The sequence below is a fragment of the Leucopleurus acutus genome (assembly GCF_964270905.1).
Source record: "Leucopleurus acutus genome assembly, chromosome: 3".
Classification (NCBI taxonomy): domain Eukaryota; kingdom Metazoa; phylum Chordata; class Mammalia; order Artiodactyla; family Delphinidae; genus Leucopleurus; species Leucopleurus acutus.
Genome location: NC_139145.1, coordinates 5,989,376 through 6,050,323, shown reverse-complemented (window position 1 = coordinate 6,050,323; position 60,948 = coordinate 5,989,376). Strand labels below are relative to the sequence as shown.

General features: G+C 60.1%; 6 protein-coding genes across 6 annotated transcripts; 2 read left to right on the top strand and 4 right to left on the bottom strand.

The window, feature by feature from the left end:
* Nucleotides 1-8,706: 8,706 nt before the first annotated feature.
* On the top strand, nucleotides 8,707-22,860 carry TIMM44 (translocase of inner mitochondrial membrane 44; the record flags this gene model as incomplete). The annotated part of the gene is made up of 13 exons (XM_082835321.1): nucleotides 8,707-8,790; nucleotides 10,581-10,682; nucleotides 13,436-13,606; nucleotides 14,599-14,679; nucleotides 15,387-15,536; nucleotides 16,479-16,618; nucleotides 16,913-16,998; nucleotides 17,620-17,712; nucleotides 17,809-17,933; nucleotides 19,282-19,332; nucleotides 21,071-21,160; nucleotides 21,789-21,899; nucleotides 22,212-22,860. 13 exons carry the CDS (start codon nucleotides 8,707-8,709, stop codon nucleotides 22,329-22,331), a joined length of 1,404 nt encoding a protein of 467 aa, XP_082691447.1. The 3' UTR covers nucleotides 22,332-22,860.
* A 1,042-nt stretch (nucleotides 22,861-23,902) lies between these two features.
* Nucleotides 23,903-24,151, top strand: CTXN1 (cortexin 1; the record flags this gene model as incomplete). Its single annotated transcript, XM_082834856.1, has 1 exon — nucleotides 23,903-24,151. The coding sequence occupies one exon, from the start codon at nucleotides 23,903-23,905 to the stop codon at nucleotides 24,149-24,151; it is 249 nt and encodes an 82-aa protein (XP_082690982.1).
* Nucleotides 24,152-26,322: 2,171 nt separating this feature from the next.
* On the bottom strand, nucleotides 26,323-29,013 carry SNAPC2 (small nuclear RNA activating complex polypeptide 2). Its single transcript, XM_082837462.1, has 5 exons — nucleotides 28,799-29,013; nucleotides 27,988-28,107; nucleotides 27,770-27,838; nucleotides 27,185-27,476; nucleotides 26,323-27,092 (listed from the first exon to the last, which is right to left on the bottom strand). Exons 1-5 carry the CDS (start codon nucleotides 28,979-28,981, stop codon nucleotides 26,761-26,763), a joined length of 996 nt encoding a protein of 331 aa, XP_082693588.1. The 5' UTR covers nucleotides 28,982-29,013; the 3' UTR covers nucleotides 26,323-26,760.
* Nucleotides 29,014-30,460: 1,447 nt separating this feature from the next.
* TGFBR3L (transforming growth factor beta receptor 3 like) lies at nucleotides 30,461-33,060 on the bottom strand (the record flags this gene model as incomplete). The annotated part of the gene is made up of 6 exons (XM_082836934.1): nucleotides 30,461-30,528; nucleotides 30,736-30,894; nucleotides 30,997-31,123; nucleotides 31,466-31,774; nucleotides 31,856-31,992; nucleotides 32,991-33,060. The coding sequence occupies 6 exons, from the start codon at nucleotides 33,058-33,060 to the stop codon at nucleotides 30,461-30,463; spliced, it is 870 nt and encodes a 289-aa protein (XP_082693060.1).
* A 1,895-nt stretch (nucleotides 33,061-34,955) lies between these two features.
* Nucleotides 34,956-43,238, bottom strand: MAP2K7 (mitogen-activated protein kinase kinase 7). Its single transcript, XM_082835476.1, has 11 exons — nucleotides 43,090-43,238; nucleotides 38,089-38,230; nucleotides 37,860-37,926; nucleotides 37,630-37,743; nucleotides 37,438-37,557; nucleotides 37,206-37,313; nucleotides 36,918-37,097; nucleotides 36,737-36,817; nucleotides 36,472-36,614; nucleotides 35,789-35,834; nucleotides 34,956-35,666 (listed from the first exon to the last, which is right to left on the bottom strand). The coding sequence occupies exons 1-11, from the start codon at nucleotides 43,211-43,213 to the stop codon at nucleotides 35,532-35,534; spliced, it is 1,260 nt and encodes a 419-aa protein (XP_082691602.1). The 5' UTR covers nucleotides 43,214-43,238; the 3' UTR covers nucleotides 34,956-35,531.
* Nucleotides 43,239-45,881: 2,643 nt separating this feature from the next.
* Nucleotides 45,882-48,943, bottom strand: LRRC8E (leucine rich repeat containing 8 VRAC subunit E; the record flags this gene model as incomplete). Its single annotated transcript, XM_082835788.1, has 2 exons — nucleotides 45,882-48,131; nucleotides 48,806-48,943. The coding sequence occupies 2 exons, from the start codon at nucleotides 48,941-48,943 to the stop codon at nucleotides 45,882-45,884; spliced, it is 2,388 nt and encodes a 795-aa protein (XP_082691914.1).
* Nucleotides 48,944-60,948: the final 12,005 nt, after the last annotated feature.

Sequence of the window (60,948 nt, the reverse complement as noted above, 5' to 3'; positions counted from 1 at the left end):
GCTGTAGCATGTATCAGAACTTCATTCCTGGGAATTCCTTGGCGGTCCAGTGGTTAGGGCTCAGTGCTTTCACTGCCAGGGCCCGGGTTCATCCCTGGTCAGGGAACTAAGCTCCTGCAATCCACATGGCCAAAAAAAAAAGAAAGAAAGAAAGAAAGAAAAGGAAAGAGAAAAGAACTTCATTCCTTTTTAAGGCTGAATAACATTCCATCGTATGGATGGACCACATTTCGTTTTTCCATTCATTCATCAGTGGACACCTACATTGCTTCCATCTTTGGGTTATGATGAATAATGCTGCTATGAACATGGGTGTGCCAATACCCCTTTGGTCCCACTGTTTATTTTTTTCTCTCTTCCCTCCCCACCTCCCCTTCCTGGGTCATGGTAACAAAGGAGTTGATAATGGCACCCAAGACTGAAGAGACAGACCTTAGCGTGATAAGGCCAAAGAAGTAAGCTAAAATTATGCCCCACTGTGACTTTCATGGGTCCCAGGCACTTTTGCCTTCATGGGTCCCATCCTTCACGAAAAAAAGAAAAAAAATTATATTTTACAACTAAGTTGGCATAAAGATGACTATAATTCCAGCTAGATTATATATTTTTTCCTTCTTATTAAAAAAAAAAAGTGAAACATTTGCAAGGGCCCCCAAAGTGTTGTGGGCCCTAGGCAACTAATAGGTAGGTCAGCCCTGCTAAGAGGTCAGGCCTGGTTCTTTGAAAGGCCTGATCGCCTTAGAAGCCCTGCATCTGCTGCCTGACTGTTCCACCCACACCCTCCATAGACTCTAATAAGCGCAAATAATTGTGAGAAGAGAGATGAGGTTCCAGAGAGAGAGAGTGTCCTCAAGGGCCACTGGAGATGCTAGAAGCCCCTCCCGATCGCCCGCCTGCGATGGCCAAGGGCACTGCACCACGGCCGCGCCTGGAGGTTGACAACCAGGTGTGCCACCGACCTGCACCATAAAAGGTTTCCTTGTCCCTGAGTCCTGAGCGCCCTGACTCCTGGCTGCTCAGCAGGCCCATCTGCCACGTCCCCTTCGTTTGGGACACTGTGATCTCCTAGCGACCACAGTGGCCTCCTCACTGGAGCCAGAGGGGGAATCTTTCCACAAAACAGAACTGACCGTATGGCTCACACAACACCCCACCACGCCCCATTTAAAACTCCCCGGAGCTCCTGGCTTAGGTGACCCTCGCGATCCTGTCCCTGCCTAGTCTCTCCGGCCAAGCTCTTTTGCTCCCCCTGACATTTCCCCAGTCTGTCCTCATCCCCTGCTGGTGCCATCCCCACAGCAAGCCTTCTAGTCTAGCTGCCCTTTATGGCTTCTTTCAAACGCCTTCGATTTCCCCATCCTAGCACTTGAGTGGCTTAACTTCTGGAGGCCTTTGCTTCCTTGCCAGGAAAGGGAATGATGCCACCAGCTTCACAGATATGAAGGAGGATTCAAAGCCTGTCTTACAGACGGCCCTTGCTTTCACATCACCTGGTCTGGGCACAGCCGACGGGGCCAGGGGTCTGTGCTGTGACCTGGGTCCGAGGCTCTGCCCTAACCGGGCCAGCTAGATTCTCTTTGTTGACGTGGTCAGTACGGGCAGCTTCCTTTCCCTCTGCAAGCTTTGGGTGCCGGTCTGTACGAGAGCGCTAATGATAGCATCCGCCTTGAAGGCTGGTGGGCTGGTGCTAAATGAGACACCGCTTCCTGGGGCCTAGCGCGCCGTCTGGAACAGGGAAGGCACACAGCCAGTGCCAGCAGCTATTATTATTCCTGGGGAAGGGGAACAGGAGAAGGAGGAGAGAGTCAGCTGGGTAGAGGGGGCAGCAGAAGTGGGAAGGAGGCCAGACAGAAGCGAGACAGATGGCGGAGGCCCGTGGGCAGCAGAAGCTGGGTGTGCGCAGGGGCTCTGAGCCTGAGGGGAGAGGTAGAGGATCTGTTGTCTGAGTTTGCATGGGCTGCCCTAACAGAGGACCACAGTCTGGGCAGCTTACACAATAGAAATTAATCTTCTCGCCGTTTTGGAAGCTGCAAGTCCACAGTCAAGGTGTCTGTAGGGCTGGTTTCTCCTGAGGCATCTCTGCTAGCCTTGCAGACAGCTGTCCTCTCCCTGTGTCTTTACATGGTCGTCCCTCTGTGTGTGTCTGAGTCCTAATCTCCTCTTCTTATACGGACACCAGTCATACTGGCTTAGGTCCCACCCCAGTGACCTCATTTTACCGTAATTACCACCTCAAAGGCCCTCCCTCCAAACACACATCCTGAGGTCCTGGGGTTAGGACTTCAATACATGACTTTGGAGGGACACCACTCAGCGTATAACAGCTGGTGAGGGGGTCGTTGGGAGAAGGGGAGCAGGAAGGTTGGAGACAACAGATTCCTCTTAATAACGGAGTGCCTGCATCCCAGTCTGAGGCTGGAGGGACAGTTCAGTTCTGCCCATGAGGCCCAGCTGCAGGGTTAGATGCCCGTCCCCCGCCCCACACTCAGGCTCCTTCCAGCCACAGAGGGCCTCCCTATGTGTGAAGCACTTGGCACACTGCCTAGCCCAGGAAGAGCTCTACAAATCGTAGCTATTATTGTTCTAAGGATTACTTGATCAGTGATATTAATTTCAGAAAAAAATATCAATGAGGTCAAAAATATTAAGAACCTGATTATATAATGATTACCGTTACCGTAAAATTGGAGCTGTGGCATTATCAAACCTAGAGCCTTCGTAACATACAATAATAAAATGGAAAAAAATGTTAGGACTAGAAGACATTGACAGAGGCGTTCATTGCGGCGAGAACTGAATCTCATCCTACTGAGTGCATAAAAAAGAAGTAATTGATCCAGCAGTTGCCCCTGTTGGGATTTTTCCAAACGAGGTTAAAACTTACCAGCGCACAAAAACCTGCACGTGGATGTTTACGGCAGCTTTATTCAAAATTACCAACCAAGACGTTCTTCAGCAGGTGAGTGGCTAAATAAACTGTGGCATATCTGGACAGCACTCAAAAGAAATGACCTACCCAGCCATGAAAACATGGAGGAAACTTAAAATGCATGTGACTAAGTGAAAGAAGCCCATCAGGAAAGGCTACGTGATGTATGATTCCAACTCTATGACATTCTGGAAGAGGCAAACCTATGGAGACAGTAAAAAGATCAGTGGTTTCCAGGGGTTATGGGGCAGGGAGGGATGAATAGGCAGAGCCCAGAGGAGTTTTAGGACAATGAAATTATTGTCTGATACCGTGATGGTGGATACAGGTCATTGTTCATTTGTCCAAACCCATAGAATGTTCAACACCAAGAGTGAACCCTAATGTAAACCATGGACTCTGGGTGGTGATGATATGTCAGTGCAGGTTCATTGACTGTTACAAAGGCACCATTCTGGTGCCAATGTTGACAGTGGTGGGGAGGCTGTGTGGGGCGGCTGGGGGGCAGGGATTATATGGGAACTCCCTGGACTTTCTGCCCAATTTTGCTATGAGACTAAAACTCTAAAAAATAAAGTTTTATGTTACAAAAAAAAAAAAACCCAACAGAAAACGAAGAATGGTCCCTAATTATTTTTTTTTACGTTAATGCCTATATTGAGACTAGTAAAGCGAATACATTAAAATTATGCATCTATTCATTAAAAATAATGACACAGACACCATTTCCCCTATTAGCAATATCTTAGACTGGTAGGAGACATTTGTTACAATTAAGGAACTGATACCGATACATTATAATGAACTGAAGTCCATACTTTATTCAGATTTTCTCAGATTTCCCCTAATGTCCTTTTTCTGCCCCAGGTTCTGTTTGGTACAACTGTAACAAATAACGTTTGAGTTAGCCCTCAGTCTTGGCCTCCCCAGGCCATAGAATCAAATTGCTCTAACACTTACAAAGAGTGTAGGTGGGGGGCAGCCTCTAACGTAGCCTCCAGGACCCCCTACCTCCTATATTCACGCTCTGGTCTGATCCTGTCCCCTTGAGGGTGGGCAGGACCTAGTGAGTCCCTTTTAACTAACAGAATATGACAAATGTGGTGGGATGTCACAGCCAAGATTTGGTTACAAAAGACTGTCTTGCTGGCCCTCTCTTGCACCCTCGGATGGGAGCCAACCGCCATAATGGAAGCAGAAACTGAAGAGGGTCACCAGGCAACAGTCAGTGGGAAGCGGAGGCCCTTCATCCATCAGCCAGCAAGGGACTGAATCCTGCCAACAGCCACGTGAGTGACCTTGGAGCAGAACCTCCCCCCAGTTGGGCCTAGGGGGGCAAACTTCCGGATGCTTCTCATCAAAGTGCCCCAGTACCTTTATAAAAGAGGCCCCAGAGAGATCCCTTGCCCCTTCCACCATGTGAGGACGCACAGCGTTATTGAGGTACCATTGATATACACAAGCTGCACACATTCAGTGTATACAATTTGATGAGTTGGGGCATCTGCACACAGACCCCGTCGCCACCATCGAGGTGATGAGCACGTCCATCATTTCCAAAGTTTTCTATGTATCCCTTTGTTTTGTGTTTTGTGTGTGGCTTTTTGTTTGTTTGTTTGTTTTGAGGGGCGTGGGGAGGATGAGATCCACCCTCTTTTTTTTCACTTTCTTTTTGATTGATGTATAGTTGATGTACAATATCATATAAGTTACAGGTGTACAATATAGTGATTTACAATTTTTTTGTGTGTCAATCCCAAACTCGCTATCTATCCCTGCCCCCCACCCTTCCCCCCTAGTAACCACAAGTTCGTTCTCTAAGTCTGTGAGTCTGTTTCTGTTTTGTAAATAAGTTCATTTGTATCACATTTTTTTAGATTCTGCATATAAGTGATATCATACGATATCTCTCTTTCTCTGTCTTACTGAGATCTACCCTCTTAAGAAATGTTTTAAGTGCACAGTACAAGACTATTAACTGTAGGCACCAAGCTGGCTGTATGAGAGAGCTCTAGAATTCACGCATCTTGTGTATCTACCCCCAATCCCTGGCAACCACCATCCTACTCTCTGTTAAGCCGTTACATTTTGGGTAATTTGTTGCAGAGCAGTAGACGAATAATACAAAGAGTCTTTCTGTGATCATCTTAGCCCCAGATCTTGCCCTTCCGGGGACACCATGCACACACTGCCATGCACACACTCCCCATTGCCTTGGTCCATGTCCCACTCCTGGCCTTGCTGTTGACTGTGCCCAGCCCACTGTAACACACACTCACTGGACGGCATTGGGAAGGTTTCCAGGCAGCCTGGGGTTAGTCTACTGATCCGGGAGAACAGACTTGTCTTAGTCAGCTAGGGCGGCTATAACAAAACACCACACCCACTGGTGGCTTCAACAACAGACCGTGATTTACTAGTATGCTTTGCAGGAACACGTAGATCGATCACAATCACCAATGACACACCAAGTCACAAGACGAAGCTGGTAAGTCTGCAACCGAGGTCTTATCAGGGAGCTGAAATCACAAAGACCCCTTCCCTTTTACCTTTTTTTTGCCTTTAAGAAGACCTAAACAGACATTTCTCCAAAGAAGACAAACAGATGGCCAACAGGCACATGAAAAGATGCTCAACATCGCTAATTATTAGAGAAGTGGAAATCAAAACTACAATGAGGTACCACCTCACACTGGTCAGAATGACCATCGTTAGAAAGTCTACAAATAACAAATGCTGGAGAGGGTGTGGAGAAAAGGGAACCCTCCTACACTTTGGTGGGAATGTAAATTGGTACAGCCACTATGGAGAACAGTATAGAGGTTCCTTAAAAAACTAAAAATAGAGTTGCCATATGATCCAGCAATCCCACTCCTGGGCATATATCCAGAAAAGACAAAAGCTCTAATTTGAAAAGATACACGCACCTCAATGTTCAGAGCAGTACTATTTATAATAGCCAAGACATGGAGGCAACCTAAGTGCCCATCAACAGACGAATGGATAAAGAAGATGTGGTATACATAATGGTATATATAATAAGTAATGGAATATTACTCAGTCATAAAAAGAATGAAATAATGCCATTTGCAGCAACATGGAAGTGCCTAGAGAAAAGCTTACTAAGTGAAGTAAGTCAGAAAGAGAAAGGCAAATACCATATGATGTCACTTATATGTGGAATCTAAAAAATAGTACAAATGAACTTATTTACAAAACAGAAACAGACTCACACACATAGAAAACAAACTTATGTTTACCAAAGGGGAAGGGGGGGAGGGATAAATTGGGAGTATGGGATTAACAGATACACACCACTATATATAAAATAGTAAACAGCAAGGACCTACTGTATAGCACAGGGAACTATTTCCAATGTCTTGTAACAAACTATATTGGAAAAAAAATTTTTTAATCATTACACATATACATATATGTATATAATTGAATCACCTAGCTGTACACCTGAAAGTACCACAATACTGTAAATTAACTATACTTCAGTAAAAACAAGAACCTTGTGCCCACAGCCAGCCAGCAAGATGGATTTGAGATGAGTCTAGGTCTCCCATCTTCCAGGTTGGTGCCTCTTCAACTAATTAACCTTTCTCTGCTCCAAAGTCCAATGTTTCGGTTTGTTTGCCTCACTGTTCCTTGGGCACACAACCTTGAGTTTGACAACACATATATATTTGTTTGCATACATATGTTTGTTTGCATATACATAGAGAAAGAATGCTAAAGCAAGTGTAGCAAAATGAATCTAGGTATATGAGTGTTCATTATAGTATTCTCGCAACTTTTTTGTAGCTTTGAAAATTTTCAAAATAAAAAGGTGGTAATAACACAAACCACCCTCACTCTACCCCATATGTCCCTCCAGCTGTCATCATTTCACCTTCTAAGCACGGCAAATATTCCTTGGAGGCGTCTCTGTTCTCCCTCTCTATGTGGTGGTTAAACATTTAATAACTGGCCCTCCAAACAAACCAGAAAGCGACTGATCTGTAGTGTTTGTCAATTCCTAAATACTCCCACCACGGGAGTAAATACTCCCACCACGGCCAATTTCAGGCTATTAATGTGGTGTCATTAAAGACAAAATGCATAAGAGATGCACTGCATATAGTATGGTATTTCCAGCCTACAGATGTGATATATGCAAATAACCTCAGTAGCATAGATAGTAACATAATTAAGAAGTGCTGAGTTTTGAGTAGTTATTACCTTTGTTTTAATAAAATCCAGTTGATCGTAAGTTTATACAATCAATTTTTAAATAATGGCTGTGTTTAACAACTGGCCCCAAAATTCCTGAAAATTTGATAGTTGGCTCTTGCCAGGCAGTACAAGCTGGCTCCAGCACACCTCTGTAAAAAAAAAAGAAAAAAGAAAAAATCTCAGCCCACTGAAACGTGGCTTCCACAGCCACCATTCAACCAAAACCCTCTAGCCTGTCTCCCCAGGGACCTCCTCCATATTACAAAATGAAAAGAACGATAGATAGAGCTGTGGCCTGGTCTGCCTTGCTTGAGTTCTCTGCAACATTTAGCACTGTTTACTCTACCTGCCTTTTCCAAGGCCCTCTAGGTCCTCTTCTGACCTGCTGACCAGTCCTTCCCAGTCTCCTTTAAGGGCTCTTCTTCCTCCATTTGACTATGGGGCTTTGATGTGCCCCTCTGACATACTCCCCCTGGGTGCCCTTGTCCAACTCCACGGTTTCAACTACAACTAAGAAGCCCAGACCTTTTTCTCAACAACAAACCTGTATATCCCAACCTCTTAACTAGTTTGCTCCTCTTGCAGTAAAGACATTTCAAACAAAGCCGAGTGGAAGCCCTCACCCTTGTCACCTCGAGGTGGAGGTCCTGAGTTACAGGAAACGCAGATCTGTCCAATCCTGAAGCCAGGGAATGTATGTTGCCTCCCTTTCAAGTCCCATAGACCTTAACACAGTTTAGTAATGCAAAAGGTTTCAATAGGGCAAAGGCAACATACATTAACTCTCCCCGGGGTACCAGCCCACCACCCCTCCCCAGCCTCAGATTGCATGGCCATGTCAAGGTACCGCCACTTGGTGGCGGCATTCTCCAAATGGAAAATAGTATCTGGGTGCTGACATGACAGAGGCTTGAGCTTTTTCAGGGCCAGATGTATCAATTCACAATGAATCGATGGAGGGAGGAGTAGTCCACCCCCACCCAGGTCTCAGCTTCCCGTTCCTTTTCTGGACCAAAACCAACAGGCGCCTTCCCAAAGTGCAGTACAAAAGTGGGCTCATTCGCCCTTGCTCGTGAAGCAACTCACTTGCCCGTCTGTTGGTCACTGTCCATCATTGTCAGTGAGAGCCAGAGTCAGTGGCTTTCGGGCTTGTGCGTCGGTGTGGGTCGTTCTGTTTACCCGTTCTTCCGGCCACGCGAAACCCGAGTTGCCAATCGGAGAATCACAGCTCGCGACAGAATCCACACCCTCAGGCTCCACCCCCCAGCTGTTTTATCCAACCATACGTCTCTGCCTCACAGGGGTACCCGCCCCCCAGGTCACATCCAGTCACAGTCCCCGCTCTTCAGAAATTCTGCCCTATCAGAGGCCTAGTTCTCTAGGAATCCCCGCCCACCATTAGGCCACGCCCCCATAGTGGATTTCCCTCCACGGCGCCGCCCTCCTTGGGAGCCCTGTCCAGTGATAGGCCTCTCCCTGCCACAAACCCCACCCGCAGGTCTCGCTTTTCCCAGGCCCAGGCCGCACTAGGCCGACGCGGCGGATGACGCCATCGGATGACGCCGCGAGAAGGTCACACGGGATCTTCCAGCATGGCGGCGGCGGCGGCCCTGCGGGGATGCTGGTGCCGCTGCCCGCGGGTGAGCAGAGTGCGGGGCCGGGGGGGCGGGCTTAGGGAGCTCCGGACCCGTGACCTCCAGGGCCTCGTTCTCCCCAGGCCTTTGACCCCTTCGGCTTTTCCCTGAGCTTGGCGAGAGGCTAGGAGTTTGGTCCCTGGGTCAGCCGAGGCCGGGGCGGGGGCCCCGGAGCGAGGCCTCGGAACGTGGGTCCCGAAGCAAGGCCGGAGGGCGGGGGCCGGGCGTGCCGGGCCGGGAGCGGATCGCCCCTCACTTCCTGGCTGACCCCATGTCTACCGAGGAGTGAATGGTGTCCGTGGTGCTCAGTGGAGAAAAAGTAGCGAGGAAAAGGCAAAAAACTGTGACAGTCACAGCTCACCTTTATATGCCACGTCCCCCTACCAGGAGCATTTCCTGCATCGCCCCTCTTAATCCTCTGAAAGTGTGGGAGGTAGTTGTCGCCCTGGCTAAGAGCCTGGGCTCATAGATGTCCTGGGGGTCAAGGCGTGTAAAGCGGCTTCAGAAAATAGTACTCACGTTGCAGCTGTTTGTCGCTGTTTCACAGGGTAGGAAGCTGGGAACTCAGAATTGTTAAGCAAGCCGCGCACGGTCTCAAGAGTTCAGTGGGGTGGCTGACCTGGTCCAAAGCTCAGGTCAGTCTGACGCCAGAGCCAGACTCTGGAGGAAGGAAAATATCTCCCAGGAATCTGAGTGTCAGGACAAAGAAGGTGTTTTTGACTCAGGACTGAGCTTTTTTTTCTGGGCTTGCTTGTCTTTTGAGGCAGGTTTTAAAGGTTGAATGTACACGTGTTTGGATTTGGGCACGTCCCAAGGAGAACCACCCTCAGGTTTGGTCCTGCTGGGGCATTTTTCTCCTCAGTGAGACAACCATCCACTTCTATTTCAGGCTGTTGCTGAAGTCAGTGGCTCCAGGATCAATGGGTGTAGGCATTCAGAGGAGTAAAACAAGTTAGTTAAACTCCCAAGAGTTACTCTTGAGTAGCTATAGGAGCGTGTGGCATCTGTGTAAGTTCGGGGTGTTGCTTAGAGTGACTGGAGACAGGAAGCATGGAATGGGGAGAGGAAGGGCCCAGGGGATGTGGAAATGGAAGAGTGGTTCTATCAGGTCATTGACATCAGTGTACCTAGCTCCGTGCTGGGTGCTAAGGTGTAGCGTTGAACAGGACCTGCATGGAGCTTCCCTCGTGGAGCTTTAAGTTCATCATTTGGTAGGAGAAGAAATGCTTACCAAAGAGGTGCTGCACGTGAGGTTGGCAGCATCTTTGCTCAGGTGACGCCCCTAAGTTGCCCTGCTCACATCTCAACCCTGGACCAGGACATGGTAGCTTTATTCCAGGGTTGTGCCTGGGACAAGTTAGCAGTGTTTACCCCTTAAAGCCCGGGCCTCTGGTCCTCCGAGGCTGGCAGAAGTAGGGTGGGCTGGTGAGAGAAGACTGCTTGCCACCAGCATCGAGTCTTAGCCTGCCCATTTGCAGACTAAGGTGTTCAGCTAGACTGGCATATTTAGCCTTCTTCCACCATAGGTTGGCATTTCCTAGGACCCATCGGTTTCCCCCACGTTCAGAGGCAGGAGGGTAGATATGGGCCCCGGAGGTGCAAATCGAGCGTTTTCTCTTTGCACCAGATTCCGCTGGCTTCTCAGAATTTGGGAAGACGGTCAAGCATCTAGCATGGAGCAGACATGTGATAAAAATCGTCAAATGAGTCTCCGACAACCCCTGCTCTTTTGGCGTGGCCTGCTTCCTCATCACCCTCTAGTCTAAATGGATCTTTCTCTTTTCTCCCTCAATTAGAGATGCCTTGGAGGTGGAGTCCGTTTTCTCTCCAGCCACAGCCTAGTGCCACTACCCCATGGTACCTATCAGATGCCCCGGCCGAGTGGAGAGCTGACCCTGGTGAGTGACTCAGGATACAAGCAAGCCGGCAGGAGGGGGAGGTGTGAAAATCAGACCTAGTTGACAGGAGAGAGGGCTGCAGGATGCTGTCCACACTGCTGGGGGTGTCTGATTGGCAGGCATTCCACATCCAAGGTCTTCCGGAGTTACAGAGCCCAGTGGGCCTGGTCCTCTTGGTATCCCGGGAAGTGCTCGACACTGTTAGGGGTAGGGCTCCTGCCTCACACGAAGTAGCGTGTCTCAGCTCTGATGGCTAGAAGGGCATTCCTCTAACTGAGCTGAAATCCACCTCCCGGTGGCTCCCACGTGTGGGTCCTTCACCAAGCAAGGCTGTGCCCTCTGCTGGGTGACAGCCCTCTGGGCATTTGAGCAGAGTCACCCATCCATCTCCTGGAGCTGGGTTTCCCCAGGCCATATCTCCCTTCCTCTTTATGTTGTTCCTCACAGAGAGCATTTTCTAGAGCTTTTCTGCCCTCCCTGTCATGTCTCTTCAACCACGTTTCTGTTGGTTCCTTACCACCATGGGGAAGAAAGCCTGAAATCTCACAGTCTCCAAATCCTCATGCTCAGGCAGCCCACACCCTCCCTTCCCTTCTGAGTCTCATCTCATCCTCTAGCCTCAGCATGCTTTATCTCCCAGATCCTGTCCTGGGGCTGTTGTGGGCTTGGGACATGCCCTTTGGCGCTTCCCCTTAGTTGTCCAGCCCCGCCCTCACCCCCAGTTTGCAGCCCTGGAGTGAGCCGTGGGGCAGTCCCTGACAGTCTTAGAACTTGGACTTCCCCTGGAGCAAGGCTCGTCAGGGCACATCTGGACCAGACAGCAGCCTGCTGTTGCCAGGCCAGGCCAGCACACCTGTGGGGCAGCACCCAGACTTGCTGCTGCTCTCCCTGGGGCTGGACAGGGACCGGGTAAGCAGTCGCCCCTGAAACTGGTAGGGTGAACCCCCAGCCGCTGCAGCAGACCCTGCACACCGGCAGGAGTGGTGGGAGCAGCTGAGCACGTGCAGCTATTTCCCTGTGACTTACTGGCTCACAGTCAGTCTCTAAGCTTTCTCTTTCCCGAGCCTGCACGTAGTTACACGGGGGGCGAAGCAGGCATCTACAGCCAGCTGTGTCTGACCCGGAAGCCTGCGTCTCCGGTAGGGCGGTGCCTGGAGCAGGGCCTCAGGCTGTCTTCTGGCCTCTGGGTGTGTTCGGTTGGGTTTTCCTGTGGGGATTGGAGGGGGGACGCTGAGCTCGGGCTCTCAGAGACTGTGATCCTGTGGGCCAAGAGACGGAGGTTTGTTCCAGTCCCCAGGCCTTTGGGTGACATGTAAAGCCCAGCTGGGGACTCGGGAGTGGCCCCAAAGGAAGAAGTTACCCTGGGCCCAGAAGCCCCTGGAGTAGTGCCTGGGCCGGCTCTTTTGGGATAAGGGGCCACAGAGTCCTTTCAACTCTAGTCCTGGGACGAGGGTCCCTTTGGGTGTTGGCCTTTTCCTTGGGTGGGCGTGTGTGAGGCCCCATGAGGATTCCAAGCTGTGCCTGTCTCTCACCCCAGAGAGAGAAGGGCCTGGCATTTTCTTTTGTTTTTTAATAGACTTTATTTTTTTGAGCAGTTTTAGTTTTACAGGGATATTGAGTGGAAAGTACAGGGCCTGCCCATCAACCTCCTGTCCCCCTCTCCTCCCACCCGGCACGCAGTTTTCCTCCGGTTGTACATCTTGCAGTTAGGGTGGTACATTTGTTAAAACTGATGAGCCAGTATTGACACATTATTGTTGACTTTAGTCTGTGGTTGACATTGGGTTCACTCTCTGTGTTGTACATTTTATGGGTTTGAACAAATGTATAACGTATCTACCGTTAACAGTATGGTTACAGAGTAGTTTCATTGTGGTGAAAATCCTCTGTGCTCTGTCTGTCCACCCTCCCTCCCCTCCTCCAGCCCCTGGCAACCACCGGCCTTTTCCTTGTCTTCATAGTTTCACCTTTTCCAGGCTCTTAGAGTTGGAATCCTACAGCCTGTGGCCTTTGCAGATTGGCCTCTCTCCTGTAGTGATATGCCCTTGAGGTTCCTCCGCATCTTGTTTTATTGCGATGTAATTGACATAACATGTCATGTGACTCCTGTATTTTTTTCATGGCTTGATAACTCATTTCTTTTTCTTTCTTTCTTTTTTTTGCGATACACGGGCCTCTCACTGTTGTGGCCTCTCCCGTTGCGGAGCACAGGCTCCGGACGCGCAGGCTCAGCGGCCATGGCTCACGGGCCCAGCCGCTCCGCACGTGGGATCTTCCCGGACCAGGGCACGAACCCGTGTCCCCTGCATCGGCAGGCAGACTCCCAACCACTGCACCACCAGGAAGCCCAACTCATTTCTTTTTCTTGCTGAATATCTTGTCCCACGGTTTACCACCTGGTGGCTTTTTACTTTGTCTGTTATCTCTTCTAAAAGAGATAACTATTCATTGTGGGGTTTTTTGCCTTTTGTTTTGCTTTGTTTCGTTTTCGTTGTTGTTTTTGTCCGCACCAGCAGCCTGCAGGATCCTAGTGCCCCAACCAGGGATTGAACCCAGGCCCTCGGCAGTGAAAGCGCAGAGTCCTAACCACTGGACTGCCAGGGAATTCCCAAATATTGTTTTTATTTATTTTTAATTTTTTATGTATTTATTTATTTTTGGCCACGCCATGCGGCTTGTATTCATTGTTAAACCTATATCAACAGAAAGGAGAAAATGAAAAAATTCTTCGTTCCTTTTACATTCTTTTCTAGTCCAGATCCTATTCTTCTGGAAACAGGAAAGGCTTTCTCTCCGGCTTGCTAGATAATATCAAACAAGAATTAGCCAAAAACAAAGAAATGAAAGAAAGTATAAAAAAGTTCCGAGACGAGGCCCGGAAGCTGGAAGAGTCCGATGCGCTCCAGGAAGCCAGGAGGAAATACGTGAGTCCCCTTTGCTCTGAGTCTCCCTGGGCAGTCACACCTGCTCTCAGAGCCAGGAGTTCCCTCCCAGTGCAGTGCTGGGGCGGCCGGGGAGGGAGGGGACAGGAGCAGGCCCCCAGCCTTCCAGTTCAGCCGTGAGACCGCAGCCTTCTCTACACACGGCCCAGCAGCACTGACGGGGATTCAGAGCCCTCTCGACCTGCTGCATCAGAATCTGCATCTCCACGGGTCCCTCGGGCACTAGGTTTGAGATACGCTGCTCCTGAGGGCCTCTGACTGAAATGGGTAGGAAGTGAGTTGCGGGGCGGGTGTAATCATTATATTAATCACGGCCGCCGTCTCTCACGGAGCGGCTGCCAGGCGCCCGCCCGCGGATGGGCTTGGCGCCCTTTATTTGTCTGCCCTTGAGGGCTCTGCCCGGCGGCACCGCATCTCACCTGTGGGCAGCTGAGCCTGGGGTTGTGGGCATTTGCCCCAGGCCCCTCGGGGGTTTTGTTCTGTTGGCGCCCCTCCCAGGCCATGGGCGACGCCGGTACCCCTGAGTCTCCCCAAGTCACTCACTTGTATGTAACTACCTGTGAGGGAGCCGACCCTGCGGGAGATCGCCCTTCCTGTTCCTTAAGGAAGAGGAGTGAGCCGAGGTGTCGTCTGGGGGCAGCGCAGCCCGAGCTTGGGGCCGCGTGGTGGGGAGGGGCAGAGCCGGGCAGGATGACGCTGAGAATGCCCCGCCCCGCCCCAGTATATCCCTGGTGAGCATATGGGCAAGATCACCCCCTGCCGCCCAGAGACAGATGCGGGGCCTGGGGCCCTGTGCTCAGGAGGTCCCTGTCCCAGCCTACAGCCAGGGACCCTGGGGGGCCGGGAGGGGCCGGGTGGACAGGCTGAGGGGGTGGAAGAACGGGGTGTGTCTGGGGAGGAAGGAAGGGACTTCTGAGAAAACGCTTCTTTAGACTGTGTGTCGCAACACAAAGATACAACATCCTTTACCCTAGAGAACCATTGAATCAGAAACCATGCGGACGGGCGAGGTGATCAGGAAGAAGCTGGGGGAGATCACCGGCACCGTGAAGGAGGTAATGGCCTCCGGACCCCCAAGGCCCCTTACGGCCCCCGGAGCCCATCTGTACCTCACCTCTGGCGGAGGAGCCGGGGAGCAATGCTGGGGGCAGGCGGGGGAGGCTGCTTGGCCGGGAGGCTTCCGGAATCAAAGTGCAGGATGCCTTTGGGAAGGAGGGAGAGCCCAGACTAACCCACTGGCCTGCGAGCCACCACTTAGGTTAGCAGCCTCTGAACTACAAGCAAGAACAGGAGGGTGAAAGGAGGACGCTTTTCTTCCTGCCTTAGGCTGGAAGGAAGCTGGGACCCTGCACGCCCCGCCCCCCACCCCGGGAGGGTGGAGGTGGGGGTGAGACTCCTGGAGGGCCTGGGAGACTTGCTTTTTGTTGCTTCTCCTGGGCTGGAGAGAGGGGCAGGGCTTTACCTCGAGACCAGCCCAGCGCGCTGGACACACCTACCTCCCCTTCGTGTCCTGACCCCGGGGCTGCTGCTCCTGTGCTGTCCTTCCTGCGTGTTCCAGGCCGGAGCCCTAGGGTCCAGCGCCCCAGAAATCGTAGGCATCCTTCTGGGGCATGTGCACCCCAGTCTCGGCTCCCTGAGCCAGATGGGCTCAGGACACCTGCTCCCGCCCTCTGGAGGCCGGGTCTGCTGTTAGCTCGGGGGGAGCTCCTGCAGGCCCCCACCGGGTGCCACGCCAACACCTCCCTCTTCTCTGTCTCAGTAGAGTCTTGACGAAGTCAGTAAAAGTGACCTTGGCCGGAAAATCAAGGAGGGTGTGGAAGAAGCAGCCAAGACCGCCAAGCAGTCGGCTGAGTCTGTGTCCAAAGGTGGGGAGAAGCTTGGCAGGACCGCCGCCTTCAAAGCCCTCTCCCAGGTGAGCTGGGCTGGGACTTGTGCCCGCGGGCGCTCTGGGCTCAGCCCCGAGAGACCTCACCGAGGGCTGCAGGGCACACCAGGCCTCAGCCCCTCCTGGCTGAGCAGCCTCGGGCAAGTCAGAGCCCCGAGGGAGCTACACATAACCCGATGTCAGCTGCTGACACCCCTAGCTCACATCCAGAACCCAGAGACTGTCGGGCTCTGGGTCACTTGAGGTCCTGAATTCATTCCGTAAATATCACTTACCACACGCTGGGCCCTCTACTGGCCATGGGGCCTCAGGAGAGAAGGTCCGAGTTCTTGCTCTCAAAGGATCCTGGGACAGGAATAGGGACAGGGAAGGGGCAGGCAGTTCCAAGTAACACATGACAGGAACGCTCGGGGAAGGCGCCGGGCCAGGGGAGCGGGCATCACCGGCTCGGGGCGCCCCACGCAGCTAGGTGTGGCCAGAGTGGCTGCAGGGACATCAGAGGGTCCTGGAGGCTGTGCGGGGGAGTTTAGGTTCATCCTGAAAGCACAGCCTCCCAGTGAGGATTCCGGCAGCAGCTCAGAGGAGGCCGGAGAGTGTCTTGGGTGATGGAGCCAGGAGGGAAATGGGCTCCAGAGGTTTGCGGAGGTGGGATCCAGAGGCTGGGTCAGCTCGGATGGAGGCGGTGGGGCAGAGGCAGCCTCTCAGGACGCCTGTCCGGTTTCTGGTCCATGTGAAGGAATGTTTCCAGCGAGAGTGTGGAATCGGCCTCAGAATGTGAGGGTCATCCGGGGGCAGTCAGAGCTGGGGTCTCCCCTCTGCCTCCCCCCGAGGCTTGGGCGTGTCCTTGCCCTGCACCTGCGAGTCACGTGACCTTGAGACCTGGGAGGCATGGCCCCGGGGTGGATCCACAGCTGCTGGTCTGGGGTGTTGGGGAGCCCCAGCTCCCACATGGCCGGCTGTGCTCTGCAGGGTGTGGAGTCCGTCAAGAAGGAGATCGACGAGAGTGTCCTGGGGCAGACCGGGCCCTACAGGCGGCCCGAGCGGCTCAGGAAAAGGAAAGAGTTCTCGGGAGAGAAATTCAAGGAAGAGAAAGTGTTTGAGGCCAATGAGTAGGTACCAGACCTGCCAAGGGGCCCACCTCTCACCACCTCCCTTTGCAGCACCTGCACTGCTGTCCGTTTCCCAGGACCCACAGAGGGTTCCTACCCAAGTCAGTTTGTGGGGTTTCTTTCTGCTCGAGGTTCCCAGGCACCCTGAGAGAACCGGGAGGGGAAGGGTAAGGTGGCAGGAAGGGGGAAAGAGAAGGCAAGAGGCCGGGGTCATCACACCGTCCTGCTGCCCCCTCTTGCCATGAGCGGAGCGGCTCCCGGGCTGCGCTCACTGGCTTCCCCGATCTTCCCCAGGGAGGCCCTGGGGGTCGTGCTGCACAAGGACTCCAAGTGGTATCAGCAGTGGAAGGACTTCAGGGACAACAACGTGGTGTTTAATCGTGAGTGTTCCCATCTCAGAGAATTGCCTGACAGCAGGCCGGTGACAGACACTTACCGAGTGCTCCCCGAGGGCCGGGCACAAGACAGAGGAGGAGGCCGGGGTCAGAGAGGACCAGTCACTCCCACAGGGTTGCCCAGCGAGTGAGCAGCGGAGCGCAGGCCTCAGGCGGCCTGAGGGGAAGCGCCCAGTACCTCTCGGGCGGCGGGCTACCGCCGTCAGGGCTGGGCCACCACCTTGGCTGGAGCCAGTGTCGTGAGGCAGCCAGGTGCACGCGCCAGCCACCCCCCCATGTGAACTTGGCCTCGACACACCCCGTCACGGGCCAGGAGCCAGCTCAAGGCCCAGAGCTCTCTGCTCAGTCTGGGGCACGTGGCTTCCCAGGCGCTGACAGGGAGCCCTGGCCCTCCTCAAATGAGGATGTCCAGAGGCCTGTGTTCCCTCAGTAGCGAAAGCCGCAGCCAGCAGGGGTGGCGCCCGGCGTTCACTCGGCTCCCCTCAGCCCCTGGCGGAGGAGTCTCTGCAGCCTCCCAGGGTCGGCCAGCAGGCTCGGAGGGGGCTGCGATGGAGTGGGTGTGTCTCTCCGGAAGGGGCCCATGACCCCATCCGCCACCCCCGACAGGGTTCTTCGAGATGAAGATGAAGTATGACGAAAGCGACAACGCTTTCATCCGGGCGTCCCGCCTGCTGACAGACAAGGTCACAGACTTGCTGGGTGAGTGGGCTGCCCCGGGACCGTCCCCCCACAGCCCGAGCCGGTGGTGGGAGGGGGTCCCGGGCCCTCACCCCACTCCTGGCTCGGCTGCCCCAGGGGGCCTGTTCTCGAAGACGGAGATGTCGGAGGTGCTCACGGAGATCCTGCGGGTGGACCCCGCCTTCGACAAGGACCGCTTTCTGCAGCAGTGTGAGAACGACATCATCCCCAACGTCCTGGAGGTGGGTGTGCGGCTGGCAGGGCCGCGGCCCTGTGGAGAGTTCTGGCAGGCCCGCTTGGCTGTGGACAGGGCTTCTGAGCGGAGAGGTGGCTCCAGTGCTGACAGAGGCCTGAGCACCCCACACGCCCAGCCCTTGTTAGTCAAGCAGCTCGAGAAAGCCAGGCCGCTGTGGTCTCCTGCAGCCCCCGCTGGTCCCTGGGCCGGTGCCCTGACCATTCTTGCCTCGCCCACAGGGTGTGTCTGCCCCAGGGACTGAGTTTCTCACCCACTGGAGCCTGGAGCCCCGTGGCTTGTTTCCCTCGAGCTCTCTTCCTGAAGTTGTTCCCTTGAAGCTGCCAGGGGCCAGGTGTTTGTCTCCCAGAGGCCAGGGGCCTTTCAGGAGTTGGGAGAAGCCGGCTGCTGCTTCAAGGATGCGGGGGCAGCGCATGACTCAGGGCAGGGAGGCGGGACCAGCACAGCAGCCCAGGGGCCTTTCCTCTCTGGGAGCCCTGAAGCTCATCTTCTGGTCTTCTCGCCTCTCCTTTTGGCACATAAACAAGGAGGAGGCGACCTGCTCAAGGTCACCCGCCTCGAGGCCCCCCCGCCCCAGGCTGGGGCTGGAGCCTCGGCATCCTGCAGCCCAGCCAAGCCAGGGGCTGTTGGCGCGGCCTTAGTGGGGCCGCAGGCAGCCCATCCAGCCCGTCCCGCACCGCGTCTGCCTGGCCCCCTCTCCCGCCTCCGAGTTCCCAGATCCCTCACGACACTCGGCGGGGTTGGGAGGAGGTGAAAGTGTAGCATTTCCCCAAAGCAGCAGCCCAAGCACGGGCAGAATCTTCTGGGCTGAGATTATCTCAGCCCCCAGATTCCCTGTGGTTTCCCACCAGCATCTCACCACCCCACTCCCCCCAAAACCCACCCTCTCCCTCACCAGATCCAGCCCTGTCTCTGGGTTCCTGTGGAAGCTTCTCTCATTGCACCCTGAGAACCCTCCCCTGCACTCCCCCTCTGCCCCGTCCCGCGTGGACCTGGCTGCCTAAGGCTTCTTCGTCCCCAGGGGAGGTAGAATGCCCTGCCTGGCCTCCTTGGGTCGGTTTCCTGGCCAGGGCGAGAGCCCGAAACGCTGCCACCTTCCTTTTCCTTCCAGCAGGCCGCTGGGACCCAGCCTGGGCTGCCCCGTTGTCACTTGCGGGGGCTCTGCTCCCACTGCTGCAGCCTGGCCCAGTCTCCCTTCCCCAGACTAGGACCCGGAGGCTGGGGCCGGGGGTCTGCAGAGGAAAGGTTCTAACTGGAGAGTATTCTCCAGAGTTTACCTGCCTCAAAAGCCCACTCTCATTCTCACACTTTTTTTTTTTTTGTCTTTCCCTTTTTAGGCCATGATTTCTGGAGAGCTCGACATTCTCAAAGACTGGTGCTATGAAGCTGTAAGTGCTTGCTTGCTTTCCCCCCCCTATTCAGGCCTCAGAAGAAATCACAGTTCAGAGGAGATCTGCTTGGGTGGCTCAGTCCGAGAAGGGCTGAGATGTCAGGGGCGGGGGTGGCTACAGGCTGGGGGCCCAGGGGTCAGGGGGTGGGCAGAAAGGGATGGCGGATAACTCGGAGGGTGCATTCGATGTTCCCTCAGTGCACGGGGGTCGTGGGTGCTGGCGGGCAAGTGGGGTTTGAGGCCCCACAGCCTCCCTTCCCTGGGCCGGAGTTACATCATTGGGCTCATCTCATGGGGGTCGTGAGGATGCTTTGGGGACACAAGGGCAGCGCTCCAGCACATGCAGCGCTGGATGTATTCATTAGCTGTTCTCATTGCAAGATCCTCAAACACATCCAAACAGACATTGATAGATTCCCACCCGGGAAGAGCCGCGTGTCCTGACGAGGCCCGGCTGCTTCCTGGAGTCTGGGCTCTGGGCCCCGGGCCACAGGCCGCGCTGGGCTGCATGGCGGCAGCTCAGGCGTCCTTGGGAGCATGCTGTCTGCACTGCCCCTTCCTGGCAGCCTCCCCGTCCTCGTCATCAGGCCACCTCACCCCACCCTGCTCACTCCCTGACCTGTGTCTTCACAGCATTTGTTCCCCCCGTCCCTCCCCCACCAGCTTCCTACTGAGCAATCCAGAGTCTCTTTGGCTGATTTTATTCTGTACCCAGCTCACAAACAACTTGAAAAAGCAGAGGAGAAGATGTCAGGTTTCCTTGTTAAATACTCCCCTGCACGGTGACTAATCCAGCGGGCATTTATGAGTGGTTTGGTTTTTGTTGTTTTGGGTTTTTTTCTACTTTGGGACCATTAGGATGTAGCTGGTTATCTTTGCCAGCAAGGTGCTGCTGGTGCCCCTGGAAGCGCAGCTGAAGTTGCAGCCGCTCACACAGGGGTGTTTTGAAAGTGTCATCTTTAAGAAACCACACAAGATGGGCGCTTTTTTTTTTTTTTTTTTTCACTTGGTGGATCAGTTACTTCCATAAAGAGTGGATGCTGTTGGAATGTCTTCTGTCATGGTTGCCTGTTGAGATATAAAGCTGCTGGCTGCTGTGTCCCGGGCCTGGGAGCAGGCACAAGAGGGTTAGGCTGTCATTTGGGGCACCACTGCCCTGGTAAGAGGAAGAGCTGCCAGTGGCCAAGACCCGCCCACAGGGGCTGGTCAGTGACAAGGCAGTAGACCCAGGCAGCTCACCCCAGAGCAGCCGCGGGGTAGGATGAATCCTAGAAAAAGCGTTTGGTTCCAGGCCAAGACTCACAGTGAGGTGAACATGGGAATGTTCAGGGTCAGCCAGAGAGGCCTCGACTTACCTCTGGGAGTGTGTTCCAGATCGCGTTCCCGGAGAATTAACCAGACTCACTGATTAATACCGCTTTCAATAACGTTGATACGGTGCCGTCTTTATAATGAGAGGGCAGTGTGTGATTCGAGCCAGCCAACGGGTGGCACCGGCCTCCCTGCTTGGACCCATGCTCCTGGCATCTGCCGCTTCTGGCGCCGCACACCCAGGAGCTGGGAGCCATTTCTGGAAGGTACAAGAGCTGAAAGCCTGAAACCCCATGGTGAGCTCGCCCGCAGGGAGCTTCCCGAGACACCGCAACAGCCGCCGGCTCCCCTGCGGTGCAGTGCCTTGGCCTGGCTCTCACGCACAGGTGGGCGGCCATACGGTTGTGTCTGGCTTCTTGTTGCAGACCTACAGCCAGTTGGCCCACCCGATCCAGCAGGCCAAGGCGCTGGGCCTCCAGTTCCACTCCCGCATCCTGGACATCGACAACATCGACGTGAGTGCCTCTTCTGGGGGCCCAGGTGGACCCCAGGGTGGGCAGGGGTGCTTCTCTGAATTGCGCTCAGGTGGGAGGGTTGAGCTCCCCCTCCCTGGAGGAGTTCCAGTGCTTGGATTAAGTGACCTCCGGGGTCCCTTTCAGTGGAAGATTTCCACAGTCTTGCTGTCGGGAATTCTCAGGCAAGTGGTGGCCCAGGGGGTGCTGTTGCCCAGACCCAGGGTCCCCTGAGGCCCCTGAAGCCAGGGCTATCCCTGCACCTTCACTGAGGAGGCTTTGTCGGGACCGCTCGGGTCCCCCACTGGTCTGCTCTGCCACGATCCCCTCGATTTCCTCCCCGTGGGGAGCTGAAGGCACACCCACCACACCTATGCGCGAGACAGCCGGCTCCGAGAGGCCATGCACAGGCCATGCACAGAGGCCTGCACAGCCTCAGTCCGCGGAGCCTGTGTGGGTCCTCAGTGGTTCACATTCTTCCTCACAATTGAGAAGTGCCCGCCCGGAAACGGGCCAGTGGCAGGTGGCAGCCCTGGGGTGCTGAAGCAGGGGTCTGCACCTGGAGGTGGGAGCGGCAGCGAAGGGGCTGAGGACCATTCTCAGGCCTGCCTGCCCTGTCGTGCCCCTGCAGTTGGCCATGGGCAAGATGATGGAGCAGGGCCCTGTGCTGATCATCACCTTCCAGGCCCAGCTGGTGATGGTGATCAAGAATCCCAAAGGCGAGGTGGTCGAGGGTGACCCGGTGAGTGAGCGGGGGAGGGGATGGGGCGGGAACACGCAGTGAGGCCAGTTGAGAGTCAGGAGTTGCGGCGTGGCAGGGCAGCACCTCGAGCTGGGCCTGGTGGAGGGTAGCTGATCTCTCCAGTTTGACCAAGTCCTGAGTTACAGCCTCTGTTCCTGCCTCTGCTCTGGACCCCAGACCCCGCAGCACCACTCCCTGGTCCCTCCCAGTGCCCTGAGCTGGCAGTGTCTCTCTCCGTGCCCTGCGCTCATCCTGGAGTGGGTGCCGGACTCGCACCCTGCCTTTAGCCCTCACCCTTCCCCGATTCTGCAGGACAAGGTACTGCGAATGCTGTGCGTGTGGGCTCTCTGCCGAGACCAGGGCGAGCTCAACCCCTATGCGGCCTGGCGGCTCTTGGACATCTCCGCCTCCAGCACAGAGCAGGTCCTCTGAGCACAGCAGCCACGAGTGGGGCCTCGGGGCTGGATCATCACTGCAGACACACGGGGGACTGGTGTCCACCTGCAGCAACTAGACCTCTGGGGACAAGACTGTCAGCTGTGCCCCCGCCGTGCCAGGACTGCTGCAGAGCTAGCGGGATGCGGCGGGGAAGGGAGGGGCTGCTGTGCACAACGCCAGCCTCAGCACCGCCCCTGTGCCCCATGGGGGCTGCTTGGGCCGTGGGCACCCAGGCTACGGGCAGTGCCCAGAGGCCCCCAGCCCAGGGGTACCCTCCCAGGACCCAGTGGTGCGGCCTGGGCCCACTGGCCACATCAGCCAGGCCGTTTCAGCCTTTTTTTTTTTTTTTTTAACAGTGCCCTTATTATTATCCTATACATATGCAGAGATTTGGAAATAATAAAACACCAAAGTGCAGGAGAGCAACCTGGGTAGTCCATGGTGTCTGTCACTGGGGTGGGGGGAGCTGGGACTGGGGGTGGGCAGCCCAGTGGTCATGGGGCGGCGGTCATGGTCACTGAAGGAACTCTAACAGAAGAGGGGGAGGACTCACCTGGACGGGACCCTGCCCACCCTGAGTGTGTTGTCGGGCGGGGGGAGGGGGGGAGGAAGGAGACTGGAAAAGCTACGGAGGTTTTTAGTGACCTGGCTGGGGTTGCTTGAGGGTTGGGGTCCCCGAGGCTGGAGGACCTTAAGCGCCTGTATGAGTTTTGGGGGCACTGGGATCCCCCAAACAGGGAGTCTGAGGGGTCGGTTGCAGAGGAGAATGGGGCTGTGGGAGCTTAAGTCGGGCTGGGTGGTTTTGGGGGGGTGCCTGTGGGGGTGGGAGGGCGAGGCCCTCGGTGCTCATGGTTCTTTGGGGCCGGTGGTCTCCCCGGCGCCTCTGGGCGGGGCCCGGTTCTCCCGGAGGACGGGGCGGGGTCGCGGGCCCGAGCGCCGCTCCCTGCGCAGCCTCCGCCCCCCGCGGCGGCCCCGCCCCCGTCGCCATGGGAACAGCCGCGGCGGCCCGGCTGGCGCGGAGCTCGCCTGCCTCGGTCTCCGCCGCTCCAGGGGCGGGTGGGGTGGGCAGAGTCCGGGCCGCCGCCGCGGCCACCGGGGAGAGACCAGGAGCGGGTGCGGGTCCCGGAAGAGAGCGCGGCTGCCGGCCGCTTGGTCCCGGTCCCGGTCGAGGCCAGGGTGAGGGGCGCGGCGGGGCGGGGGCGGTGGCGGTGGGGGAGGGGGGTCCCCAGGACGCAAGAACAAAGGGAGCGGGGTGGGGGAACCGGGTCTCGCCCCCCACCACGCAGCCCGGGCCGCGCGTTCGCACCTGTTGTGCGCGGGCCGGCCGGGTCGGGGTTTCCTCTCCTTGCTCTTAGCGTCCCCACCTGCGCGCACGCCCGGAGTTGGGTGCCCGCGGGCCAGGCATGGGCGTAGCCAGGGGACAAAGGCGCGGGCGGGGGCTGGGGCTCGGCAGGGTGTGTGGGGGGGCGGCGGGTGGGGACGACGCGGGGGCGCGGGAAGGCGCAGCTTCATCCCTGCCTCCCGGGCGGGCCCCCTCCTCCGCAGGGCGCGCGGCGATGTGAGCCATGAGCGCGACGTGGACGCTGTCCCCCGAGCCGCTGCCGCCATCGACGGGGCCCCCGGTAGGCGCGGGCCTGGACGCGGAGCAGCGCACCGTGTTCGCCTTCGTGCTGTGCCTGCTCGTGGTGCTGGTGCTGCTGATGGTTCGCTGCGTGCGTATCCTGCTCGACCCCTACAGCCGCATGCCCGCCTCGTCCTGGACAGACCACAAGGAGGCGCTCGAGCGCGGGCAGTTCGACTACGCGCTGGTCTGAGCGGTGCGGCGCCCTCGGCCGGCCCTCCGCGGGGTCTCTCTCCCGGGGCCGATCCGACGGTGCGCCGCCGGGCCTGGACCGCGCTCAGGATCCTGCCCCCGAGCCCGCAGCCCGAGGGGGGAGGGCGTCAGGAGAAGTCCAACCCCTCCCCCCTCACACCCCTCCCATCTTCCCTCCTGGCCAGGCCGGAGCCCCACTTCGTGCCTTTATCCCGCCCTGTCCTCTCTCCGTAACTCACCGGCCCGGCTGGCCCCCGACTCTAAAGCCTGGGTGGGAAGAGGACGCCCGCCCCTCCGCCCCCAGCGTGTAGGTGGCTCTGCTACTGCCCTGCCGCCGAGCATGAGTGTCATGTCCGCTCCCGGGTTCGGGGACCCCCGTGTCCCTTCCCCTCCCTCCCCTGTCCTCTGGCCATCCTCACTCCCCCGCCGCCCGCCCCCCCCCCCCCAAGTGTTGAGCCCCTCCTCGGGCTCCGGGCCTGCGGGCTCTCCTGGGCCCATGAGGTGGACGCTGCATACCAATATGACCTGCGGGGCCTGCTCCGGAGACAGTGACTGAAGAGCGACAATGGCTGCTGTGTCCAGGATGCGAGGCTTCTTCCATGGGGGGGAGAGGGCAGACAGGCTCCCTCCCGCCCCCAGCCCAGGCCCCAGTTCAGGTCAGCGCGCCCCTCCCTCTGTCACCACCTCCACCCCTCATTGGCCCTCCTGCCACCTCCCCCTGGTCCCTCCTGCAACCCCCCCTCCCAGGCCCTCCCCTTGCTTTCTCACTCCTCCCTGCCTCTGAGCCCATGGTATTAATAAAAGCTGTTATTGAGCGCTTACTGCATGCCAAGCAGCGTGCTGAGGTAGCTCCTCCTGTACTTGGTCTGTTCTCTTTTCAGGACCCTGTTAGCATCCTCATTCTACAGGCCAGGGGACTCGGGTCCAGGCAGGTTGAGTGACCTGCCTATGGCTGGCTTCTAGCCAGGCTAGAATTTGAACCCAGGGCTGCGAAACACCCAGATGTACACTCTGGGGGACCAAGGCATAATCCATCCCCCTCGCTCTAAGAACAGCCAGGACCACCCTTCTTTCCCTTGACTTGAGGAGACTCTGGGGGCCGTGGAATGGACTTGGGCTAGTAGGGAGCCTGGATGGGGTGCCCTCAGCCAGCCCTGGAGGTTGTCTCCCAAGAACTGGCATGGCCTTCTGGTACTGTGACCACACCCGCAGCCCCAAACCTCTCTGGCCTGGTCCCTCTGTCCCACCATCAGCATGTGCACTTCGGACACCACGGGGCTGGTGCTGTGAGTCCTTGGGCATGGAGTGGGCTGGCTCTGCTCCACGGCCCGCCTGCGAGATGTGTTGTGCGCCCCCGGGGGGAGCCGTGTGCAGTGTGTGTGGGGAGAGACGAGCGTGGCTATAAAAGGAAGGCTGTGTGAATGCACAGGCTCTGCGAACAGAAAATTCACTGGCTCTCAGAGGACTGGTTCGATTTGGGGGAAGGTGGTGCCGTAGGAGGACACCCGGTTCCCCCACCCGGCCCTCACCAACCTGCCCCTGAATCCACACGCTCATCGAGGCTGAGGGAGGGGGGCCCCGCGCAGGGAGACCTGGCAGCACCTCTGGGACTTGGAGACCTTGGGTCACGGCCAGGACCCCAGCCCCCTCCTCCACCCAGCTCTGCCCCCCCTTTCCTGCTCCTAAGGCCCCTCCAGCTCTCCCTCCCTCCCCCACTTGCTTCCCCAAGGCTACCTCAGGGACTCACTCCCCTCCCTCCAACTTCCTGCCACATGGGCAGCCCACCTTTAACCCTCCTGTGGTCAGGAGTCCAGCTCCCCCGACCTGGCCACCCTCACTCTGCTAGCCTCTCCCCTCCGTCTGTATGATGGAGGGTCATCGGGCTCTGAAAACCTTTCCCCGACACGGGTCAGGCTCAGGCCTAGACCCTCCAAACAATCACCAAGGGTCCCCTCACAGCCGAGCCAAGGTCGCTCCAGATGGCATCAGACTGGACCTGGTGCAGTGGCCTTTACCGAAAACCACACCCTCCTCCCTGGCATGTCCCCGCTCCGTCCCCAGGACTCCAAGCTATGGCTCCCTACCTCTGATTCTAGGCCCCCTCCCACCTTTCACTCACAGGAGAAAGAGAGCCAGGGTTATAGACCAGAACTTTATTCACAGTTACAGGACATCGGATACAGGACTTCAGAAGGGATGAGAAACCAGTGGGGGGAGTATTTGAGGGTGATTTTAGCCCAGCCATCTGGCTGGAACCCCCTCACCCCAGTTCTATGGCTGAAACCCTGTACAACTTTGCTTCGGTTTTTTGGGTTTTTTTGGCTGTGCTGCACAGCTTGTGGGTTTTTAGTTCCCCAACCAGGGATAGAACACGAGCGCTCGGCAGGGAGAGCGTGTAGTCCAACCACTGGATCACCAGGGAATTCCCTGTGCTTCCATTTCTGAGACCCACGCTGTATCGAGCACCTTAAAGGCGACCTGTACTGCACACTGCATCAGGGACCTTCCACCGTGGCAAGATCCTCAGTGACAACCCAGTGCCAGCCCAAGCAGGATTGAGGGCCTGGGGGCTCACCGATGTCTGGTGTGTCTGGTGAGGTGCCGGGCCCCTCACCTTGCAGGGGTGGCCACCTGGCCCAGAAGCTCCAGGGGTACCAGGAATGGGTTCAGGGGGCAGATCCCAGCTGCTTGCCAAGTGGATATCGGTTCGCTGGGCCCAGCATTCTCGGGGGCCTGAGGAGTGGCCTGGCCAGCCTCCTCTTGCCCCCTGGAACCTGTCCCATCATCCTCAGCCCCAGACCCCAGGCCCCCACTGGCAGGGTCGGGCTGGGGGGCCATCAGGCGTAGGTACATATCTGACATATGTTCAACCAGGGCAGCGCAGGGCAGGCGGGACAACTCCTCAGGAAGTGCCATGAGCAGGTCAAGGACCACAGCTGACTCTGGTGATGGATGGAAAGGGGACCGGTGAGGGAAGGGCGGGGCTTGCCACCGGAGACTCCCACCCCCAGATCGTCAGCCCCTCCCTTCTCACCAGATGGGGAAAGCTCGGGGCCTTGGCCGCCGCGGGAGATGGACGACAGGTACTTGTAGATCTTCTCGAAGTCCACAGAAAAGTCTTCCTCAGCGGACGGGCCAGCCAGGGACTCAGAGGATGCCTCAGGGGCAGGGCCTTGTGTCTTGGGGGCGGGGCCAGGAGCCTCAGGGCCCAGGTCCTCCTGCCTTCCAGGGGCGCTGAGGAGCAGTAGCTTTCCACGAGCCTGCGTGGGCTTGGGGGGCTGGGAGTACAGGAGGCTGATGGGCTCCGTGGCTGCGATGGTGAGCACCTGGCAGGCAGAGAGATCAGGCAAGGAAAGGCAGAAGTGTCCCCGTGGGCTACTCCCCTGCCCTGCAGGAGACAGCCTTCCACCTCCAAATCCTCCCTGCCACCCTGAGGAAGGCGTCACATTCAGCAGAGGGCCTCAGAAGGGCGGACACTGAGGCTAGGGTGTCCGGTGACGGACCAGAGTCACAGAGCTGGCAAGAGGAAGGGACCCAGGAACCAGGTCCAGCTTAATGAGACTCACATATATGACCCCGTCCCCGGGATACCCCCACCCTTCCTGGTAGATGGCTGTACCTGTGAGAAAGCCACGGTCAGGGCCTCCTCCAGCGGGCCTGTTATCTTCTCAGCCAGATCCATCCACACCTGGGTGGAGTAACCAGAAGGTGCTCACGGATCAACCTTCAGGAGTCCCCCAAGCCCTACCCCTCCTGCGGCTCCCCTGACCAGGTTATCCCCCCAACTCCCACCTCATCCTCCAGGGGCCGGCCTTGGGGAGCCTCGCCCCGCCTCACCTCGATGGGGGCCGGGGTCTGTGTTTCCCGGCGCCTGGGACCCTGTGGGCCACCTGGATGCATCCTCCGAGTGGCCCTTCGGAGCACTCGGCCCTTGAGCTGCCGGAGAAAGTCCTGGATCTGGGGAAGTAAGAGGATGAGGCCAAATGGACCTTCTAGAAGCCCAGGGCTAGGCAGTCCACTGCCTGCTCCAGGGCCGGCCACTGCTCCCTAGCCTCCCGCTGGCCCGGAGTTAAGGGTCATAGGGACTCTGCCCAGGGGTCTTGGGCCAAGGCCCCAGGTGTGACCAGCTACCTGACAAAGATGTAAGGCCCTGGCTGGTTCTGGCTCCTCCCCGCAGCCAGGGCCCACCCTTTGCTAAGTACTACCCTAGTCACCTGCCCGCTTCGTCCACTCCGCCCCATTTCCTGACTCACTTCAACCTCATTCCCGCCCAGTCCCTCTGCGCCTTCCACCCAGTCCGGGGCCTCCGCTCTAACTCAGAGTTCGCTCCGCTCCTAAATTTTGGCTTCGCCCCGCCCCTCAGCCTGCCGCAGCACTGCCTCCTCCTCGCCCCGCCTCTCGGCTATGTTCCGCCCTCGCCCCGCCCTCAGCTTCTCGCAGGCACACAAGGCCCAGCCTTGCACTAATCCCGCCTCCTCCGGCGTTCTTCCGGTTCCTCGCCCCCGCCTCACCCTCGACCCGCCCACTCCAAGGCCCCGCCCCCAGCCTCACTCTCGTCCCGCCAACTCCCAGGGCCCGCCCCTCCGCCAGCCCCGAACACATCCTAGCCCCACCTCCAGCCTCGCTCCCATCCCGAGACCCCTCTCACCTCGACCTCGCTCCGGCCCGACAGCTGCCGGGCCAGCTCGGCGGCGTCCGGCTCCGGCTTGCCCCGTCGCGCCTGCAGTAGTCGTAACAGCTGCCGCTTCTCGCGGGCGCTCCAGGCCGCGGGGCCGGTCACCTCACCCAGATAGCGCGCCGGGGCCGCTCGCCGCCGCTGCGGGGGCTTCATGCCGGTGAGCCGGGTGAGGGCGGTGTCGTCGTTCCGGGGCCGTTTCCCTAGTGGGCGGGACTACGGCGGCCGCTGGGGCCAAAAGACCCCGCGCGGAGGCAGAAGTAGATGGGGGCGTGGCTCTGCGTTTGCGGGCCGAAGGGAACTGCTTCCCCGGGAAGTAATGGGGAGACTGGCGTCTAACTGAGGCGGGGGCGAACGAGACCCCCCCGCCCGCATTCTATCTCATTCGTGAACTGGAGCCAAGTTCTTAGATCTCGTGCCCTCCCTCCCTTCCAGAACTACGTCTTGTGAAACTCCTATTATGTGCTTTGTAGCCAAGAGCCTGGGCTGTGGGGTCGACCAGCCCTGACTGGTGAGCAAGTGATTTGGCCCTGCCGAACCTCAGTTTCCTCAACCGTAAAATGGAGCTAATAGTCACCCCCTTGTCTATGCTCTGGGGAGGGAGGAGCTCGGGCAGGAGGGATTTAAGGACCTTTAGGCTAGACGGAGAGGAGACTGGAGCAGAGGCCTGAGCTCGAGGCCCCTAGCGAGGGCAGGGTCCGGGCAGTGGGAGTGGAGAGCGGAGAAATCCTGGGGTTGAGAAGGCAGGTGGGCGGTGCAGGGGTGGAGAAGGAGACAAGGCTTATTTTTAAATTTAAGCCGGTGGGGTTGGGTGTCCCCTTTTTGTTTGGGACAAAATGCCCTTGGGGCTCCCCTGGGCGGTAACCGTACACGTATATCTAAGGGCGTATGAGCCCCGCCCCAGAGCTCCACCCCTCCAGTCTGGACCTTTTCCACCCCGGAATCCCCACCCCCGCGCCACGCGCGCACGCAGACTTCAGAACGCTGCAGTTCAGGCCAGATGTTTATTCTGAGCCCAGGTGGGAGGGTGGGAGGAGGAGCAAGAGGGGGCGCGGGGCGCAGGGATCTTAGTCCCATCGAGTCTCAGGTCCTGGCGGGCCTGGTCCAAGGCTGTGGCTGGTATGTCTCCGGACCCTGTTGGGGGCGCGCTATCTCTGGAGAGGGGCGACTCAGGCTGAGCAGGGTAGAGGACGCTACGGCAGGTCACCCCCTTCCCAACCGATCATTGGCCGCCCCATCAGTCTGTGTGCCGGGGCGAGGGTGGGTGCTAGGTCTGAAACCCGAATTCTCCTTGCCTAGTGTGCCTGTCTGAGGTGTTGAGGTCCTTTCTTACGACACTAAGCCCTCAGTCGGCCGCGAGTCACCCACTACGTGATTTCGAATCCCAGCTCCACCAAATTTTGTGACCTTTGGCAAGTTAATTTCAGAGAGTGCCTCATTTTTAAATATCTTTTATGGGGATTATAGGAGTATCTACCTGAAGCTTGTTACAAGGATTAATATGCGTAAAACATTTGGTACTCCGCCTGGCAGAGAGAACGCGCTATGAAGAGTCATTATCACCTCCCTCCTCCATCCGTCCTACCGGCCCCAGGTTACACTCCCCCTCTTCCCTCCCCCCAACACTTACCTTCCTCACTGGGGCCTGCTGGGCGGGGGGCCGCTGGGCGAGGCTCTCGGGGGCGGGCCGGGGGGCAGGGGCGCTGGAGAGGAAAGGCAGTCTGAGGAGTAGGGGTTGCTGCGCGCTGGGCCGGGGCAAGGGCGCCCCCTGGGGGGCTGCTGCAAGCGTAGCGGAAGCACGTCTAGGGATGGTCAGGCCCGAGCAGGCTGGGATCGCCGCGACCAGGGGTCCAGACGCGTGGGAATAGGCTGGGGGCCAGGCGGAGATCCCGGCGGACGCAGGTTGGTACCTGAGTGAGCGCAGACGAGGCCGAGCCCGGCGGCCAGAGCGGCGCCCAGCACGAAGGCGGCCAACACAAGTGCTACCACCGGCGCGGGCTCCAGGACCCCCGGGGCCGGCGCGGGAGGCTCGGGTCGCACGGCTCTGCCGGGGACGCCCTTGGGTGGCCCTGTGAGGAGTACAACGCAGAGACTGGGCTCATGCCTCAGATGTCCTCCCCATCCCCCTTCCCGACCCCAGAGACCCCCGCTGAGGACTACTGCGTGCTCACTGGGGGGCAGCCGCGGCACCGTGACCACGATGGGCTGCGTCAGCGTGTGCAGGTGAGGGCTGTCGGCACCCAGACTCTCATCGCGGCCACTGCCGGCGCCCGCGCACGCCTCATCCCGAGGCAGACACTGGGAGGAGGGGGAGGCAAGAGGCGGGGACGTCAGGGCCCCGGCTCCAGCGGCGGGTCCCCAGGGCTCCCAAGAGATCTAAGCGTCCAGCACTGTATTGCAACCAGGTGTCGCAATACTAGACCCCTGGAAATTCGGCCCCTTCGGACGCCCCTGCGCCCAACCTCAGCCTGAGACCCAGTGCCTACTCCCAGTTTCGAGGTACCTCCGCCCCCCGGTCCAAAAGCTCCCAGACCCCCAGATCCCCAAACCCTAAGAGGCTTCTCCCTCAGATGCCAGAGGCTCTTGTGCCCAGCCCCGATGGGCCCGGGCGCCCAGATTCCCCGCCCCGTGCCCGAGCACCGGCGACGGTGGAGACAGCGTCAGAGGCGCAGGCGTCTGGCGGGCTCCCCGGAGGCGGCGGCAGCGGCTCAGCTGGCAGTGCAGGAACTGCACAGAGGCGTTGAAGACCGGGCGCAGGCGGAAGCTGAAGCGCGCGGGGCGAGCGGCACCTGGGAGCGGCCGCGGTGGCGGGAAGGTGACCGAGGAGTCGGCGGAACAGCCCCCGCGCAGCAGCGCCAGGGCGGGGCCCGGGGTCTGGCGTGAGGATGGTGTCACCCAGCAGCGGTGCAGGGCCATGCCCCAGCGCGGGGAGGGACGGGCCAGGGCCGCCTGGGGGGCGGGGTCGTGGTCAGGGTTGGCTGCCCCCACCGGCTGCCACCCGGCCTCGCCCAGGTACGGCTGCGCCCGTACCTGCACGAACACGCGGCTGTCAGCCGGGACCTCCAACGGCCCCGCGCGGCGCGGGAAGGCGTCCTCCGCGTCCGACAGCTCCAGACTGAACAGGGGTCGGCGCAGCCTGGGCCCTGGCGCCGCGGGCAACGGGGACACTGGCAGGGAGAAAGGGTGGCACAGGGGAAGGAGGATGCGCTGTCCCTTAGGCCCCCTTGGCAAGTGAGCCAACCTCGCCTCCACTGCCTACTTTGGAAAATGGATGCAGTTGCGGTGGAGGATTCACCCGCGCTCGGCTCCGCGCTTCCCACCGCCAGCCGTAAAGCAGCTGGGATGTACCCGCTGGAGGCCTGGGGGACATCCCAGCCCAGCCCCTGAGCCTGGGCGCAAAGCTGCGCCTTCCTGGGGAGGAGCCCCCTTCCCAGACCTCTACTTCACCATCCCCGGTGAGCGAGGGAATCCCTGGCCCGGAAGGGGTCGAGGGGCACCTGATGGTGGAGGGTCAGCCTGGGTGAGCTCAAAGGCCCTCCCCTTCTGGAGTCTGAACCCCCCGCTCATCCACCGAGGACCAGGGGCTCCTCTGGGGTCACAGCAGGGTCGTTTGGGGGGAGGGTGCTGACCCCATTCTTGCCTTTCTAAGGGGAGGGAAGAATAGCAAGGTGCTCTCCCCCAAGCCCCTTGGGCATCGTGGAGGCCCAGCCCGGCCACACGGGTCTGGGCCTTTTCCCTTTGTCAGTGTTCCTCACTCACTCGCAGGCTGAGGGCAGCATCGGCAAAGGGTAGAGGCACAGGGGAGCCTCCACTGGGGTGTGTGATCACACACACAATGCACCACACTGACAAAGACCTCTGCCTTAGGAGGCGCTCAGCTGGGGTCCTCATCAAAGGATGTTCTCAAATGTCCAGAATTACCGGCACAGACATTCCCTAAAAGCATCGGCGCAGACTGCTCCCCTCCCACAGCCCTTGGTCTCACCTGGCTGCTGGGACTTCGAAGAAGCTGGGGATCCCAGAGAATCTGGAAAACGGGGGACGGGGCAGACCCCACCTCCCACCCACCCCCGTTCCCCCAGGCGGGGTGGATGAGAGGGTGCACTGAGAAAGAGTAACACGGGAGTTGGGGTGTGCTGGGCCACGTCCCCTTGCCTGTACGTACCAGCTGACTCGCTGGGCAAGGTGGTCATCCCTGGGAGCAGGGCCAGCAGCAGGATAGCGGTGCCCAGCATGCTGGACCGGCTGAGGCAGCACTGGGCCCAGCAGGCGGGCAGGCGGCTCTGGCCTTGGCTGGGGGGCCATTTGGGGAGGCAAGGAGCGGGGGCGGTGCACTGATGGGCCGACATCAGAGCCCACGGCCAAGGCCTGCTGGGGATTAAGGGCTCTCTGGCCAGACCTGTAGCTATCGGGCTGGGGGGAGGTCCCTCACAATGGCCATTAGATATGGGGCTAGTCACTACAAACACCTCCCCGCCAGCCCCCAGCCCTGCCTGTCTCTCTTCGCTGCAGAGGCCCCATCCACCAGCCCCCGAGCCCCAAGGTCGGGGCTCACGACCCCTTCCCCCACCTCACTGCCAGGCCCTGCCAGGCTCACAACACACACCACGGACACCGCAGAAGAAAAGGGAGGGGTTTTATTCTCAAGCGTCTAAGGATTTACAAACGAGGGCGTTTCGTTTTAAAAAGGGACGGGGCAGTACTGGCGGCCTGAGAAGGGGTTGTAGACCATGGGCTGGGCCCAGGCCGCCCCAGGCCCCCACCTGCCCACTTCACCCTCTGCCTGATGGAGAGGGATGGCTGGTGACTGGTGACTGGGTGGGGGGGGGGGGGGAGACATGGGAAAGGTAGGGGGGAAGGAGAGGCTCCCATTTAACACTGAAGGCGGGGAGGGGAAACGGGCCGACACACACTCACAAAACAGAAAATAAAGTTAAATAAAAATAAACTCAGGCAGCTGGCCCTTGGGGCCAGCCACGCGACCTTCCCGGCTACCCACAAAGGCTCCTGTGGCTGGGGCCCATGAGGGAGGGCGGGAGCCAGGCCTACTGGCCCCGCACCCTGCCCCCTCCCCTCACAAAGGGGACTGGAGCGAAAGAAGGTGGCCACCCCCGGGGGGGGGGGGGCAGAGAAAAGATGACTTCGAGTACTTTTTAAAACATGCGGCGTTTTGTGACTATCCTAGTAGTAGCTACAGTCAGTGAGCTAGATGGAGGGTACAGTGACGCCTAGTCTAGATTGCTTCAGCTACATCCAGCGAGCTTCCTCACCTTTGGTGTTGGTTGCTTTTTGTGGTTTTTCTGGAGTTTTCTTTTGTTTTTTGTTGTTATTTCGTTGTCCACTTGATTTGCATGCATCACCAACAAAAAGGAAACACACCCCCTCCTCCTGCTCTCGCTGCTCCCCAGGGCCCGGGCCTCCGTGTGGGCTGGGGACTGGCCAGCTCTGGGTGAGTCGAGGGGCGCTCAGGGCCACTACGAGGGCGTGACTGCCTCCACACGCCCAGCCCTCGGCCTGCCCCACCTCTGTCCCTGTCACACATCCTCAGACCCCCCACGTCCACTCCACGTGCCTTCAATCCCTGTCTCCCCGGGCCCCATGGCCCCCGCTCCTGTCACCCATTCCCTCCTCCGCCTCTGCCTCACCGGCACCTGCTGCCCTCCACCATGCCCCACGCCTGCCTTCCCTGAAGGCCACCCTGTGTGGCCACGGCCCCTTGGGCTCCCTCCACACCCCCCGAGGTCCTCAACTCACCCCTACAAGCTGTGGCCAGTCTCCAGCCCCGAGGGAGGAGCACCCCGCCCCCCCCCCAGAGCCCACCTTTGGGACTAGTCTCTCCCCGGCGGGGTGGCCCAGGCCCCCAAGGCTCGGCCCCCAGCCCCCCAGCGCCCGTGGGCCGTCGGGGGGGCTGCCACCACAAGCAGCTAAACATGACTTTGGTAAAAGTTTCTGAAGGTACCGACAAACCCCATGAGAACAAGCTCTTCTCCTCCCCCCACCCCCCAAACACCCCACCAAGTACAATAAAATACGATAAACTCCAAAAAGGACCCCCTGAGATCAAAAAGAGAAGGAGAGAGACCAGCCCGGGTCTGGCTGCAGTCACAACGTCCAGCCCGCCTGCCCAGGGCGAGGACGCCAGCCAACTGACTCATGGCTTGCTGGAGACCTAAACGGACCCAGGGGTGCCGCCGGGGGTGGCAGGGCCTGGGCCAGGAGAGAGGCAGAGGCAGGGAGGGAGACGGGAAAGCCAGAGAGGTAGAGAGGGAGGGGACAGAGAGAGGGAGATGGAGCCAGGGTGCATGTGCGTGCGAGGCGGCGGTGGGACAGCGCGGTGTGGAGGGGAGGGGACAGGACGGGCGGCTCTCTCCTGGCCCCTGGGGGCCGCCCCAGCCCAGAGGTTACAACTGAATAAATAGCGAGTCTGCTCGCGGCCTGCTGTCTTCCGTTCACAGTGTCTGTCGGAGGGGATGCGCACAGCCGGCTGATCCTAGGACGGGAAGGGCTGGGGCCTGGCAGGCCCATCTGTCCATGGCTGGTGGGCAGGGAGTCAGGGGTGGGTCGGCGCCCCCTACTTTCTGTCCTCAGCCCTCGGCGGCCGTCCAGGTCCCAGGGCTCCCCTGGCGGGCAGCTGGGTGGCCGGGTGGGGAAGGGGAGGCCGGTGGCCACGCCCCCGGCCCCCAGTGGGCTGGCCGCCGCTGTGCGGCTACCTGAAGAAGGGCAGGTGATGCTGGCTCAGGACCCCGCTCGCCCGTGGCGACTCGGTCTTCGCCATGACATCCTTGAACCAGGACGCCACGTCCACCTCCAGCGTCTCGTAGCGCTTGATGAAGCTGTGTTCCTGTGGGGCCCAAGGCAGGGCACTTAGGGTGAGGGCGTCTTCCCTGCTGGCCTTGCTCAGGCCCGGCGCCCAGTGTGGCGGGGGGCTTAGGATGGGGGCTGGGGAGGGCCCCGGGTACTCACAAGTAGCTTATTATACTTTGGTCTCTTCCTGTGATCTTTAGTAAGGCTGGACGAAGAAGAGGAAAAGAAGAGAAGTGAGAGCAGGTAGGAGAGGCCTGGCCGCCCTCGTGGCTGAGTCTGGTCTGCAAGATCTGTGGGCAGAAGCCCGCACCCTCCCGGTCCTGCGCTTGGGCCCCCCACCGTGACAGAAGCCCAATGTGGGCCGTGAGATGCCCATGGGAGAGGTGGGTGGGCTCCCCCACGGGAGACTCCAATGTGGACGTCCCGCGTGCGCTACTCTTGCCAGTTGGTGCAGGACACTCAGAGCCCTTAGCCCTGGGGCGCCTCTGCTCGTTCACAGCTCCCCCAAGGAGAAGCCCGAGGGCCACCCTGCCAAATACCCCTGGGGCCAGGTGTCCCCTCAGGCTGAGTCCAAACCCAACTCCTAGCTCCCGGGGCTCGGGCTCCAGCCCCCACACCATCCTGGAGCCCCTCTCCCCTCCCCAGTGGCCTGGGTGCAGGGCCACATCTGACCTCACCCTGCCTTCCAGAGCGGAGGGCGGGGGCGGGGCTCCTCACCAGTCTTTAACTCTTAGTTGCGGCATGCATGTGGGATCTAGTTCCCTGACCAGGGATTGAACCCGGGCCCCCTGCATCGGGAGCGTGGAGTCTTAACCGCTGTGCCACCAGGCAAGTCCCCTCACCAGTCTTTGACGAAGGACTGAAAGTCCCCCGAGAAGCCCATGTGACCGGGCAGGAGCGGGGGTTCTTCCTGTAGGACTTTGGTGAGGACCTCAAAGTCCGTCTTGCAGTTCTTGTAGGGAAACTGTCCCGTCGCCAGCTCCACCTGGGAGAGAGACGGGCAGGGCTGGGCCGGCCAAGGACAGGATCCTGCCCTTTCCCGCCACCTGCCTCTGTACCCCGAGAAGACCCCACCCCTGGCCTCGGAGAGCAGGGACCCCAACTCACCAAGGAGATGCCCAGGCTCCACACGTCGGCCCGGATGTCGTAGTCGGGCTTGGTGGGGTCCGGGGGGTCGATGCGCTCAGGCTGCCGGCGGGAAGGAGGAGAAGGTGGATGTACCCCTGTGGCTGGGGTGGGTGCACTGCCCCTCATGCCCGCCCGCCGGGCGCTGCTGGGCCCCACTTACTGCCATGTAGGCAGCGCAACCCGCGCTCCGCGTTTTGGCTTTGGAGTCGACGAGGCGGCCGCTGATACCGAAGTCGCAGAGCTTGATCTGGCCCCGCTCATCCAGCAGGATGTTGGAGGGCTTGACGTCCCGGTGGATCACGCCGTGCTTCTCCTTCAGGTAGTAGAGTGCCTTCACGATCTGCGGCGCGGGCAGAGGAGGGCACCAGTGATGGCAGGGACGGGGCCTGGGGGGGTGGGGGGGGGGTTGGGGACCACCCGCCCGCCTGCGCCCCACCCAGCTGCTCACCGCCACCGTCATCTTGCCCAGGATCCGCTCAGGGATAGGGCCCTGCATCCGCTTCTTGAGCTTCTCGGCGCACGTGCCCATGAGCTCCATGGCAATGAAGACGTCCGTCTGCGGGGACAGCAGGTGGCGGCTTGGCGGGGTGGCTGTACCCTCCTGCCCACCCCAGACAGGCTCGGGTCCTGGGGGAGGGGCGGGGGGCACGGGAGGCTTGGGGGGCGGGCGGCCGGCTCACGTTGGTGATGAAGGTCCCGAAGCACTGCACGATGTAGGGGCAATCGTGGCTCTTGAGGACCACGTCCAGGTCCATGAGGATCCGCTTGTTCTCTTCCTTGTTCCCCGAGCGCCGCATTTGCTGCACGGGACAGCAGGGGCCTTAGCGCCGAGCCTAGGGCACGGGGCCCACCCGGGGCGGGGGCGGGCTCACCTTGACAGCGATGACGTGCCCCGTCTTCCGGAAACGCATCTTCCACACCTGGCCACAGGTGCCGCTGCCCATCTCCCCCAGGTTCTCCAGGTCGTTGATTTCCGCCTGGTAGCGCTGGCGAGGAGAGCCAGGGCTGGGGGTCCACCAGGTCTCTACCCTCCACCCCCAGCCCAGACCTACCAGCAGCGTCCTGCCCACCCTCCCTGGGGGGGCCGAGGGAAGGGCGGTACCTGGCCCCCAATGGTCAGGTAGCCCGTCTGCTTCATGATCTCCTGCAGCTTCTGGTCAATCTCGATGCTGAGGGGACAGAGAGCGGGTCCTGACCAGCCTGAAGCCACCCCAGCCCCTAACACACAGGGTCCCACAGAGCTCACCAGCTCCTCCCTGAGGCTTGCCCTGCGCCCCGCCCCGCCCTGGCCCCAACCTCCCAGCCCTCCCACCGGCCACCCTAGCGCTCACCTCTCCATGCTGCGCGGTGTGAACAAGGTTGACGGGAGCCCCAGCATGTGGCGGGGCCGTGCAGGGGGCGTGGGGTGCTGTGGGGAGCTCTCGGAGGACGGTGAGCGGCTGCCCCCATCGTTGGCCAGTGGGAGCTGCAGGGCTGGGGTGGTGAGAACCAGGGGCGGGGAGGGGGTTAGCTCCCAGCTGGCCCCAACTCAAGGGCCTGGAACCCTCATCTTACCCTCCCTGGCATCCCTCAGGTAAGGCGGCACAGCCCCCTGCCCTGCTGGGCTGGAGGAGCTCCCCGCTCCCAGACCACTCCTAGGGTGCCTTTTCCCACCCCGCACCCCGCCCACTCCTCTGACCTGGAAGGGCTTGCGGTGGGGTGGTCCCCAGAGGCTGAGGGTTCATCCCCAAGCCTCCCCTGACAGAAAACGGAGGCCCAGAGGCGGATGCCGTCCCTCGGGCAGGCAGCCTCCCCGCTGTGTCCCTTTCCTCCCCACCTCTGCCGGGGAAGCAGGCCCAGGGCCACCACACCCACACTCTGGACCACACAAGGCAGGAATGCCCACTGGGATCAGCCCGAGCTCTGGCGCTGTGGGCAGCCTGACCTTGGCTGGACCACCCTGGGGAGAGAGTGGGCAAGGGACCTAGGCTTCCAGCTGCCTCGCCCAGCACTCTGTTTCAGGGTTAGGGAGGGCCGCCCTCTGGCCTGCGGGCTCATCGGTGAGCCTCCCGGCCTGGCCTGCGGAGCTAGGGCCGACGAGGCAGGGGCAGGACCCCAGGCTGGGGTGAGGGGATCCAGGTGGCACAGCCCCTCCAGGGGCCAGGCCAGGCGGCGAGTTTGGTTCTTTCCAGAAGCCTGCATGCGGACAGCTCGGGCATGCTACAGGCAGGCAGCGGGCAGGCAGCGTGCAGGCAGCGGGCACCCCAGGATGGGCAGGCGGCATTAGGGGACGGGAGGGCGGGAGACAGACAGCCGGGAGCCGAGACTCGGGGCCCAGCTGCCCAGAGGACGCGCTGCAGAGACCAGGCCGGGGAGGGGCCTGGGAAAGGAGAGCGGATTCCCTGAGGGGCTAGGAGCCTCCGGGCTGGGCAGGCCCCAGGGTGGGGAGTGGGGGCCAGGGTGACGACCCTCCAGTGAACCCCTGAACCCCGGAGACCCTGGCACTCGGCCTCCAGAAGGGGAGCCCCTGGCTGGGGAGGCTGCAGGCTACAAGCACCTCCCAGGTTCACCTTCCCCTGGAGAGCAGGCCAGGAGCTGGGGGCCTGCCATTCTCCTTAGCCCTTGGCTGACGCCCCCTTCTCTCTCCACACTTCCCGCACGGCCCACCTTCTCCTCCCACAGTTCTCCAGGCACCTGGTGACGTGGGCCCAGTGATCAAGGGGTAGAGACAGGTATGTTCAGCACCTGGTGCCCGGGCGCTTTGCTGGCCTGCAACCCTGACCGCAGCCAGAGCGAGGGGCAGGTCTATGAGCCTGGCCTGCAGTCCTAGGAGGGCCTGGCGGGAGTGATGGAAGAGCTCTGGGGACCCCGGGGACGTGGCCGGGCCCAGTCCCCTCCACTGGCCCGGAGGCCTCTCCTCCCGTGCCCTCCCTGCTGCTCTGCTCTGCCGGGGCCAGAATCCCAGTCGTAATCCCTCCCTCTCTGGCTGGACAACCTCCGGGGCTCCCGAGGACCCTCGAGCTCCCCCTGCACCGGGACCCTGCATCCCTGTCAGGTTCAGGTTCCCTGGGGGCACCAGGGCCCCCTTTCTGAGTGAGGACCACAGCCCTCTCCTACCCACACCTCTCGGTGTGGTGTCCTGTCAGTCCCCTCCCTTACACAGTCCACAGGGCCCTCTGAGGGCCGCCCCAGAACCCGGGGCCAAGGCTGTAGGGGGACAGAGGCTTCCAGCCGGCCCCACAAACTGACGCACGGTAGGCGTGTGAGCGGGGCCGGTGTGGGGTGGCTAAGGTGGGGTGGAGGGAGGTAGACAAAGACCCTGAGAACAGAAGTCACAGAGGTGGTACCGGGCCCACGGCAGGTCAGGAGGGCAGAATGAGAGCGAGAGGCTGAAGGGGAAAGAGAGAGAGAGAATGAATGAATGAGAGAGAACGAGAAAGGACACGGGGCGGGGGTGGGGGGTGGGGAGCACGCGGCCATCAGGAGCCACACACGTACCAGGCTGTCAGTCGACACACGTAGGCACACGCACACAGGGCATGGCACAAACCCACGCAGATGGGCAGACGACATGCCACAGGGTCTGCAGCAGAGCCACAGAGCCCCTCACCTTCTGACACACACGCATGCGCGCGCGCGCGCGCACACACACACACACACACACACACACTTCCCAACCTAGTCCTGCTCACATGCACAAGGACCAATGAGGCCAGACCCCCACCCCATCTCTCTCAGCACCCCCGCCCTTCGCACAGGCATGTCCCACACCCATCTGCTCCCAGACCCACTGGCACCTGCCCTCCGCCCCTAGGGGGGCTGCTTCCTCTACTTCCATCCCTGCGCTGCCCCCACCTCCCAGGAGACTTTGCTCAAATTCCACCTTCTCCAGAGGTTTCCCGACTGCAACCCTGCTCCCTGCTCCACCCGGCCTTCCCTCCAAGGCGCCGGGGTCTCCTCCACTTCCCGCCCGGAGGCCCTCAGTGCTCACTGCCCTCCAACCCCCAGGGTCCCCCACCCCCTGGGGCGCGCCAGCCCCGAGAGGACAGGGACTCAGTCCAAGCCTAGCATGGCTCAGCCCAGGGGGCGACACGGGTCCGCTGGGCTGCTGAGGCGGATGAGCAGCTCTCCCTCCCCCCGCTCATGCACACGCCTGCAGGCACACGCACGGACACTCGTGACCCCCTTGGCAGGCGACAGACTCCCGGCCGGTGAGGGAGTCTGTCTCCTCCTCCAGGGAGTCCAAACCTGAGCCCAAGAGGAAGGGAGGAGCGGGAGGTGAGAAGACAGAGGAAGTGGCCGGGTGGGCCGGACGCGGACGGTGTGGATGGACAAGAGAGTGAGGGTGAGAGGGGGGGATGCGCACGCGCACACGCACACACGGAGCACGTGGGAGGGGGAAGGGGGGATGGCATTCTGCGGCCGGGGCAGCGGTTAGGTCAATGGTGCAGAGGTCCAAGCAGCGATGATAAAAAGGCTGGTACCTGCTCGTTGGGACGGGGCAGGAGCAGGGCTTAGAGTGATCACAATAACTGGATGGGGAAAAGGAAGAAAAAAAAAAAAAAACAACACCACGATAAATCACAACGGAAACCACCGATTTGTCCAAAAGAAAAGAAATCAAATCAAATCATAACGGAGAGGAGGGGGAGGCACGCGGTACCAAACTGCAGAGATGGGTAGAAACCGACAGAGATGGGAGAACTGGGAGGATGGGATGGAGCTGACACAGACACAGACGCCTGGAGGGGGCTCCCCGCGGCCTGCTCGCCATGGGTCTCACCGTGCCTCGCTCTGCATCTGGGACAGCCACCCTGCAAGGCACCCCAGGCCCCGTACCTAGGCCTGTCTCGTCCACACTGGGGTTGGGGGGGGAGTAACACTGCAGAGCCCAGCGGGGACCCTCCAGTCCTGGCTGGGCTTCCTACCCCAGGCAGTGTCCAGTGCCAGCACTGCCACCTCGGGTTTTTTTCTGGGCCCCAAGAGACACACACACACACCCCCAATCCAGTGAGAAACCCACACGGGCCCAGGTCAGGAAAGGGAGGATGGGGAGTGGACCCTACACAAGGATGGGGACGCCAGGCTGGGTGAGCAGGCAGTGGTGGGGGAACCCAGATGAGGAAGTGTCTTCCCCGTCCTGTCAGGATGACTCCACAGGGAGCTACATAAGCCACAGGAGTCATATCAGAGGGGATAAAAAGGAGAGCAATTTGCTGGGTCAAGAGAGACACAGAAGGCATGGGTGTGTGGGCAGGGGAATTCCCTGGTGGTCCAGTGGTTAAGACTGCACTTCCAACGCAGGGGGCACGGGTTCGATCCTTGGTGGGGGAACTAACATGCCACATGCCGCGCGGTGCGTCCAAAAACAAAAACAGAAAGCATGTGTGTGGGCTGCTGTTCATCAGGTCTGTAGGGAGGGGAAAAATCTGACTCCCTCTGAGCTTCAAGGATATGGGGAGGGGATCATGCAGGAAATGACAAGGAGACTAGATGTGGTCACGGTGATTCCGAGCCAGGTGTGGGTGCTGCGGGGTAGCTCTTGACTCCAGATGACAAGACGCCAGGGAGACAGGCACGGGGACTGTGAGACCAGAAAGGAGGTGTACGTGCCCTGGGATGCCTAGATAAAGTCGCACTGGCCTCAGGTATCCCCGGGCTGGATGGGTGTGAGTGTGTAAGAATGGGGAAGTCACTTGATTCTAAATGACAAAGTCGCCACGCTTGGGAGTTGCGTGTTTATTTCTGGAGAAGCCAGAAAGATGGCAACAGTGAAACGAGTCAGAGGAGTATGAGGGGGCCTGGTGTATATGGGTAAACTGTATGTGGGAGGGAGTCCGCTGAGCCCAATGACAAGATCCCAGACACGGACCCAGGTGCGGAATGGGGGTGGGGGAGGGGGTGGGGGAACCTCTTGACACAATCACTGAGATGGCGAGAGTAGAATCAGCTGGTGAAAAGGGATGTGTACATGTTAGCGGAGGACCTGGATGTAGTCACGGTCGCATAAAGTAGGAGAAGCAAGGCTCAGGGTAGGTGACAGAGGCTCCGAGGATCCCGGTGATCGGGGGCGGGTCATCAGGTGGGGGGCCTCGCCTGGAGCCGGGTAACTAGGCTCCCAGGCCCCGTTAAGGGGGAACCCCCAGGCAGGGGAAGGGCTGCCCGGGAACCCGCGGGCCCCACGCCTCCCGGGTCACCGTGACCCTCTCACCGCTGGCCGATAGCTAGGAGCGGGGCGGAGAGAAGGAGCTAGAGCGCCCCGGAAGCGGGGGCGGGGCCTGGAGGCGGGGGCGGGGCCTCCCGCGGCGCGCGCCCCGCCCCGCTCGCCCCCTCCCCCACGCCGCCGTGCTTACTGGGCCTGGGCCGCTGGGGGCTGATATCCAGGTTGAGGTCGATCCTCCGCCGGGCCTCGCGGTTCTCCTGCTTCAGCTTTGCTTCCAGGCGGGACAGCTTCTGCTCCAGGGAGGACGCCGCCATCTTCCCCGCCGCCGCCGCGCACCGCCCGGCCGCCCGTCAGTCCCGCAGACAAACACCGCACTGCGCCTGCGCTCGGATGACCCCGCCGAGCCGCCGTCTCGCTCAGCAGGGCGCATGCTCGCGGTGCACACCCGCCCTTCCCGCGTGCGAACTTCCGCGCGTGCGTGCTTCGTCCGGACCGGAGGGATGACGCCGCCTAGAGCTCGCTGCTGGCAACGTGCGAATCCTCTCAGTATGAGGCGCATGCGTGAATTCCCGAGCGCTCCGGCAAGAGGCGCTGTCTGGAAACCCACTCACCGTTCCGCTTACAGCGGTGGGCGGAGAAAGCAGCGCGCAAGCGTACAGAGGAGGAGACCCGGTCACGCCCGTGGCCTCTGCTGCGCATGCGCACTCGTGACTTTTTTTTTTTTCCTCCCTTCCCCTGTCGCTGTCCCCGGTGGTCGCCATGGTTGTGTGTCCTCAGCCTCGTTCTTTCTCTTCCCGGCCCGGCCATCGCTGGCACCTACTCTCTCTCGGAACTGCCTTTCTCATCTCAGTGCTTCATTAGGATTCCTGTTATGCTTAATTGCTGCCTCCTCACCATAATTAGGCACCCGGGGCAAGCCCTTTCCATTTCAGCAGGCTCAGGGTTGGCCGAGGACATGTAGGATGGGCGGCGTAGGGCTCGGGCCACTGTCAGGACCCTGGGAATCCAGTGGCGTGACCCCTGCCCTCGGCGACTGGGGGGCCGGTAGGGGGGCCAAGGTCAAGGTCCGAGAGTTCCAAATCAGACTTGCGTGGGACATTTTAAGACTTCCCTCAACTGCCCTGCCCCCAGAATTTGCTCCCAGCTCCTGGACAACGCAGAAGATAGGCCCCGGGGTTTGGTGCCTCTACCTAGCGCCTCCGCGGCCTACACATTTTCTTTAGCTGGTCTGAAGAGTGCTGGGAAAATGTCCCCATCTGGAACCCTGGGGCCCCCGGAGAGCACCTTGCCTCTGCTCTCTGGTGCCAGGAGGAGGCTCGCATTTTGCAGACACCATGGAGGTGGTGATCCCAGGAGGTCAGGGTTGGGCAGGCTGTGCCCTGCCCGCTCCAGCACAGGGACGCTGTGATGGGCGTTGAAGGCTTGTGGCGACTCCTCTGGTGACAACTTACAGGTGGAGCAGATCCAAAACTGTGGAGCCGGGAGACTAACAGGGAAGGTAGAGGAAGAGCAGTTCTCCAGGAAAAAACCTAGGCAGACGATGCCACCTGATTTCTCCTGGTTAGCTGAGGTCTCTGCCTCTGCTTCCGGGATGCACTGATACCCTTGATTCTGGAATGTGACTGTCGCCACTTCCCTGTGCTTGGTCTGGTGGAATCGAAGGCTTAGACTGACAGGAGTGGACACAAGGATCAAGATTCTAGTTCTCATAGTTAGCATCATTTATTAAGCACCCACTGATATACATTCCCTCACATAGGGAACATGTGAAAGACAAAGTCTCAGCCTGTCTTCAGAAAAATGTACCCTCCACAGCAGGTGTTCTTAACCTGGGGTCTCCGATCCTTAGGATATCCATAAACAGCCCTCTAGGGGATCTGGGGAAATCTGTTGATTGCCTCAAGTTGTTTGCAGAACTTTTCACGTACGTGAGCATTTTCCTGAGGAAGGAGGTGCCCAGCTTTCATCAGGTTTCTCAAAGCATCTAGGGATCTAAACAAAAGTTCAGAATCCCTGCTCTAGACACCCAGATATCCGACTCTGTAGGTCAGCATTTTCCAACACACAGGCCTGGGACAGTCTTTGTCATAATTACCTGGGATGCTTATATTTACCGGCAAGTTCCTGGCCTCCAGGCAAAGCTCCTGAGTCAGTCTTTCAGGGGTGGGGCCTGGGATGTTTTGTTTTGGTGATGTTGATTTTGATGCCTAGCCAAATATGAAAACCATTTTTTCTGAGTTCAGGTGTCCATAGCAAACAACTTATAAATAGGGTATTGGGCTTCCCTGGTGGCGCAGTGGTTGGGAGTCCGCCTGCCGATGCAGGGGACACAGGTTCGTGCCCCGGTCTGGGAATATTCCACATGCCGCGGAGCGGCTGGGCCCGTGAGCCATGGTCGCTGAGCCTGCGCGTCCAGAGCCTGTGCTCCGCAACGGGAGAGGCCACAACAGTGAGAGGCCCGCGTACCGCAAAAAAAAAAATAAATAAATGAAAAAAAAATAGGGGATTAACATCCAAGTTGGGGGTGGAGGAGGGGGGAGCTTGTCCGTTGCGTCTGTGTCCCCTCCTTGGGAGAGAACCCCAGATGTAAGCTGTTTTGGTCAGGAAGAGAGGGTTGAAATCCCATTGGGATGAGCCCCACCCCCATATGTGGCATTGATTGAGCCAGAATGTTCGGAGTGGGTTGGGGGAGCAGCAGCTCTGGCCCAGGGCTGGGGGCAGGCAAGCTAGCCAAAGACACAGGTGTGGTTTTGCTCTGAGAGTCTTATGACTGAGTTAATCCCTCCAGGATGTTCCACCCTAGATCCACAGCCTCCCAGGCGAACCAATCCTAGGATCTTGCCTTGGGCTCCACCAGCCTGGCACGTCTGCTCCTCCTGTACGGGCCTGGACTCACTTGGCCCCCTCCCTTGAAGATAACGGTAGAGATTCCAGGGTGATAGCATCCGGAAGGCCTCTACCGCAACCTGCCCCTCCCTGGCTTCACTCCACCTCCATTCTGTCTCGCACCTCTGCCGGCAGCCCTTTGTAAAGGGTGTCCTCCACCAGGAGCCCCGACTTCTTCAGTCCCCCACAGTTGCCAAGTTCTTCCGGCAGCGCCTCCAGCCGGTTGCCCTTGAGCTCCAGGCGGCTGAGGGCCCCGAGGGCCCCCACCTGGGGCGAGAGCTGGCTCAGGTTGTTGTAGCCGAGGAGCAGCGTCCGCAGCTTGCGGCAGAAGAAGAGCTCGTCGGGCAGAAGCTCCAGGGCATTGTAGGAGACAGCCAGGTGCTGCAGGTTCTGGAGGAGGCCCAGCTCGGCCGGCAGGGAGTGCAGCCCGTTATGGGAGACGTCCAGCAGGCGGAGGCCAGAGCACATGCCGAGCTGGGTGGGCAGTGTCTCCAGCTTGTTGTGGCTGAGATAGAGCTGCTCAAGGCCCCGGAGCTTCCGTACGTGCTCGGGGACATAGGCGATCTGGTTGTGCCACAGCCGGAGTGTGACCAGCTTGCGGCAGTGCTGGAAGCTGAGGATCTCCTCGATGGACCGCAGGTGGTTGTCCTTGAGGTCCAGTTCCTGTAGTGCGCTCAGGCTGAAGACGGCATGGGGGATGCGCTCCAGCCCGCAGGCCACCAGCTCCAGCTCCCGAAGCACCGCCAGCTTCTTGAGGCTGTTCAGTGCCAGCAGGCGGGCCCCGTCGTTGTGCAGGCTGAGCCGCTGCAGGTGACCGGCCACGTCGGTCACGCTGGCGGGCACTTTGCCGGCGTTGCTCCGCAGAGACAGCACCTTCAGCTGCTTCAGCTCCCGGAGGCTCTCGAGGGTCGCTGCCCGGGCCAGCTCCGGGGGGAAGACCCCCTCCAGGTGCAGCTCCTCCAGGCTGCGCAGCCCGAACACCCAGAGGGGCACCTCTCGGAGCTCCTCGCACTTGACCCGGATGACCTTCAGGTGGTCCCGCAGGAAGATCTGCGAGGAGAAGGGCAGCCTGGCCGGAGAGTGGAGCAGGCTGATCTCCTGCAGGTGCACCAGCTGCGAGAGGCCTGGGGGGAAGGTGACGTCACAGATGGCCTCCAGCCGCAGGGCCTCCACCTCGCTGAGCTCGAAGACCGTGTCGGGCAGCCCCGGGAGCATGCAGAGGGCCAGCTCGAGCCGGCCGCAGGCGTTGCGCTGCAGCTTCTGCCGCAGCTTCTCGGTCGTCCACTCGTGGTTGAGGTTGAGCTGCTTCAGGCGGCTCTCGCTGACCTCGGAGAGGAAGACAGCGAAGCGCTTGGAGTAGAGTGAGTCGTACTGGTCGATGAGGTGCAGCATGAAGGCGAAGTCGTTCTTGACGTCGGGGATGTCGCCCATGCCCGTCTCCTCCCGCACGGACCGGAAGGAGTACTCCTTGAGGGGCCGGTGGAAGAGCCAGAAGAGTGTGTAGAAGCAGATGATCCCGTAGACGCACACGAAGCAGATGTAGCAGAAAGCCAGCTTGGAGAAGAGGTGGGCCTTGGTGTGGCTGCAGCAGAAGCTGGCATAGCCCGTGACCTCCGAGGTGTCCACCGTACAGGCCACCAGGAAGCTGATCTTCCCCACGTAGACGAGGTTGTAGACCAGGATGGCCAAGAACTTGCAGACCTTGAGCACCGTCTGCCGGATGTACATGGTGTACAGGATGTCCCCCTCTTCCACGTGCATGCGGAATTTCTTGACCTTCTCAAACAGGGCTTTGGCCTGCTCACCCTCCTTTTTATCCAGCAGGGTGACAGCTGGTGGCTCCGTCACCACCTTCTCGGGCTCCGCCAGCATCTTCTCCTTCTCACCCTCACCTGCCTTCCCCGGTCCTGCCGCCGCTGCTGCCATGGTCACCGTTGCCCGCCCGGCGGCGGCAGGGTCCTTGTGGTTCTCCCCGGAGACCTCGGATAGGGCCCGCGTGGTCCACGGAGAGTCGAAACACTTGCCCAGGATAGAGATGAAGTGCTCGATCTTGGAGCTGGTGCCGGGGAACTTGAACCAGAAGCTGGTGCAGACCATGAAGTTGAGCGTGTGGATGACGACCAGGTAGGGGAAGTACTTGGCGTACCAGTGGAGGGCCGTCTCGTAGCAGAGCTGGTTAATGAAGCTGTATTGCTGCAGGTCCAAGTTGTTCCTGAGGCCGCTCAACTCCTGGAGGTCCCCCACATGCTCGGAGACCCCCCGCAGCAGCAGTTGCCGGCACGGGGCCTCTGATAAGTTCTCCCGGGGTCCGTGACTGGGCAGACAGATGATCTTGTCCTGTGTCACCTGGGGATGGGAGAGAGGGTGAAAGATGGTGAAGGATCTGGGGCGGCCTGGGAAGTTGTGGGGTGGGGGAGGAAGCAGGCTGAAGGCAAGAGGGGTTTCCATCAACCCCCAACTGTCCCCAGTTTGTTCCCCAGCTTTGGAAGAGTCAGTAAACCTCTGAGCGTCGGACTTTGTCTGAAAAAAAGGGCTGGGTTGGTTTGTGTCCTTCGAAAAGATGTTGAAGTCCTAACCCCCAAATACCTGTGAATGTTGCCTTGTTTGGAAATAGTCTTTGCAGAGCAGATGTAATCAAGTTAAGATGAGGTCATTGGGGGTGGGCCCTAACCCAATAGGACTCTGGCCTTATAAAAGGGAGAAATCTGGACACAGACTCACACAGACACACACACAGACACACAGACACACAGACACACACACACACACACACACACACACGGAAGATGCTTTGAAGATACAGGGAGAAGGTTATCTGTAAACCAAGGAATGCCTGAGGCCACCAGAGTCTAGAAGGGAGCCGTGGAACACATTCTCCCTCACAGCTTTCGGAAGGAACCAACCCTGTCAACACTTTGATTTCAGACTTCCAGTCTCCAGAACTAAGAGACGATAACGGAAGACTTCCGGAACTTCCCAGACCCCGCCCCTAGAGACCCCGCCCCTGCCCCGCCCCTTACCTGGAGGGTGCAGCCGAAGACCCCGATCATGAGCATAGCCACGGTGAGGTACTCGGCCAGCACGTCCCACCAAGGTTTGAGCACCTTGAAGTTGGGCTGGTGCTCCGCGAACTGCTTGAACTCCGCCACCGGAATCATCCCGCCTGTGGGAGAGCGGGAAGTGGAGGGTGCAGAGAGAGACCCTCAGGAAAGGGCGCCCGGTGCCGGGTCCCCAGAAGAGCCAGACACACGCATCTGCTCCCAATCCGCGCTCGGCCCTGCCAAACTCTGGCAGAACCCACAAGCTGTGCGCTTCCTTCCCCTCCCCCCACAGACCTCGCCTCCTTCCTGGAGCCGGGCAGCTACTCTCCTCACCACCTCTGCTCCCAGGGACCCCTGCCTCGGTCGGACTCTGCTTGCCCTCAGAGCTCAGGAGGGGCAGTCCACGGGGCCGCTGCCCCACAGCTTGCCCGTGTGGCCTTCTCCCGGGGCCCAGGCATCTCCTCCCACCCTTGACGCCAATTGGAAACACTTCGCTCTGCTTCTCTGACCCCAGGTACCCGGTATCCAGGCGGCCAGCCCCGGCTCCCTCCACCACTGGACCAGAGAGAGTCCCAGAGACACGGAGACTTCCGGGGCATGGGCCCCGCACCCCCTTCAGGGGCGCTCCGGGCACCACCTCCAACCTCCAACCGGAAAAGCCGGCTGGAGCCTGGCTGGAGCCTGGCTGGAGCCTGGCTCTGGTTTCGGGCCCCAGGGGCAGGGAGTGGCAAAGCTGAAGGCTGGTCAGCCCTGGGGGGTGGGAGTGACTAGGACACCTGGGTTTCTAGTGGGGCAAGTGCCTAGGATCTGCGGCAGAAAACAGAGACCTGGCCTCTGAGAGTCAGGGGCAGGGGGGCGCAAGGACAGGGCAGAGGATCAGGAAATGGAAAACTCACAGGGAGAGAGCCAGGGTGACACCTACGACTGGGACAGGGCTGGGCTGCCAGGCTCCTGGGCGGCCAGCCCACTCTGTCTGTCCCAGGCTTTCATTTTAGACCAAGGTATCATTATTCCAGATACAGACAACTAGGCGCAAGTCACACGGGGGCGTGGGCCACGGGCTGGGACATCACCCTCCCCGACAGGCAGTCGGGAGCCTTTTCCCCCACCTCCGAGGCTGGAGGGGCGAAGGAAAGGGAGGCAGCAAGCCCCTCGCCGCCTCTGGGGGGGATCCTAGGCATCTGCCCCCCTCCCCAGCATCCATGCTCCCAAATATAAAGATCTTGTTTTATATCAGGCAGGTTTCCTGCGGCCTGCGGTCCTCATCCTGACAGCCTGTCACTGGGCACAGGCTGGACAAAGAAGGGAGGCATCTGGGCCACCAGCTGGTCCTCCAGCCTCCCACCCGTCTCCTGGGTGGGAGGGAAACTGGCCTCTGTCCCACACCTCAGTCAATCGCTCTGACACCTCCTTGCCTCCCTTTTTGGTCTCCACAACCCTTGAAGGCCTTAGGGTTACTCCTGAGTGAGGACAAGGTGGAAGTGGGCGGGGGATATGGGATGCAGGCCCCACCCGCCAGGCTGAAGTCGGGGCAGTCCTTAATCCCCTTAATCCCATCAGAGGCTCCCACCTCAGTACCAGGGATAATATGTAAGGGACAGGGACACGCCTGCCCACACCCAGTCTCCGGGGCCTCCTGACTCAGGCCCTGACTCACCCAGCAGCCGGCACATGCAAGGGGGTGTGCAGACAGAGCACAGGATCCCTCACCCAAGGGCTCATCCCTCGTGCTCAGTTTCACACCCTGTCCTAAACAATAAGCCGAGTAAATAAAGATGCCTCCCGTGCGTCACAGGCTCAAACACCAGGGAATCTGCTAGAAACACACTCAGGGCAGCTCAACAGCCCCCAGGAGCCAAATTGCAGCCACTGAAAGGGACACCCTGGGGGCATTCTGGAGCGTGCACCTCAGGGCATGTATGTACAAAGGGCAAGTACACACTAAGTTGAGGAGAGACCCAGGACCAGGGAGCCGGCCATATGCCCTCTTCCAGTTCTGGCCACCCACTGTTCTCCCTGCCCTGGCCACCTACCCCTGTGAGGGACACTGCTTAGCTGCTTCACCTGAGAATGGTAACTGTTAGCAAAAATGCCACACAGACGGGCAGGGACCAACTGCCTGCCCCCGAGTCCTTGCCACCCTTCAGGACCCATCTCACAATGGTGGAAGCACCCCACTGGCCATCCCGGGTCCACAATCAAAGGCAAGAAGGCAGAGACACACCCAGGGTCCCCAGCAGATGGCCCAGGGGATGCACCCACAGAGCAAAGTGTATACGCAACAGTCTCAGAAGCAGACATGGGGTTATCATTATCTGTCTCCACGACTCAATCTTGATCGTCCCGAGCCTGCCATTAAGTTTCCCCAGACACAAGGCTGGCCCCCCTGTGTCTGAACAGGGCTGGTGGGAGGGCTTGGGGAGAAGGCTTCATGGGGGTGTGGGAGCAGAGAACTTATGACCACCAGATGCCTTCAGTGTCTCGTTTTATCCCAGCTCTGGGAGTGTGGATGTTGGGACCCTCCTTTTCCAGACTCAGGAGAGTGAAATAACTTGCTCAACGTGTCACAGCTTGTGACACGTGGCATTCGAGGCGAGATTCCCCTAAGTCCCGTCTGTCTGATCACGTTGTTGAGCGAGAACGTCTCGCTGAGTTGAAGCATCTTTGCCAAAAGAACCTCAGAAGGGGTTCCTTCAGGCAGAGAAGAAATGGAGGGAGGACGGCTGCTCTGCCCAGCAGGCTGAGCCTAGGGCCAGGAACATGCCCCCTACCCAGCCTTAGCTCCACTCACCCATGCCTCACCCTGCTTCTGCTTCCCTCTCAGGCCTTCCCCAAGCCCCCAGCTTGCCTCTGACCACGTGGCGGTGGCGGGTGCTCCTGGACCAGCGCGCCATCCCACACCGTCCCCACCCACAGCCCGTGCTAAGGGGCAAAGAAGAAACAGTGACTGTTGTCAGCCCTGAAATGGGTCTTGGAGGACACAGGGTCCAACTCTGGACTTTTACACAAGTGAGAAACCGTGGCCTGGGTGGGGGAGGGTGGCCCCGTAGTGGCGGATTCTGCTCTGGGCCCCAAGCCTGGGGACTCCCAACCCAGTACTTTTCCAAGCTGTCCTGCCAGGACTAGGGGCGTCTGGGGAGTCTTGAGGTTCAAGAGTCCCAGAAGGGACAGCCTGGTGAGGCTCCCAAGTGGTAGGCTTCTGGGAATTGAGGGGCTCACAGGGTTGAGTCGTCAGCAGCGGAGGAGAGGGGAGCACGGTCAAGACCCTCGGGTGGACCCCAGCCTGTTTATCTTCACTCCGTCCTTGGCCAGGCCTGCCGGGCTCCCTGACGGGCGCCCTTGGGCTGGCCACGGCGGGGCCTCTCTCTGCACCCCCCCCAGCCCACCCCCCAGCTCCTTCTGTGCCCCAGACGGCGTTGGGCTCAGGTCACAGGGCCAGCCGCACCTGGGGCGGTCCTCCCGTGGGCCAGATCCTCACCCCGCCACCTGGTCCCCAGGGGCGGAGAGCCACCTACTCACCTCACGGGCCGGACGCTTGTTCCAACTCCTGTGTCTCTGGGAGCAGAGCGGCCGGGACTCCCGCAGAGTTCGCGGGACAGGCTGGGTGAGTCAGGGCGGGCGGGCGGGCGAGCTGGACGAGAGCCGGGAGCAGCTCCGCCCCGCCAGGCCCCGCCCACCAGCCGTCTCGGCCCCGCCTCCCTTAGGGCGCTCACAGGTCGCCCCCGACTCCTGGTACCGCGGGATCGCGGGAGGAGGGCGATCCTAATCCTGGTGTCTCCGAGGTGGGCGAGGGGCTGGTCGGAGGAGCGGGGACCGTAGAATTCTGGGCTCCGCTTCAGTGAGGCAAACCTGGCACGGGGGAAACTGAGGAGGGCTGGAGGCGCTGGGCTCCCAAAGCCGACCCGAAGGCACGCTTCCGGGAGCCCAGCTGCATAGACCCTGTCAGGAACGCGTGGAAGTCCTCCTTCCCCTCCTCCTCCCTTCACTCCCAGGTGCAGCTACCTGGCCTGGAGGCTCAACCAAGGAATCAGTGACCTGGGCCCAAGAGAGGGCACGGCGCTTCCCCCTTCCTGCTCTGACCACCCAGCCAGGGGAAGCTCTCCACTGGGGGAGGAGAGGGAGTGAGCCGCACCCGGGTCCTGGTGGGGTTGGGCACGGGGGTCAGAGGGCTCTGGGAGCCGGGGTTGGAGTCCAGTCTGGGAGGCCGGCTTCTCAAAGGGAGACTCTGCCTCCCCTCCACACCATGATTTCCTCCCCACTTTGGGAGGCCTGAGCTGGGTCTTAGGCGACAGTTGACCTTGGTCTGCCCTGTCTGCAAAACTCAAGGGAGAGGGGACCTGGACCAGGTGGCAGAGGGAAACCCCATCTCCCATGGGGGAAAAAGAAAAGTTCACCAGGGTAGAGACACTCCGAAACCTTGAGGGTTGGGATCCCCTAAGCTTCAGTTCCCCTGTGAAACCCTGCAATGGGAGCGACCTTTGAAGAAGTCCCTGTGGGCTCGACCACAGGCTACCCAAAGGCAAACCTTCTCTCTCAGAGCTTCTGCTCTATTGCTGTGTGTGTGGATTGGGGGTGGAGTGCGGTTGGCGGAGACGGAGATAAGGAAGCAAATAAGTAAGGAACAAGGTAATGTCAGCTTGTGACAAATGCTGTGTATATAACAAAGTAGGGTGAGGTGAGGTGGTAGCAAGGGGGCAGGGGCCTTTTGAGGTGAATAGTTTCTCCCTTTCCTCTAGCCTCGGGAGAAGCTCCTTGAGATCCATACCCTGGCGGTTTGTTTCCAGCTTTATGTTGGGATAAGTGTTTTCATAAACGACGCTTTGCGCACTTGTGCAAGAGTCTCTGTGGTGACTGGAATCGAAGCCCCATGATCCCCAGACACGTGTCTCTTCTGTTCCCTACTGTGTCCCCAGCACTTGGGATGGTGCCTGGCACACAGTGGGCATTCAGTAAATGATGGACGGATGGATGCTTAGTTCGGGCCCTTCTAGATGCAGATCCTGAGGCAAGGAATTAGATGCAAATAGTTTCTCTGGAAGGTGAGGCAGTGAGGAAGGGAAGAAAGCCAGTAGTGTTAATGAGGGTGAAGGAGCAGGCTGCCAATATAGGCAAGTGGGGTTCCATTGTGCTGGGGAGCTCTGGGAGATGGTGGAGGACACACCTCCAAGTTTTCCCACCCAAGAGGTGAGGGAGTTGAAGCATTGATGTACCAGCTCCTGCCTGTCGTGGCTGAGGGCTGCTCTGGAGAGGGGGATGGAGGGAGTGTTAAGGCCCTGACACTTCTGACTTTCCTGCAGGTGGGGACTCTGGGTGCTCAGGAGATACGGAAGGAGCTGTATGGCACTGCCACAGGTACAGACGCTTGAGTGGAATGTCTCAGTCATATGACACGCATACAATGCTCTCCAGCTGTCCTCCAGAAAGCCTGCCCCCTTTACATTCCCACAGGTAGTTTGTGAGTTTTCCCGCATGGACACTGTCCAGGTTTTAAACAATTGTGGTAGAGCACACACATAACATAGAATTTGTCATCCTAACCATTTTTAAGTTTACAGTTCAGTGCCATTAAGTACATTCAGTGTTGGGCAACCATCGCCACCATCCATCTTCAGAACGTTTTTTGTTTTGCAGAACTGAAACTCTGTCCCCATTGAACTCATATTCCTCATTCCTCTCCCTAGCTCCTGGCACCCACCATTCTACCATCCATCTCTATGAATTTGAATCCTCTGGGGACCCCATATAAGTGGAATCACAGTGGTTGCACCATTTTACATTCCCACCAACAGTACAACTGTTCCAATTTCTCCACATTCTCAACAACACTTGATATTTTATACCCAGCTTTTAAGGTTTTCTGAGCCTGAGGTAGTTACATATTACTGTGCTGTGTAACAAATTGCCCCCAAACCTAGCACCTTAAGACAACAAGAATTTATTGTCTCACATAGTTTCTGAGGGTCAGGAATCAATCAGAGTGGCTTCAATTGGTGGTTCAAAAGTTTCCCTCCCCCAGTGGTCCCCAACAACCACTGATTCGCTTTCTGTCACTATAGATTAGCTTGTGTTTTCCAGAACATTATATAAATGGAATCGTACGGTGGATACTCTGTGTTTGTGTATGTATGTACAAATGTGATGGGGGAAGGGGTGAGGCAGAAGGAGCTGGTTCTTTGGGATGGGGTAGTGAGTGGCTAAGAGTCTGAAGAGATGGGGCTTGGGGGCAGAGAGCACAGTGTGTGTGTGTGTGTGGGGAGCCATGTGGCCTTGAGTATAAGCAGAGGTGCAAGAGGGCACCTGGCACTGTTGGCCAGCTGTGGGCAGCTGAGGATGGCCATCTTCCTCTTCTTGCTTCAACCCCCTCAATGCCACAGTCCCCTACCAAGGTCCTCCATGAGGCCTCTGCACCAGTTTGGCGGGTCACCAAAATGACACCTCTTACTCCCTCAGGTTGGGCTGGAAAACCTCAGACGGGATCTTCTCGGCTCCTCTTGCACCCGTTTTTATACCTCCAGGCCCCCCATAATCTCATCCCCACAAATCCCGGCTCTGCCAGGAAGCCTTTGCTGACTTGACTTCGTGTGACCTGGGAGGGTGTGGCGAGTGGGGGGGGGGTGCTCTGCCCTGCAGAAGGCTGGGTCATCTCTCACCATCCTCCGTCTCTCGCTCTTGTCCTTTCTTCCTCTCTTCCCCCAAATCTGGGGTCTACCCCTACATTCCCAGGGCTGCATTCTCCCACCAGTCCCCCTAGCCCAACCAGGTACGGGGTTTCCTGGGGTCTGTGAAAACCCTTTGGGTATGAGAGGGGCGGAAGCCCCAAGAATCCTGGGGGGCCTGCCTCTGCGGTCGCAAAAGCGAGGACAGGGCCTGGGACACCGAGCGGCCGGATTGGTCAATTGGGCACGAGGCGCGATGGTCCCGCCCCCTGGTTGCCAGGGCCCAACCTATCCGCGTCCAGGCGGGCCTTGGTCGCCAAGCAGTTGGGGTGGGGGCCGGGGCAGGTGTGTATGGCAGGGGGTGGGGAGAGGAGGTTAGGCTGAGTTCGGGACCCCAAGGGATTCCCCCCGAAGCCCGACCGGTTGGGTGTCTGGGGTCCTCAGGCGCAGCCGCGGAGAAGCAGCCCCTCCCTCCTACGCGCTCCCGGCCGCCCTACTCGGCGCGCTCCCGCCTCTGCCTGCCGGGTCTGCATCCAGCGCGCGCGGCCCCTGCTCCCCCGCCCGCCGCCGAGGGGCCGGCCGGCCTCCCCGCGCCGCCGCCCGTCGCCCCCTCCCCTCGCCTGCCCTCTGCTCGCGGCCGCCGCGGCGCTCCCACCCTGCCCCACCCCAGGCGACCCAGCGTGGAGCGGCGGGAGGCCGGAGCCCAAGGTGAGCTCGGCTCGAGCAGGTGGAAGGGTGGCGCGGACCAGGGCCCAGCTGGGGGAGGGGAAGGGCTCGGGACGCGGCTCTTTGTCTCCCCGAGCCCGTGCGCGGGCAGCCAGGGCCGCTCCTCCTCCCGGCAGGTGCCGACATCCCTCCGGGACGGCGCTGGTGGCTGGCGAGGGGGACCTGGGCGTGTGCTCCCGTCCCCTTCTTCTGGAACCTGTGGCAGCCCCCTGTCCCGACGCTGGTGGTCAGGGTCCCTGAGGGGGCGAGGGGTAGGGGGGTGGATCTCCGGTCCTGAGAGGGAGCAGGGGGTTGGCTGAGGCTGGCATGGCCTGGAGGAAGGCGGTGAGGGTGGGACTTGGGGACAACCATGAGCAGCTGCGCTGGTGAGTGGTGGGTGGGTGGGAAGGAAGTGGATCCAGGCAGAGGTTTGGGCGCGCATGGGTGGCGACGCTGGGGAAAGAGCCGAGAGGTGCCAGGACCCAGATCCCTGCAGGCAGCGTATCTGTCCAGGACCTGGGATGCTGATCGGTCTGTCTCCTCATCAGGTGCGAGATGGACAAGAGGGACAAGTCCAGGGCAGGGGCCGCCGGTCGGACGCCCTCTCCTCGCCCTCCCAACCTTCCGACCCCCAAGCCCCCAGGGTCTCCGCGACCCCTTCCCCCCGTAACCAGCGCGGCTCTTCGAGTTCTGGGAGCAGCGGGAGCTTCAGGGCGAGGGCCTCTGGCAGAGCGAGCGGGGGGCAGCCGGGGAGCCGCTCTCCCGGAGGCTACTCCCCGGGGGGGACCACCGCGGAGTGCTGGGACAGGCCCCCGGAGCCCAGGTACTCCAGCCTCTTTCCCTGATTCGGGCCCCATCTTCTTGCCCCCCTCTCCTCTGAGGCACCAGCCTCCCCTTCCTTTCCGGGGCACCTGCGTTGACTCGGCCTTCCCCCCACAGCCTCCAGGCCCCCAGCAGCTGGGAGAGGGGAGCGGGCCCCTGCGAAGACCCCAGGCCCAGGCTGTATCTCTAGCTCGGGGCATGCCAGCGGGCCCACCAGGTAACAAGCCCCCTCTCCCCTGTTGCCTTGGGCAAGGGTTAGTGTCTCCATCTGGAGGCTTTTAATTAAAGTGTGTGGGAGTACTTGCTCATCACTGGGTGCAAATTGGTGAAAGCTATTATTGGTTGGCAGAGAGGGCATATGTCCTCACCCACGGGGAAATGTAGACTTGGGAGACGAAACAAGGAGCTGGAGCGCTGTCCTGAGCGCAGACCCTTTTGTCCCCAGGCCAGGCCCTCTTGGGCAGAAGGGGCTCCGGCCCCCAGCTGAGGAACCTGTGGCCAGAGGAAAAGCCCCTGAAGGGCCCAGAAGGAGCGCCCTGAGCGCTGGGGCACGGAGAGGTATGTGATCTGGGGAGGAAGGGGGTTCCTCGGATGTGAGGGGGACCAGCCGAGAAGGATCGGCGACCCTTCGGTTTTCTGCTTTGTCCCCAGACTCTCCTGGGTCCACTCCAGCCGTCTCCTCCTCGGCCATCTCCCGTCGATCCCGGGCTGCGGGCGCTGAGGTGGGTGTCCCCCGGGCAGCTCCGAGTGCCCGGCCCCGGCCCCCGACCGAGGCTTCCAGGAAATCAGTGAGCAGCGCCCCAGAGCGCAGCGCCGCAGAGCCGAGCCCTGCCACCAGGAGGCGACCCAGCGCCGGCGGGGGCCTCCAGAGGCCAACCTTGCGCCCCCTGGCTTCCAGCGCCACTCCTCTGTCCTCCCCAGCCCGCTCCGGGGCTTCTCCGGCTGGAACACCCCGGGCTCTGGGGCATCCCTCGCAGCCCAAGTCCAGAGGACTGCAGGCTCTACGCCCCCCGCAGGCCACACCCCCAAGGAAGGGCGCAGTCCCCGCACGGGGCTTTTCTCCTCCTTTGGCCACCTCCTCCCTACCCTGTCCTATTGCACCGCCTTCCCATATCACAGACACTCCCTTGAGGGGCTCGCTCCCACCATCTCCACCGACCACGCCCCCTCCCCAGGCCCATATCCACCCATTGGCCACGCCCCCTCCACTAGCCCCTCCTCCCTCTGCTCCACCTTCTCTGCCGACCCTCCCCTCTCCACCGGCCACACCTCCTTTGCAAGCTCCCCCCGCACATCTGGGTACATCTTTTCCGGAGGTATCCGCCTCTTCCTTGGCCACGGCCACTTTTCTGGCATCAGTCCCTCCATCAGTTTCACCCGCTCTGCAGAGTATGCCCCCCACCGAAGCGTCTTTGGCTTTACCCCCTTTTCCAGCTCTCCCCTCTCCCTTGGCCACACCTCCTTTGTCGGGTCCTCTGCCACCAGCCACTGCCCCTCTACAAGCCCCTCTATCTCAAGCAACATCTCTGAGGAACCCGTCTTCTTCCCTAACCACACCCCCTCTTCAGGCTCCTTCTGCTCTGCCCACGCCCCCTCCGCAGGCCGGTCCTTCTCTGTCTCCACCTTTTCAGGCCACGCCTTATACACTGGCCACGCCTCCCACACAGGACCCTTCTCTGGCCACATCCCCTCCACAGACCTCTCCCCCTTCCTCTCGTCTGACCACACTCTCTCTGCCAGGTGCTCCTCCTCTAGGCTCACCCTCTCCCCTGGCCACGCCTCTGGCCACTCCCCCTCTACAGGCCACTCCTCCTATACAGACACTATCTCTGGCCTCACAGCCTCTGCAGGCCCCTCCTCCACTGGCCGTGCCCCCCACACACACTCCACCTTCTCTGGCCACGCCTCCCTTTCAGGCCGCTCCCTCTCCTCAGAGCTTGCCTCCTCTGCAGGCTCCACCTTCTCTGGCCTCGCTCCCTCTGCAGGCCCCTCTCTCTCCCCCTGCTTCACCCCCTCTGCAAGACCCTCCCTCTCCCCTGGCCGCGCCCCCTCCTCGGGCTCCACCTTCTCTGGCCTCACCTCCTCTGCAGGCCCCTCCCTCTCCCCCCTCTTCACCCCCTCTGCAAGTTCCTCCCTCTCCCCCTGCTTCACCCCCTCTGCAAGATCCTCCCCTTCCCCTGGCCTCGCCCCCTCCGCGGGCTCCACCTTCCCTGGCCTTGCCCGCTTTGCAGACCCCTCCCTCTCCCCCTGCCTCACCCCCTCTGCAAGCCCCACGCCGCCCCCCAACCCCGGGTCCCGATGCCCCAATCTCGGGCCCACGGCTGACCCTGGCGCTGGCCCCGGGCCCACCGCCGCCACCCTCGCGCAGCCCGTCCAGTACGCTGAGCGGCCCGGACCTGGCGGGCCACAGCAGCAGCGCCACGAGCACGCCCGAAGAGCTGCGCGGCTACGACAGTGGGCCCGAGGGCGGCGCCGCAACCTCCCCGCCCGCCGATGCGGAGCTCGCCGCCTGCCACCCGGCCGCCTGGAGCCGAGGTTCCGCTCCGCCGCTGGCCATCCGCGGCACCTCAGGTAAGCAGCCCTCCGGACACTGCGGACCAGTAGGAGGGGCGAGGTTGGAGGCGAGGCTTTGCAACTCGGGGGCAGGACAGTTGGGTCTGAGGGCGGAGTTGATGGAAGGGGCGGGGTCTCGTTCAGGGGCGGGGCTTCCCGCTCCCTTTGCCCAGTCTGGCTCCTCTCCCCGCAGGAGCGCCCCTGCCTTGGTCTCCTGCTGCCGGGTCGGGCTCTGCTGACGGCTTGTGCACCATCTACGAGGCTGAAGGGCCCGAGTCGGCAACTCCCGCCACAGGCGCGCTGGATCCGGGGCCCGGGTCTGGCGCGGGCGGTGGGAAGGCGGCGGCTGGGGCTGGGGCCGGGGCTGGAGCGGCTTCGCGGGGAGCGAAGCCGGCGCGTCTGGGCGAGCTGCCGCTGGGAGCGCTGCAGGCGAGCGTCGTGCAGCACCTGCTGAGCCGGACGCTGCTGCTAGCTGCGGCCGAGGGTGCCGCGGGCGGCACCGGTGGCTCAGGGGACGCGGGGGGTGCCGGCAGCGCGGGGGGAGCCCGCACTGCGCTCAGCGACGCCGAACTGGGCCGCTGGGCCGAACTATTGTCTCCCCTGGACGAGTCCCGCGCCAGCATCACCTCAGTCACTAGCTTCTCCCCGGATGACGTGACTTCCCCGCAGGGTGACTGGACCGTGGTAGAGGTGGAGACCTTCCACTGAGCCAGACCCTAGCCCTGCCCACCCGCCCCACCCCTGCCTTAGGATCCGTCCTTCAGGTTGTACATCTTTGTCTTAGATCTCCCCCTCCCCTCCTCCTGGAGTCCGGCTCCCTGTGGATTGGTCTCAGACCCCTTAGAGCCCTAGAATTTTGGCCCAGGCTTGCGACCCACCCACACCTTTGTCCAAGGCTCACCCTTGAGCCCCGCCCCTTTGGCTTAGGACAAGCTCCCGCTCCCTTCGAGCCTCGTCCCTCCCTCGGCCTAGGCCCTGCCTGGAGTCCAGTGTATCGTCTACCGCGCGCAGCCCGAGTTTGCAATAAAGCCGGGACACTGAAGCCTGTTCACTTTCGCCTTTGCGGTCGCGGGCTGGGGCCCTTCAGCGGCGCAGCTGACCGCAGGGCGGCGAGAGGGTCCGGGCCGGGCTGTGCTGGCAGCTGTGCACAGCAGGTTGTAGCTCTGGTTGAGGGCTTTCCCGAACACTCCCCGGCCTTGCGTCTTCTCCACTGAGGATAGGGTCGCGCGAGGAGGGGCTGGGGTGGGACCAGGCGATGCCGAGTCCCCGTGGTCCAGCGCCGCGCACCCACCCGCGTTCGTGAACGTAGGTTTTCTCATGCCAAATTTCTCATGGAAAAATTAGGTGCAGGAGGGGCCCAGGTGGGGCCGCGCGACCGAGTGAGCA

Bases quoted from the DNA above. Each gene is read 5' to 3' on its own strand.
- MAP2K7 (XM_082835476.1), bottom strand. From the start codon at position 43,213: ATGGCGGCGTCCTCCCTGGAGCAGAAGCTGTCCCGCCTGGAAGCAAAG. The intron at 37,098-37,205 runs GTGAGCAGCTGG...CCCGCGCCGCAG, and splicing joins TGGGCAAGATGACGGTGGCG to ATCGTGAAGGCACTCTACTA. The intron at 36,818-36,917 runs GTAAGTGGGGCC...TCCCGCCGGCAG, and splicing joins GTTGCGCTGCCTACATGGCA to CCTGAGCGCATCGACCCCCC.
- SNAPC2 (XM_082837462.1), bottom strand. From the start codon at position 28,981: ATGAAGCCCCCGCAGCGGCGGCGAGCGGCCCCGGCGCGCTATCTGGGT. The intron at 28,108-28,798 runs GTGAGAGGGGTC...TTACTTCCCCAG, and splicing joins CGGGCCGGAGCGAGGTCGAG to ATCCAGGACTTTCTCCGGCA. The intron at 27,093-27,184 runs GTGAGAAGGGAG...ATCCATCACCAG, and splicing joins CCCCGAGCTTTCCCCATCTG to AGTCAGCTGTGGTCCTTGAC.